The sequence below is a fragment of the Apium graveolens genome, chromosome 3 (genome assembly GCF_009905375.1).
Source record: "Apium graveolens cultivar Ventura chromosome 3, ASM990537v1, whole genome shotgun sequence".
Lineage (NCBI taxonomy): Eukaryota > Viridiplantae > Streptophyta > Magnoliopsida > Apiales > Apiaceae > Apium > Apium graveolens.
This window is the reverse complement of record NC_133649.1, coordinates 66,147,016-66,219,104: the sequence shown is the minus strand read 5'-3', so window position 1 is coordinate 66,219,104 and position 72,089 is coordinate 66,147,016. Positions and strand designations below refer to the sequence as shown.

The 72,089-nt window shown below is 36.6% G+C and overlaps 5 protein-coding genes across 5 annotated transcripts; 4 read left to right on the top strand and 1 right to left on the bottom strand.

Annotated features, from left to right (window-relative positions):
- Positions 1-34,816: 34,816 nt before the first annotated feature.
- Positions 34,817-36,855, top strand: LOC141710751 (uncharacterized). Its single transcript, XM_074513286.1, has 3 exons — positions 34,817-35,607; positions 36,138-36,457; positions 36,543-36,855. Exons 1-3 carry the CDS (start codon positions 34,846-34,848, stop codon positions 36,697-36,699), a joined length of 1,239 nt encoding a protein of 412 aa, XP_074369387.1. The 5' UTR covers positions 34,817-34,845; the 3' UTR covers positions 36,700-36,855.
- A 1,351-nt stretch (positions 36,856-38,206) lies between these two features.
- LOC141712380 (GDSL esterase/lipase At1g71250) lies at positions 38,207-40,276 on the bottom strand. The gene is made up of 5 exons (XM_074515300.1): positions 39,968-40,276; positions 39,418-39,545; positions 39,024-39,266; positions 38,676-38,931; positions 38,207-38,579 (listed from the first exon to the last, which is right to left on the bottom strand). The coding sequence occupies exons 1-5, from the start codon at positions 40,224-40,226 to the stop codon at positions 38,353-38,355; spliced, it is 1,113 nt and encodes a 370-aa protein (XP_074371401.1). The 5' UTR covers positions 40,227-40,276; the 3' UTR covers positions 38,207-38,352.
- A 1,767-nt stretch (positions 40,277-42,043) lies between these two features.
- LOC141712381 (protein NRT1/ PTR FAMILY 4.4-like) lies at positions 42,044-45,597 on the top strand. Its single transcript, XM_074515301.1, has 5 exons — positions 42,044-42,366; positions 42,492-42,709; positions 42,806-43,249; positions 43,456-43,598; positions 43,859-45,597. The coding sequence occupies exons 1-5, from the start codon at positions 42,243-42,245 to the stop codon at positions 44,751-44,753; spliced, it is 1,824 nt and encodes a 607-aa protein (XP_074371402.1). The 5' UTR covers positions 42,044-42,242; the 3' UTR covers positions 44,754-45,597.
- A 5,816-nt stretch (positions 45,598-51,413) lies between these two features.
- On the top strand, positions 51,414-52,160 carry LOC141714292 (uncharacterized). Its single transcript, XM_074517820.1, has one exon. The coding sequence runs from the start codon at positions 51,414-51,416 to the stop codon at positions 52,158-52,160; it is 747 nt and encodes a 248-aa protein (XP_074373921.1).
- A 201-nt stretch (positions 52,161-52,361) lies between these two features.
- LOC141714291 (uncharacterized) lies at positions 52,362-58,572 on the top strand. The gene is made up of 3 exons (XM_074517819.1): positions 52,362-52,636; positions 52,756-53,203; positions 58,501-58,572. The coding sequence occupies exons 1-3, from the start codon at positions 52,362-52,364 to the stop codon at positions 58,570-58,572; spliced, it is 795 nt and encodes a 264-aa protein (XP_074373920.1).
- The last annotated feature ends 13,517 nt before the right edge of the window (positions 58,573-72,089 follow it).

The following is a 72,089-nucleotide window of genomic DNA, read 5'->3' as shown; positions in this document are numbered from 1 at the left end:
TACGATAGTAGTGCAACTGGAAAGTAGGTATACACCGAGTTAAAATAATTATCTAAGTGAGTCAATTCAGTTCTCATGATATCTTAGCTGAGTGGACTCGGTCCGGGTAATTTAATCAAGAGTAAACGAAGATATAATCCAAATAAAGGAGAGATATATGATACTTGGAAGTGTACTAATAATTTTTTCACGAACACTAATTTCAGTGAAAAATTACGTATTGATATTTGTACTCTAAAACTATAATGTGTTTATTAGATTTTTTTGCATTCTATTTGTATTTATGAAATCTGCCATTTAAATTGGTAATTTATTTTATGAATTTCACACTTTTTAATGAATAATATTTTGGGTTTTTGAATTTAATTCAAGTGTACATGATTTCATAAAAATATGACGAGATTTGGTAGTGTTTGTTACACTACAAGAAAACAGGACAAAACCGACCACACATAACCGACCGACAACGATTTGGCTCCAAAATTTTTGACCACCAGGCTGGTCGGTTATGTAAGAGGATAAACGACGCAGTTTTGATGATGTGGCAGAGCTAAAACTGACCATATACAGGTGGTCGGTTATAGAAGCTAAAAATGATGCAGCTTTGTTGATGTGGCACAAGTAAAACCGACCACGTTTATGTGGTCAGTTAAAACCCTAGTTGGAGGCCATTAAAACCGACCGACTGAATAGGTGAAACTATAAAATTAATATAAAGTACAAAAAAAGTACCCGTTATATACAGAATGGTGTCGTTTAACTGCATTTTTTATAACTGACCGTCGTCGGTCAGTTTAAAGCTGTTTTTTTTGTTTTTTTGTGTTATATCTTTCATTTCTTGAAATTGGAGCAAAATATAAAAAAACTAAGAGGGAGAATTGAAGAGAATTGAAGTGGAGGAGTAATAGAGAAATTGTGAGTTTTTCTCATTTATTGTAATTAATGTGTGTGTATGTGTGTTTGTGTTTGTTGTATGTATTAAATGTTTTTGTAATGTATTGAATGTTAAATATGTTTTTTATGAGAAATTGAAGTTATTCTCATTTATTGTAATCAATGTGTGTGTTTATGTTTGTGTTTGTGTAATGTATATTGGTATGTATTGAATGTTTTTTATTTTTTATGAAATGCATGTTAAATTATTTGTAGATGGAAACCATTGATCGAAGTTGGATTGGTAATCAATTGCAAAGTGATAAAATTTCATTGACTCCGGAATATAAAATTGGTGTAGAAATATTTTTAAAATTTTCTCTTGAGAATGGAATGGAAGAAGATGGTACAATGAAGTGTCCTTGTAAACGTTGTAAAAAATTGAATTGGTTAAAAATTGATGATGTTAGATTTCATTTGCTCGCTAAAGGGATGCTTGAGGGTTATACCGCGTGGACGTCGCACGGTGAAAAGATAGGAAGAAAACGTAGTCGAACATCACATCATCGTTGTTATGTTCGGGAACCTCCGAGAGTAGAAGAACCGGTAGATTTGAATGCGATGTTACATGATTTTTCCGGTGAAAATTATGAATTTTATGACACTACGGATACGGGAACTATGAATGTAGAAGAAGCTCCAAATGATAGTACTAAAAAATTGTACGAGGTTATTGTTGAAAATGGAGCACCTATATATCCCGGTAATACAAAGTACACAAGATTAAGTTTTACCACAAAATTATTGGAATTCAAAAATAACTCGCATTGTAGTAATAAAGCTTTTGATATTTTGCTTAAACTTCTTACGGATGTGTTACCAAAAAAGCATACATTACCCGAAACTTATTATGTAATAAAAAAAATTATGAAGGATTTGAGGGTTGAATATGAAAAAATTGATATGTGTGAGAATGATTGTATGTTATTTTATGGAGATGACAAGGATAAAGTTGTGTGTGATATATGTGGTGAAGATCGTTATCGGGATGTTTCCAGGAAAGATGGTAAAAAAATACCAAAAAAATCTTAAGAAACTTTCCTTTGATTCCTCGACTACAACGCTTATATATGTCGGGACATACATCCGATCACATGAGATGGTACAAAAATAGAGATGTGAAATTAGGAGAAATAAGTCATCCCGCGGATGGAGAAGAGTGGAAAAATTTTGACCATCGGTATCCATCATTTGCTCAAGAGATTCGTAACATAAGGATTGGTCTTGCGACCGATGGTTTTAACTCTTTTGGCCCAACCGGATAAAAACATATAGTGTGTGGCCCGTGGTGATAGTTGTCTACAATCTTCTACCATCGATGTGTATGAAAAAGCCTTATATGTTCATGACCGATATAGTGCCGGGTCCAAATAGCATTGAAAAATATATTAACATTTGTCTAAGGCCTCTCATCGATGAATTGAAGATATTGTGGAATACCGAAGTGAAAACATACGACCAATCTTTGAAACAAAATTTTACAATGAGAGCGGCTCTTATGTGAACAATTAGTGACTATCCCGCTATGAGTATGATAAGTGGGTGGTCGGGCAAAGGAAAAATGGGATGTCAAGTGTATCTTGGAAGTGTGCAAGGGTTTCAATTAAAATATTGTGGAAAGTGCAGTTTCTATGGCATGAAACGAATATTCCTTGAATTAAATGATCCACTCTGTCAAAAAAGAAATTTGTTTGATAATGAAGAAAGAAGATTATTTCATGGTCGTTTGTCCGGGGAGGGTGTTAAGGAGTTGCTCGATATTTTAGTTTTTCCACCACCCGGAAAGACTAATTCGAAGGCAAGGAGTGTCGAATACGGGGAAGAGCATCATTGGACTCATGTCCCAATCTTTTACGAACTCCCTTATTGGTCATCACATAATTTACGGTATTCAATTGACATCATGCATACGGAAAAAAATGTTTTTGAAAACATTTTTTTTACTATTGTGAATGCGGCAAAGTCAAAAGATCATAAAAAAGTAAGAGCGAATTGTAAGCATTTTGGGGCGTTATCACATTTATGGATCGATGAAAAAGGAAAGTCACATAAAGCACCTTATTCCCTTACTAGAAAATAAAATAAACTTTTGTGTGAATGGATTAGTGCACTAAAACTTCCAGATGGTTATTCCTCAAATATATCACGTTGTTACAATGTTGAGGAGTGTATATTTTATGGATTCAAATCGCACGATTGTCATATTTTTCTTCAAAAATTATTACCTCTTGCAATTCGGGAGCTTCTACCGGCGCCTATTGCAGATGCCATCACGGAAATTTCTAACTTTTTCCAAGATTTATGCTCATCCGTGGTTACAAAAACTGATTTGGAAATAATGGAAAAATCGGTTATCAAAGCGTTGTGTTTGTTGGAAACGATTTTTCCTCAAAGTTGGTTTCATTCGATGGAACACTTGGTTGTACATTTAGCCGAAGAAATTAGACTTGATGGACTTGCTTATTGGCATTGGATGTATCCGATTGAGCGTTTATTGGGGAAATTAAAACAAAAAGTCGGTAATAAAGCAAGAGTTGAGGGTTCAATTTCCGAATGATATATGGAGGAGGAGATTCTTAATATTTATTCCTTTTATTTTGCCTCTGACACCATTCATAATAAAGTACGTCGTAACGAGGTTTTGTTTGATGTGCAAAATTCTGAGAATTTAGAAGTTTTCAAATATTCAATTCAATCTCTTGGAAAAGAAAGAACTCGATACATGAATGATGATGAACGAGAGTTAGCGGAAGAATATGTTCTTTTAAACTCTCCCGAAGTTCAACCTTATCTAAGGTACCAAAATTTTACTTTAAACAATATGCGTAATAATTTTGATAATGACACACATGCATTATTTTATATTTTAGAAAGTACCAAGATCGTGTTATGAGACAACGCCCGGAAACAACACCTCAAGATTTAGATCATATTGTCAAGAGTCGATTTAAAACTTGGTTTAAACAAAAGGTATTTATCTATTTTGCAACCTTAATTACAAGTTTTGTTTTTAATTCTTATAATTACAACTTCGCATCACATGTTTTTTTTATCATTAGGTTGATAAAGATGAGGTGGAAAGATCTAGTTTTAAGGACTTGCTTGAAGGACCGGTATTAAAAGTCATGACTTTTGAGACTTGTCAAGTGAATGGATATAAATTTTTAACAAAATCTGCATCTGGTTCTGATATTGTTGTTAAAGGAAATTTGCAAGGAAATAATATTGATTATTATGGTCAACTACAAGAAATTATTAGACTTATTTATCAAGGATGCAATCATGTATATTTGTTCAAATGTATATGGTTTGATAGTGTCGGTAATGGTGTGCGAATTGATAAGAATCGTGTGGTTACAATTGATATGACTTCAAGATTAAAGTCAAATGAGATTTTTATTTTAGCTAGTGAAGCCTCACAAGTATATTATGCTCCTAGTGTATTGAATCCAAAAGAGAAAATGTATACGGTGGTCAAATCTAAAAGTCGCCCAATTGATGAACTATCATTGCGCAAAATGATATAGAGGACGCTTTTCAGGAATATAAATCTAATGCATTGACCTCGTTTTCGCTTTTTGTCGATTTTGCACAATATGGAAAAATACCATTTATTCGATGTGAAGAAGAAGAAGAAGAAGAAGAAGAAGAAGAAGAAGAAGAAGAAGAAGAAGAAGAAGAAGAAGAAGAAGAAGAAGAAGAAGAAGAAGAAGAAGAAGAAGAAGAAGAAGAAGAAGAAGAAGAAGAAGAAGAAGAAGAAGAAGAAGAAGAAGAAGAAGAAGAAGAAGAAGAAGAAGAAGAAGAAGAAGAAGAAGAAGAAGAAGAAGAAGAAGAAGAAGAAGAAGAAGAAGAAGAAGAAGAAGAAGAAGAAGAAGAAGAAGAAGAAGAAGAAGAAAGGGAAGAAGAAGGGAAGAAGAAGGGGAAGAAGGGGAAGAAGAAGAGGAAGAAGAAGAGGAAGATGAAGAGGAAGAAGAAGAAGAAGAAGAAGTAAATCGAGGAGACAATGAAAATGATGATGATGACGAAGATGATGATGGTTTTGACGATATCGAATAACGTTGTTTATAAATTTAATGATGATTTTTAGTAGTGTTTGTAATGATAATAGTGAATTTTCATTGATTTGTATTGGGTTTTATCAAATTTATACCGTAATGATAAATTTGTAATGGTTTTAAATCCGGCTTAAGGACAATATTCGACCAATTTTTAGCATAATATTTCCCAGAAAACCGACCGCCACAAAACATAACCGACCATATTCTTCATAAAACCGATCGTCTTCTTGAACAAACGGTCGGTTATAAAGAATTTATGTGCCCTCTGACTTAAAATCGACCAAAATGCATGTTTGACTTCGTTTGATTTTAGTTGTGTCGGTCAACAGTCAATTTTGAAATAAATTTTAAACGATCAAATCGTACGGATGTTAATTTCATGTCAAAATATACTTAGACACAAAAATTTAGATTATTTTAACGAGTACAAATACGTTTTTATAAGTAAGTTAGCAAATTTACTTAAAAATGTGAAATAAATAAATAAATATAAATTTAAAATTATAAATTACAGAAGATCAAACCGTACGGATGGACAGACATAATGAAAATGAACAAATGTACCAAAAATTAGGCTATTTAAATAATATTATAAATAAATAGCGTGAAACATAATCACTTCAATTAGTATTGTCGCCATTCTGTATACATAATAAGTTGAATTTAACATTCGATGTACACGACATAATTTTAAAATAAATTTTATATGATCAAACCGTACGGATGTTAATTTCTTGTCAAAATATGCTTAGACACAAAAATTTAGATTATTTTAACGAGTACAAATACGTTTTTATAAGTAAGTTAGCAAATTTACTTAAAAATATGAAATAAATAAATAAATATAAATTTAAAATTATAAATTACAGAAGATCAAACCGTACGGATGGACAAACATAATGAAAATGAACAAATGTACCAAAAATTAGGCTATTTAAATAATATTATAATTAAATAGCGTGAAACATAATCACTTCAATTAGTATTGCCGCCATTCTGTATACAGAATAAGTTGAATTTAACATTCGATGTACACGGTATAATTTTAAAATAAATATTATACGATCAAACCGTACGGATGTTAACTTCATGTCAAAATATACTTAGACACAAAAATTTAGATTATTTTAACGAGTACAAATACGTTTTTTAAAGTAAATTAGCAAATTTACCTAAATATGTGAAATAAAAAAATATAAATTTAAAAATTATAAATTACACAAGACCGAACCGTACAGATGGACAGAAATAATGAAAACGAACAAATGTACCAAAAATTAGGCTATTTAAATAATATTATAATTAAATAGCGTGAAACATAATCACTTCAATTAGTATTGTCGCCATTCTGTATACATAATAAGTTGAATTTAACATTCGATGTACACGACATAATTTTAAAATAAATTTTATATGTTCAAACCGTACGGATGTTAATTTCATGTCAAAATATGCTTAGACACAAAAATTTAGATTATTTTAACGAGTACAAATATGTTTTTATAAGTAAGTTAGCAAATTTACTTAAAAATGTGAAATAAATAAATAAATATAAATTTAAAATTATAAATTACAGAAGATCGAACCGTACGGATGGACAAACATAATGAAAATGAACAAATGTACCAAAAATTAGGCTATTTAAATAATATTATAATTAAATAGCATGAAACATAATCACTTCAATTAGTATTGCCGCCATTCTGTATACAGAATAAGTTGAATTTAACATTCGATGTACACGGTATAATTTTAAAATAAATATTATACGATCAAACCGTACGGATGTTAACTTCATGTCAAAATATGCTTAGACACAAAAATTTAGATTATTTTAACAAGTACAAATACGTTTTTTAAAGTAAATTAGCAAATTTACCTAAATATGTGAAATAAAAAAATATAAATTTAAAAATTATAAATTACACAAGATCGAACCGTACAGATGGACAGAAATAATGAAAACGAACAAATGTACCAAAAATTAGGCTATTTAAATAATAAGAATCATGTTTTTAGAAGTATTTTTTAAATTTAGGGGTTTTAGGGTTAGTTAAAACCGACCATTAGGGTTTCTAGGGTTACTTAAAATCGACCGATAATTAGTAAGACCGACCGACAGTATTTTAGGCGGATTTTTTTTGTGAAAAATTAAAAACCCCGCCTTTAATAGCAACGACGTCATTTTGTATGCTGCACAGATACCAACCTCATAATCGACCGCCTCGACGGTCGGTTTTAATCGTGGTATAAATAAAAAAACCTTTCATTTTCTTTTATCTGTTTCTTTTCAAAATCTATTTTCTCAATTTCTCACTCAAAATCTCCGAACTGAAGAACAATGGCGTACAATCAACGACGATCAATGGCTTCCATTTTCTTTTATCTGTTTCTTTTCAAAATCTATTTTCTCAATTTCTCACTCAAAATCTCCGAACTGAAGAACAATGGCGTATAATCAACGACGATCAATGGCTTCTCACTCAAAATCTATCCTCTATTTCTCACTCAATGTAAGTATATGTTTATATATATATGTTTTTTTGTGTGTGTGTATTTTGTGTGTGTAAGTATATATGTTTATATATATGTTTTTTGTGTGTGTGATTCAAGTTAATTAACGATCGAAGTTCAAGTTAATTGTGTGATTCTCAATTTCTCATTCGATTTTCAGTTTTTTGTGTGTGTTTTATATTTTTTTGTGTAAGTACATATGTTTTGTATGTGTTATATATATGTTTTTTGTAAGTATATATGTTTTTTGTGTAAGAATCGAAGTTCAAAATGAACTTTTTCACTTGAAATCGAAATTCAAATCGTAATTTTCAGTTTTTATATGTTTTTGCATGAAAAATATTCGTCGGTTTTGGTTGGTTTGTTGAATACACGTATAAGTAAAAATCTTGGTTATTTCGTCGGTTTGTTGATATATGTATAAGTATAATTCTGTTTTTAGAGTAGATTTTTAGGGTTTTCTCTTTCCGCTCACGTACTTTCATTTCGTACTCGAAATTTGTAATTGCACCTTAATTACGTGAGTTTTATAGCTTTAATTTGTTGAATATATGTATGTGTGTGTGTGATTTATGTAATTATTGGATAAATTATGAAATTGTTGGATACATTTTTATATGCAAGTCGATTTATTTGATTTAGTGCATACATTTTATATGCATTTTTGTATTCGATTTGTATGTTCGTATATTTGTGCTAATATATTCTTATATTTTTCATTTTAGGATCTTTTCACTTGGATGTTGGCGGTGGTCATGATTACGATGGTGTTGTTTGCGATGGCGAGGAAAGGGAAGGGGAAGGAAGTTGAAAAAAAAAGATAAGGGAAAGGGAAAAGCTAGCAAGGGTAGTGGTGGAAAAGGCACATCGAAGAGCAAAGGAAAGGGCACTAAAGGCAATGGTAGAGGAAAGAAAAAGATGGGGAAATTGAGTTTGCGTGATGAGCCGACGGATTCGGATTCGTACCCGAATGATCCGACTCGGCACATGACAAATACGGAGGAGCGAGAATGGCGAGGAAGGCGACCTCGATCACATTCAAGTGGCATATATGGAGAAAAACCGTCATTGAAGCCATACCGCATTGATATCTCTGATGGACAGTAAGTATTAAATAAGTTTTTAAATTGCATTATTCCTATATGTTTATTTTTTGTGTTCATTGTTCAATATTGTTATGTGAATTGTTAATGTTTATTGTTTTCTTTTGTTTAAATATAGTATTAAAGATGATACGGCTAAGAAAACGCTTTTGAGTATGATTCAGGAGAAGTGGCCTCTTGGGCGTTACACTTATACCGATATCAAACAACATAACCCGGGTTGGTTGAATGCAAGAGTCGAGGAGTTTCAAGTAAGTTAAAAATCAATTTTTTTTTGTAATTTTCATTTGTTTCTCGATTTTATGATGCATTTATCCTCGTTTTCTTTTTTTTTTGCAATTTTAGAAATATTATAGGCATCTTAAGGGGCAAAGCCGTTCAAAGGCCCGAAAAATTGTGGAAGATCACATTAAAGTGACGATAAAAAGGACTTTGAACGAGCTTAAGAAGAGGGTGGAGCGAAAAGCAAGGGAGGAGGGCATTTCAAAGTTGTCTTTGAAGCCGCCTTATTGGTCTATTCCTTTTTGGAAGGACCTTTTGGAGTATTGGGAGAAGAACGAAGGACACTTGCACCGGTCATCAGTTGGATCCGCCAACCGACAATAAGTTGAAAGATTGCATAGTGTCGGTGCAAGGTGTTAGGTCACACACACTGTAGAGGGGGGTGAATACAGTATATAGCACAATCAAATCGAATTCTAATAACACAAGTAACAGAAAATAGACTTTATTCAAAGCAATAAACTTTGTTACAATGCGAAACTGTCCTCTCACAGTGATGAACAAATATCACGAGAGCTGCTAGGGTTACAATAAATAATATTCTCGATAATGATAACACTTATAGTGTAAACCCTATGTATGTGTTTATATACTACACAGTTACAAGATAATCGCTAATTCATATGGAATATAATTCTGCTTCCTAAAATATATCAATCAGATATCTTTTCTTCCAAGTATTCCATTCTTTACAGAATTCCTTCTTCATGCATATCTCTTCTTACGTTTGTCTTGATCTTCTCTTCAATCAATCAGCCGTCTTCCTTATCTAAACATTTCCTTTAAGTCCTGATATTATCTTCTGATAAATATCTCCTGAACCTTAAGTACTGATGACTTAAGTTCTGACTTCAGTATAAGTGATGATTTCAGTTACGTACTGATTTGTCCTGTTTAAGTAAGATCTGAAAACTAAACATAAATCATATTAGTCATGACATTATCAAATATATCTAACAATCTCCCCCAACTTGTAAATTAGCATAATATACAAGTTTAATAAATATTTGATGATGTCAAAAACATTAAGTACAAATGCATGAGAATTTGACTAGATAACTACAACTTACAGTCCTTAAAGCTTTACCAACTTTAACTTCTGATAACAACTTCAGTCTGTATAGATATCGGAATTTGAGCAGTTGTAGATCTTGACTTGGCTTCACTTTCTGATATATCTGATGTCAGGAGTTGTTCTGAGATAGTTCTTTAACAAACATCTCTCAGCATATCTGAGTTCATCAATCATTCTCCTTTTAGCATCTTTAAGTTCTGCAGAATCTTCACCAGTTTGGAAGATAGCAGCCCTGAAATCATTAATTCTAGCTTTCCTTATGTCCTGATCCAGTCTGATCAAATATGTCTTGTCAGACTCAAGATTGAATTCTACAGCCTTGTAACCCATAAATGTAGTTATAATCTTAGCAAAGTTAGGCTTCATCTCAACAATATCACCCTTATGATCTCTGTACTTTGGAAGATATGTGCTGTCAGACTTTACAGAATAAAGCCTTTTCTGTCTCTGAATTTGATTCTTCAAATAGTTTGCAGCACTTTCTGTTATTCTGTCATTCACTTGAAGTAAAAATAAAACATGTTCCAGTTCTTCAAAATACTTCAATGGAATAGCATTTTCCCTTATGTGGTAAACCCTTCCATCTGTCATGAAGTACAACAAGATGTGTTTTTTCAAGTAGGTATGGTAAACCATTTGTACAGATTCTAGTTGATTCAATCTTTCAGGAGTTGCTCCAATGCCTGGTTCACTTAAGGAAGTTGGATCACTGGTTGTGTTCTGTACTCTTCTTTCATCAGCACTACCCAATCCAGATTTATCTCTTACTTCCTTTCCAGTAACCACTCTTGCTTCAAAACCACTTGCAGCAGTCTTCAAAGGTTGAGTCTGTTTGGCTTTGGTGAAACCTGGTAGGAGTAACTTTGAAGGTTTGACATGAGCAATGTCAGAGATTTCCTTTAATTTAACTTCTGATATCAAGTCAGCTTGAGCTATGTCAGAGGTTACTTGCTTCTTTGTAATATCATAACTAACTATATCTTGACTCTGAACAACTTGAGCCATGTCAGAGGTTGTCTTAGAAATCTTTCTCGAAGTCAGAGTAAGATCAACATCTTCAACAGTAATTTCTTCATCCACGGGAGGCACATAAACCTTTATAGGGTCACCAACTTTTTCTTTGCCCTTAGACCTTGGATCTATCTGCAATTGTGATTTGACCTTGGTTGCCTCAATATTTGTCCTTTCTTTTATCACAATGCCTTTGGCCTTTGGAAGTTTCTTTTTACCAACAGAAGCTTCAGATTTAGAGTTAACTTTTTCTGACTTAAGTCTAGCTTCTTCTTCCAAAAGACTCTCAAAGTCCATTCCTGGATTTTCCTTCAGAAATAACTGTCTTGATATTTCTTCATCAAGATCCAAAAGTTCATCAGAATTTATTCTTTTACCAGTATCAGAAGTAATTCTTTTTCCAGTATCAGAACTTGTTCTATGACTTGTAGCTTTAGTTCTCCTTGATGAGAAACCACTACCTTGACCATGACCTCCACCCATTCTAGAGTTTCCCTGGTCATCTTTTTCATCATCCTTCCCCTTCAGTGTCTTAGCAGTTTTGCATTTGGACTTAATTACCTTCTCCCCCTTTTTGGCATCAGCAGGTAAGAGAAGAGAGACAAGCAATTCCACTGAGGATTGGATTTCATCAAGTTGAGATTGCTGAGAAGCTTGATTTTTCAAAATATCATCAATCTGAGACTGTTGCTTCTCTTGGGTCTTCTCAATGTAAGCAAGTCTGTCAAAGGTAGGTTGAAAGAAAGTTTTCTTGTCTATTTTCTTAGTCATGTCTTGCTTGAGCAATTCTTCCTGAATTTTATGCAGCTCTGCATGAGTTGTTGAATGTAGACCTTGAAGATGTCTAGTACTCAATGCAGTAACTCGAAGTTGTGTCCTGAAATCAGCATTAGCTAGTAGCTCATCAGCTTTTGCCAAGTGCTCAGCAAGAATTGATTGAGAAGGAACAAAAGTAATTGTGTTCCATTCCCTAGTCCATTCCTCTCCTCTAGGAGTTTCACTCCAAGGTACTGGTGCATCTCCTCGAACAAACTTTTTGACTAGTTCAGATTTATGAACAGTTTGTTGAGGTGCATGTCCTGAAGGACCAGCTGCAGTAGCATCTTCATTTCTAGCAGCATCACCAGTAGTACCAGCATTTGCAGCATCAGAACTTTCAGATTCAGCATCTTCTAATAAAAGAACAGTATGAGAAGCTGTTGAGACTTCAACATCATCCTCTAAGTGTTGTTCTGCTTCCAAGTTCTCATCTACAACCATTGTCTGATGCTCACCTATAATCTGATCTTCAATATCTAGATGCAGAGAAGGTGTTGTAAACAATTCTGGAGTTTCATTAGCATCAGTAAGTGGTGTTGTTGATGGATTAACTGGAGCTGTTGGATCTTCTAAGTAGAGAACCTCAGGCACAACCAAGTTGTGAATATCAATCTCAGCACTTGTGCCTGGGTCTGCAGTAGATACTGGTTCATGAATAGGAGACACAGGTGGTGTAGTTTCTTTATCTGTAGCAGCTTTCTGAGTTGGTGACAATGGAGTTGTAGAAGCAGTAGCTGTAGCAATTTCTGGCTCTTTTGAGATCAGAGATTCCTGATCTCCTTCCTTAGCTGCTGCTTCCTCATCATCTGAAGCCGGCATGTGAGCTCTCTATTTCTTGTATCTCTTCATAGAGATTCTTTGGGAGTTTCAGCATAAGACATTCTTTTAAGCCTTTTGAGAAGCTTAGATCCCCCAATACCAGTATCCTTCTGAGAAGAGACCTTCTCAGCTTCTTTAACAACAGGTTCTCATGCAGAAACATGTTCCTCACTATCTGACTCATCTCTCAGAACAATCCTCCTTCTCTTCTGTGATGTCTGAGGGACATTCTTTGTCCTCTTGGGCTTGGAAGATGAAGGCTTCACAGTATGTGCTGATGATGAAGGTTGGGCTATCTGTGAAGGTTTGAGATGAGTTCTGATAGAGGGTTGAGTAGGTTGAGATGTATGTGTGGTATGTTCTGATGGTTGTTGTGGTGTTTGGGATGTGGTGGTAGGTTGAACATCAGGATAAACAGATCTGTAGATTTGAGGATCAGCATTTACCAAGATCTGTTTTACAGAATGAGGTATCTGTAAGGGTCTAACCACCTTTTTCTTAAGGTCAGCATTTACCAAGTCATTAAAAGCTTGTTTTGCAAGTTTAAAGGGTGGAAATAAAGTACTGGCTAGTTGAGGTTCATCAGCACAGCAAAAAGTAAATATAAGTTGACAGAATCTAGCAAAGTATACGACATTCCTATCCTCTGTCATCCTATCCCCTATAAAACCTAGCACAGCACTTGCAAAATCAAAATGAGTTTGGTGAATTATAGCATACCCGATGTGCTGACTCATAATAGGAATGGCATCAAAGTTGGAACACTTATTCCCAAAGGATTTAGTGATGCAGTTGAAGAAAAAGCTCCATTCCTTTCTGATATGTGCTCTTTTCAACTGTCCAAGCTTGGCCAAACTCTTCTCATACCCCAAATTAGCCATGAGCTGCTGTAGAACTGGTTCCTCCGGTGTTGAGAAAATGCAGCCTTCTGGTAAATATAGAGCTTTACGAACTGCTCCAGGAGTTACCACATGCTCAACATCATTTACTTCAAAGATAATGCTTAAAGTTCCAATAGCACCACCAATATCAAAATGTCCAGTCCGCCAGAACGTCAGAACTTGATGACTGGAAATAACTTGAGGCTGGGTTAATGCATGCCCAATTTTACTGTGTGCCAGAAGATCTTGCACAAAGTGCAAATCAGATGGAGCTTCATCATTGTTTAAGATTGCAGCATAGTTGTTGGGAACAAACTTGGCTCTATCTATAATCAAATCCTTAGGTGCCATGAGAAAAATTGAGAAATAAGTTTGCCTGTAAGGTGTTTGATAAAATGTCTGTATGAAAAACAACGTCAGGAGATGAGAGAGAATAGAAGTAAAGAAAGAGAGATAAAGTGTGAAAGTAAATAAAATATTTTACAATCTTCTCTCTCTTTTACTTATACAAGGTGGAAAAAGTAACCGTTAGACACCTGTCAGACATGCAGCAGTAAGGAATAATTAATGGGCACGGGAAAACAGTAATCATTACTTATCACATATAGTTTTTCAAGGAAAACCATTCCATTTACCAAGTAATCCCATTAATTAAGGTAATTCAGTTTTAATTCAAAATTTAAACTGTTCCCACTTATTAAATCATTTTCACTGCGAAACCAATATTCTGTAAAAATACATCAAGTGTGAGAATGACCAAAAATAAATAAATCAAGTAAACAGGTACTGCCATGTCAGAATCAGAACTTGATTTGTATCAGTAATAAAATGGTCATCAGAATATGGATAAATCGGGATTTAAAAATGCATCAGAATTTCAAACGACTCAGAGACAACATCTTGCAAAAATATAAAAATTTCATTAATATATTAAGAGAATACATTCATGGAATTTAAATTACAGCAAAAGATTACAAGAGTGTCCTAAGCTACAAATCCTATTTCTTCTTCCTACTTTCTATAAACAGAACAGCGAGACGAATGATTCGCTCCTGCTGTCGAAGAGCTTCCAACCGTTCTTCTTCCAATCGCTCAATATGGCGATGGTAATCCATATAGAAGAACAAGAGGTCTGTCAGAACCTCTTGGGGAACAGAGTCCCAAACCTCATCAGGAATGGGAGTAACATGCCATTCCTGCTGTCACTCTGGACAACTCATGGTGAGAGAGAAAGTATCATAGTTTAGAGCTAAGTTGTAGTTCACCATGATTGTGATGAGAGAGAAATAGATGAGATTGAGAGCTTCAGAGTTTGAGAGAAAGTGAGAGAAAATGAGAGATGTACTGACTGAAGTGAAGTGTTGGTTTATATAGGCAATGGAATGTCAGGAGACGCAAGGAAAATTTAATGTTGACAGGTAGAAATAATTCTACCTCGTCTCCCTAGACTGAGGAGAATAAAAACAGCCATTGGAAGTGTAAAACAGGGTTTAATGCGCACAATAAACAAGTAAATATTATTGTGCATGGACATGTACCACTAACCCTAATTGTATTGACTGTTAATATTCCACCCAAACATATTCTGATTTAAAAAAAGATTGTTTCAGATTTTAACCACAAATAAGTCAAGTAAAGAATCAGAATTTAATATCAGCACTTAGACTTATATCTGAACTTAACAGTCATCAGAATATGATTTCTTAACTCGAAAAGTGAATGCATATCTTTGTAATCTTCACACAAATTCTGATTTCGGTTCTTCAGAACTTAATCATCAGAACTTTCATCAGAACCTGTCCTCAGAATTTATGCAATCTGACACATAAACTGTTTATCTAAAACAACATTGATCACCACAGTAATTTTCATCATTCATATGGAGTGTAAGTGTGTGCATTAAGCTAAATATCACACAAAGAGTAAAGTCTGATTCACTTTAGTACATCTTAGAAATAAGGCATAACTAAGAACTTTACTTAAAATCTGTCATTATTCTGAAGCCTATTATTGAATGAGTTCATGCATGAGTCCACCTCAACTGTTTTGTGCTTATTTTATGCATCTTTTGAAATTCTATTTTACAGTGGCTTCCCAGTGTAAGTGAGTCACGACTGCTTATCAGAATTTATGCTATTATCAGAGTATTTCTCCAGTTAACATAGAGTATAAAAAGTCACCAAGAAAAATAATTATTTGCTTTTCTGATGCATATTACTTAATACCAACAATGCACTTGGGTCGTCCCTTCCACATTTTTACTCTAGATCTCAAAGGAGTACCTGATTTTTATTCCTTGTTCTTTTCCTTTTTCTTTTGATAAGTGAGGTTTATCAGCACTTAGTACATTCAGCAGATTTACTAGCATCAGAACTTAACAGATGAGAAGCATTATTCTAGTTTTGGACTTAGTAATAAGATAGACAAAGTAAACTTAACTAAGCTCAATATCAGAATTTGCTTGTGTCATAGATTTCCACATAAATAATTACTTCTAACATGGGATCTCTAGTATATTAAAGACTACTAGGTCAGCATCTAGCACAGTTATCCTCATAGGATTGAATAGTCACAGAAATATTCATATCACTATCAGAGTTTAGAAATTCACATCAGACAACAATAAGTACTTAAACAATTTTCAATTAAGCACAGAATACACAAAGAGAGTAATATCTGTAAATACTGATCATAAAGACTGATGCATCAGAACAAAACTAAGCAGATTTAGAGAAAGAACCTGAAACCATTCCAAGTTCATTTACCAATCTTGTAAAAGTAGCTTCACACAGTGGTTTTGTGAAGATATCTGCTAGTTGTTGATCTGTTGGAACAAAGTGTAATTCCACTGTACCTTTATCCATATGTTGCCTTATAAAGTGGTACCTAATGCTGATGTGCTTTGTCATTGAGTGTTGAACTGGATTACCTGTCATAGCAATAGCACTTTGATTATCACAGTAAATAGGGATTTTAAAATATGATAACCCATAATCCAGTAACTGATTCTTCATCCAGAGAATTTGTGCACAACAGCTTCCTACAGCAATGTACTCTGCTTCTGCAGTTGATGTGGAAATTGACTTTTGTTTCTTGCTAAACCAAGAAACCAGTCTGCCTCCAAGAAATTGGCAGCTTCCACTTGTGCTTTTCCTGTCAATTTTGCAACCTGCAAAATCTGCATCTGAGTAACCTATTAGTTTAAAATCTGATTCTCTAGGATACCACAATCCCAGATCAGCTGTTCCCTTAAGATACTTGAAGATTCTTTTCACAGCTGTTAAGTGAGGTTCTCTTGGATCTGCTTCAAATCTTGCACAAAGACAGGTATCATACATGATATCAGGTCTACTAGCAGTTAGATAGAGTAAAGAGCCAATCATACCTCTGTAATCAGTAATATCTACTGATTTACCAATATCCTTATCCAGTTTTGTTGCAGTGGCCATGGGAGTGGATGCACTTGAACAATCTTGCATTCCAAATTTCTTCAGCAAGTTTCTGGTGTACTTGATTTGACAAATAAAAGTGCCTTCTTCATTATGCTTGACTTGAAGGCCTAGAAAATAGCTAAGTTCCCCCATCATACTCATTTGATATCTTGACTGCATCAGTTTGGCAAACTTCTTGCAAAGTCTGTCATTTGTAGAACCAAAGATGATATCATCAACATATATCTGAACCAGAAGTAAGTCCTTTCCATGGATGATGTAGAACAGTGTTGTGTCTATAGTTCCTCCGTTAAATCCACTTTCCAGAAGAAACTGAGCTAAAGTCTCATACCATGCTCTAGGAGCTTGCTTAAGGCCATAAAGTGCTTTATCAAGCCTGTAGACATGATCTGGATATTTAGGATCTACAAAGCCTGGAGGTTGTTCAACATATACTTCCTCTTCCAATTCTCCATTGAGAAAAGCACTTTTTGAAAGGAATATGTCCTAAGTCCAATCATGAATTAGGATTTAGGAACAACTTCCTGTGTAATCTGTTTTGATTTCATTGATATTAATAAAAGACTTGTTTTGTTTTTATTACAGGCTCTATCTATTTAAGTGTTTAAATAAGATATACCATAGTTTAGAGTAAAGCTTTTTATGGATTATGATGAGATCATAATAGAGAGACCTAAAAGATGATAACTCTAAACTTAAATAGTTCCTGGTCGTAGGATTACTAACTGGTAATTAATAATCCACAGAGATCGGTACATACTATGCTTGCTTCATTATGAAGGATGTCTGTTCTCATAGACATTTGTGTGGTGACACTATAGCTAGTATGTAGGTGCTTATTATAGAATAAGTTCACTGAACATGACTCGCACAGCTGAACAACTGATGGAGTTCACTCACGTGTCAGCAGTTGTTCACATAGTGATAGTTGTACAAGCATCCTTAGACTTGAGGTCATCATAGTCATCTTGTGTACACTGCACTATGCTTTGGTTTAGTTCTTAGTCTCCAGGGACAATTATTAGGGCTCTACTGGGTATCGGAATTTGTACACGAAGATAGTGTATGATCAATAAAGGATCTACCCCTTCCAGTGAAGGAAGCGAATGTTCAAGGCTGATCCACTTATGCTAGTTCAGGAATCTCTGGCCAGAGTGAATGAAATTAGAAAGGAGTTTCTAATTTGCATTGAACTACGCATAGTAAATGGTAAGCAAGTGATTAAATTAGATAGGCTTAACACGAGATCCATGCCTTGTATTTAATCGGGACATTGTAGGGTAGAAGGAGTTTATTGTACGGTAACTATTCACTGAATAGGTTCTTGGTATTCTAAGCAGTGAATTCATATTATCCGGATAGTCGCGATATGCTGAGAAGTATCCCTCACGATGTAGAATAAATGTAATTAATTAATTAATCATATTTAATAAACTAGAGAATTTATATAAATAATGATAAAATAGTTTTATTATTATTTATTTCTACTACCGGCTTAATATTGAACCTACAGGGTCACACCATAAAAAGAGAATGATTTAATGGTGGAGGAATTAATTAATAATGACTAATAATTATTTATTTGTGAAATAAATAATTAATTGGCAAATTTAATAATTGATTAAATGAGATTTAATTGATTATAAATTAATTAAGAAAAGTTCTTAATATTATTAATTAAGGATTTAATTTTTGGAAATTAAATCAAGAGAGAGAATTATTTCTAAAGTGTTTAGAAAAAGGATTAATAATTCAAAGGTGTTTTAATTATTAATGAGAATAATAAATGGGATAATAATAATAATATTTATGGGAAAATTTCAACTGAAAATTTTGCCTATAAATACACTATTATAGACCCTATTTTTATTAGAACAAAAAAAACCCAAAAAGTTTAAAAAACCCAATTCTCTCCACCTCCTTCCTCCTCCTTAACATCGTTTTCTTGGTGGATACCGGTGGAGTGCTTCACACTTGAGGAGCAACTGCTAAGGATCTCTAATTATTGTCTCCAAATTATTTTAAAGGTTAGATTCGATCCCTATGTTTTTACCACGATTTATATGCTTTTATTTGGATTTTATATGTGTAAAAGTGTTTTTCCATGCCCCGCTGCGTTTAAAAATCCATCAATGGTATCAGAGCATGGGTTGTATGCATATAGATCTGTGGTAAAAATTTCAGAATTTTATGTGCTTCTATGAATTAATTATGATTTTTACAAGTTATATCATGGATTAATTTTGTTTGATGAGAAATCGTTTCTCAGAATAATTTTGAATGTTGATCTGGGTTCTACAAGTGTTGTAGATCGTCTGGGTATTTTTTTCATAATTTTATGATGTATAGATTTTTTATTATGAATTTTTGAAGTTCTTGTAATTAAAATTCGTAATTAAATAAATCATATATATATATAAATTGTTTGTAAGTATGTATATATATCTGTACTACATCTGTGTGTTGTCTGTTGATGCTGTTGGCACGGAGAAAGAAAGAAACAGAGAATGGCAGAAAAGGACAGGCACGCTAATCGAGAAAAGGTGGCTGCTGCAAAAGAAAAAAAAGGGGTGTCGCGCATTCCGGGAATGCGTTACACACCTGTGGCGCATTCACGGAATGCGTTACACCTTTTAATGGCTTAAAAGGGTTGTAACGCATCACCGGAATGCGTTACAGGGCTTGTAACGCGTTCCTGTAATGCGTTACAGCCCGACTGTTTACATTAAAATTGATTTTCTGGGAGTTTCGTAACTCCGTTTTGGGCGTGCAATATACCGTTGGATTCGTTTTTCTAAGACGGATCTAATGGAGTGATCAATTTTAGTTTATATAAAAGTTTTGAACTATTTATATTTCCATGAAGTGTTTTAAAGCTGTTTTTGACTGTTTTAATTGCTTTTAAATGCTTCATGTGATACATAGAGATGTATAATGCTTAGACTAATATGCTAGATGATATAACATGCCTACCTTGATGTTTATTCATGTTTATATATGTGATATATGCTTAGTTTATCATGCGATGATAGATTTAGGTGAACTTAAATGAACGTAAGGCGTTTGTTAGACAACCTAGTATAGTGAAATTGTTTCATAACCTTAATAACAATATTATGAATACAATCATGAGATTCTTGTGTTTGTGAAACACGTAATTGAATATGAATTTTCGATATGAGAGAAAGGATGATTCTGTCAACAAAAGATTTCGATCTGTAAGAAAGGGTTATTAAGTGACGCCTCTTGACAATGTTCCACCCGATCTGGGAATCATCTGATTATTGATTATTGATTTGAAATATTTAATTTAAAAGGAAGAATCTCTTTATAATATGATTATGATTGTAACGTAATATAATCCCTCTAAAATTAAATAATATCAAGTAGTAATTGGCCAATGACACAACGGGCTTGTGTCGGTCATAGCCTTCCAACATGATAGAAAAGTAGTTCTTATTTTTAAATCATTGTCGTTTCGTGCCACAGCCGAGGGCTTTGATTTCGAAGTAAGAAATACTTGTCTATTACATAGAGATGTGTACATTGAATAAGAATCTAAAGGTCGTTACGTGCCACAGCCGTGGGCCTTTGGGGACTGATTCAATTGTACGGAATGTTGGGTTAGACTTGACTTAGAATATTGAGTTTGTCGTGCCACAGCCGTGACTCAATTATTCAAGAGGCTAAAGTTTGATTAGGGAATAACATTAGATGTAATTGACAAGAGTTGTCTGCCTATTGAACATTACATGGCGTTTCGTGCCACAGCCGGGGTTGTGTAATGGAATGTAGGATCCCTATCCCACTAGCTTCACGTAGGGGGTTGAATAAATTAGATAAACTAGTGGGAGCCACTTATGAATAAAGACCCGATTCATATAGTGTTTTGAAATGAAATCGAATATTTGCTAAGTGTTGTTATGTGTTTATCATTTACAGATTTACTTTGTACGTTATGTCTTCTGCACTATCACTCAGAAGCATACTGGATGCTCACAAATTGACTGGTCCTAATTATGCTGACTGGCTTCGAAACTTGAGAATTGTTCTCAGGATTGAGAAGCTGGAATACATGATTGACTCACCTAAGCCTACTGAACCTGCTAGTGATGCACATAATGATGAACATGTTGTGTATCGTAAGTGGATAGATGATGCAAATGTTTCTCAATGCATCATGCTAGCTTCCATGAACATTGAGCTACAGAAGCAACATGAGCATATGGATGCTCACACTATCCTCATGCATCTACAAGAGTTGTATGATGTGGCGGGGAGGACAGCTCGATATGAGATATCGAAGGAGTTGTTCGTTTGTAGGATGTCTGAGGGATCATCTGTGAATGACCATGTACTTAAGATGATCAATTTGATTGAACGTCTTGGACAACTTGGTTTTGCCATGGATGGGGAGCTGAGCCAAGACTTGGTCTTGCAATCGCTTTCGAGTTCGTTCTCGCAGTTTGTTGTGAACTTTCACATGAATAAGTTGGATGTCAGCCTGCCTGAACTCCACAACATGTTGAAGACTGCGGAATCGAATTTTCCCCCTAAGAAGAGTTCTGTTCTTCTAATTGGTGAAGGTTCCAATCCTAAGAAAAGGAAGAGGAACTATTCCAAGAAGAAGAAAGTAGGTGAGAAAATGCCGGTTCCACCAAAAGCTGAAGACCCCAAGAGCAAAGTTGTTTGCTTTCACTGTAACAAGGTGGGGCACTGAAAGAGGAACTGCAAGGTTTACCTTGCAGAATTGAAGAAGAAGAAGGGTAGTGAGACTACCGCTTCTGATTCAGGTATCTTCATGATAGAAGTGAATATGTCATTAAATCAAATTTCTACTTGGGTATTAGATACCGCCTGTGGTTCTCAAATCTGTAATTTGTTGCAGGGACCAAGGAGAAGTAGGACTCTTGAGGAAGAGGAGGTGATTCTACTGATGGGAATTGGAGCAAGAGTTGCTGCTGAAGATGTAGAATTATTTCATTTACATATGCCTACGGGCAAGACTATTGTTTTATATAATTGTTATTTTGTTCCCTCGATTGTGAGGAATATTATTCCTATGTTAGACTTGGCTGGATTTTCATTTATTATTGAGAATAATGAATGTTCTATTCTTAGAGATAATATTCTTTATGGACGTGGTACTTTAAATAATGGTCTTTATAAATGTGACATAATTTACTTCAGATTGAACAAACTAATAAAAGAAAAGGGATGATGAAAATCTCACTTTATTGTGGCACTGCAGTCTCCATTTAGTAGACATGGAGAGAGGACTGCAAATTTGCTAGGAATGGTACACACAAATGTATGTGGACCAATGTTTAAGCAAGCTATGGGTGGATTTTTATACTTCATTACTTTCATAGATGATAGATCTAGATTCAGATATGTGTTTGATGAAACACAAGTCTGAAGCCTTTGAAAAGTTCAAAGAGTATAAGTATGAAGTGGAGAAACAACCAAACATAGTATTATAACTCTTCGATCAGATCGAGGTGGTGAATACTTTAATGGTGTGTTTCTAGATTATCTCAAAGTAAATGGTATAGTCTCCCAGTGGACTCCTCCAGATTGGTATCTGAAAGGAGAAATCGAACTTTGTTAGACATAGTTCGGTCCATGATGAGCTATGCAAATCTTCCAGTATTCCTATGGGGTTATGTATTGGAAACCTCAGCATATTTACTGAATATGGTGCATTCCAAAATCTGTTCCTCAAACTTCATATGAGATATGGAAAGAAAGGAAACCGAGTCTTAAACACGTTAAGATTTGGGGATGTCCAGCTTATGTCAAGTAAGTTGACCCAAATAAGCTGGAATATCGATCCGTAAAATGTAGTTTTGTGGGATATCCTAAAGAGACTTTAGGGTATTACTTTTACACCGATCATCGGGTGTTTGTCTCCAGACATGCTACCTTCTTGGAAAAGGAGTTTATCCTTGAAGGAAACAGTGGGAGCAAAATTGAACTTGATGAAGTTCAAGAAGCACAAACTACTACGGTTCAAGTGGAAACACCTGTTCTGACTGAACAACCTTTTGTGGAACAGCCATTCATAGATCAGGGAGAGTGTCTCGCCAACCTGAGAGGTAATATGGCCTTGTCATTGAGAATGACAATGAGTTGTCGATCATTGATGATGACGACCCTGTGAGCTATAATGAGGCTATGAGTAGTGTTGACTCAGAGAAATGGCATAGTGTCATGAAATCCGGAATGGAATCTATGTATACGGTATACAAAAGATAGATTATAGTAGATGGCCAAGTGGAGACCTATAAGGCCAGGCTTTTGGGAAAAGGATTCAGACAAAGGCAATGGATTGACTTTGATGAAACTTTTTACCTATAGCCCTGTTAAAATCAGTTCGAATTTTGCTTGCGATTGCTTCTTACTACGACTATGAGATCTGGCATAGATGGTTTTCTTTCCAAGGGAAATGAAAGCCTAGTGTGTAAGCTACTGCGAACCATATGTGGTTTAAAGCAAGCTTCTCGAAAGATGGAACATTCGTTTTGATGAGACAATCAAAGAGTTTGATTTTATCAAAAACGTAGATGAGCCATGCGTCTACAAAAGGGTTAGTGGGAGCGCGGTAACATTTCTTATATTGTATTGAATTAGAGTTGACACACATAACAACATAGCAGACCCACTCACAAAGCTACTTTATGAAAGTCACTTTGATCGTCATAAAGACAAGATGGGTATTAGATACCAGAGTGATTGGCTTTAGTACAAGTGGGAGATTGAAAGGAATATGTCCTAAATCCAATCATGAATTAGAATTTAGGAACAACTTCCTGTGTAATCTGTTTTGATTTCATTGATATTAATAAAAGACTTGTTTTGTTTTTATTACGGGCTCTATCTATTTAAGTGTTTAAATAAGATATACCATAGTTTAGAGTAAAGCTTTTTATGGATTATGATGAGATCATAATAGTGAGACCTAAAAGATGATAACTCTAAACTTAAATAGTTCCTGGTCGTAGGATTACTAACTGGTAATTAATAATCCGCATAGATCGGTACATACTATGCTTGCTTCATTATGAAGGATGTCTGTTCTCATAGACATTTGTGTGGTGACACTATAGCTAGTATGTAGGTGCTTATTATAAATAAGTTCACTGAACATGACTCGCACAACTGAACAACTGATGGAGTTCACTCACGTGTCAGCAGTTGTTCACATAGTGATAGTTGTACAAGTATCCTTAGACTTGAGGTCATCATAGTCATCTTGTGTACACTGCACTATGCTTTGGTTTAGTTCTTAGTCTCCAGGGACAATTATTAGGGCTCTACTGGGTATGATCAATAAAGGATCTACCCCTTCCAGTGAAGGAAGCGAATGTTCAAGGCTGATCCACTTATGCTAGTTCAGGAATCTCTGGCCAGAGTGAATGAAATTAGAAAGGAGTTTCTAATTTGCATTGAACTACGCATAGTAAATGGTAAGCAAGTGATTAAATTAGATAGGCTTGACACGAGATCCATGCCTTGTATTTAATCGGGACATTGTAGGGTAGAAGGAGTTTATTGTACGGTGACTATTCACTGAATAGGTTCTTAGTATTCTAAGCAGTGAATTCATATTATCCGGATAGTCGCGATATGCTGAGAAGTATCCCTCACGATGTAGAATAAATGTGATTAATTAATTAATCATATTTAATAAATTAGAGAATTTATATAAATAATGATAAAATAGTTTTATTATTATTTATTTCTACTACCGGCTTAATATTGAACCTACAGGGTCACACCATAAAAAGAGAATGATTTAATGGTGGAGGAATTAATTAATAATGACTAATAATTATTTATTTATGAAATAAATAATTAATTGGCAAATTTAATAATTGATTAAATGAGATTTAATTGATTATAAATTAATTAAGAAAAGTTCTTAATATTATTAATTAAGGATTTAATTTTTGGAAATTAAATCAAGAGAGAGAATTATTTCTAAAGTGTTTAGAAAAAGGATTAATAATTCAAAGGTGTTTTAATTATTAATGAGAATAATAAATGGGATAATAATAATAATATTTATGGGAAAATTTCAACTGAAAATTTTGCCTATAAATACACTATTATAGACCCTATTTTTATTAGAACAAAAAAAACCCAAAAAGTTTGGAAAACCCAATTCTCTCCACCTCCTTCCTCCTCCTTAACATCGTTTTCTTGGTGGATACCGGTGGAGTGCTTCACACTTGAGGAGCAACTGCGAAGGATCTCTGATCGTTGTCTCCGAATTATTTTAAAGGTTAGATTCGATCCCTATGTTTTTACCACGATTTATATGCTTTTATTTGGATTTTATATGTGTAAAAGTGTTTTGCATTGCCCCGCTGCGTTTAAAAATCCATCACTTTTCACATCCATTTGAAAGATAGTAAACTTTTTGTGAGCAGCATAAGCCAAAAATATCCTTATGGCTTCCAATCTAGCAACTGGTGCAAATGTTTCATTATAATCAATTCCCTCATGTTGAGAATATCCTTTTGCAACCAACCTTGCTTTATTCCTTGTAATTATGCCATCACTATCAGTTTTGTTTCTGAATACCCACTTTGTACCAACAACAGATCTGTTCTTTGGTCTTGGCACTAGGGTCCAGACTTTGTTTCTTTTAAATTCATTTAACTCTTCTTGCATTGCTTGCACCCAATCAGCATCTTGAAGAGCTTCTTCCACTTTCTTTGGTTCAGTCTGAGAAAGAAAAAAATTGTAAAGACATTCAATTGAAGTAGTTGTTCTAGTTCTGACACCTGCATCAGGATTTCCAATAATTAAGTCAGGTGTATGTGATTTAGTCCACTTCCTTGTAGATGGAAGGTTTTCTCTAGAACTGGATGCTCCCCCATGATCCATGCTATTTTCATCAACATTTTCTGATGCTCCCCCTGAAACTATGCACTCTGAGTTGGATCCTTCAGAATTTAAGTTTTCAGTACTATCAGAACTTGGCTTATCAGAACTTGACAAATCAGAACTTGAAGAGCCAATTGTATGTTCTGATGCTTCTTGAGATGTGCTTGTATCTTCAGTATGCTCCCCCTGTATAGGTGCATCTTCCTTTGGCGTAGTCACCATAGTTTCAATAACATCAGAGTTTAATCCATCAGAGTTTGCAGTATCAGGATTTAGACTGTCAGGATTTTCAGTATCAAAATTTAAGTCTTCATATTCAAATCTCAGCTGATCATGATCATTGAAATCTTCAAGTCCAGTAATCTTCTTATTATCAAATGAGACATTGATAGATTCTATGACCACCCTTGTTCTCAAGTTATAGGCTCTGAAGGCTTTTGTGGAAAGTGGATATCCAACAAAGATACCTTCATCAGCTTTTAGATCAAATTTGGATAGCTGTTCAGGATGAGTCTTAAGAACAAAACACTTACATCCAAGTACGTAAAAATACTTCAGATTTGGCTTCTTTTTCTTCACCATCTCATATGGTGTCTTTCCATGCTTGTTAATGAGTGTTGCATTCTGAGTAAAACAAGCAGTCTGCACAGCTTCAACCCAAAAATAGGTTGGAAGCTTTGCTTCATCAAGCATAGTTCGTACAGCTTCAATGAGAGTTCTATTCTTTCTTTCAACAACTCCATTTTGCTGTGGAGTTCCAGGAGCAGAGAATTCCTGCTTAATTCCATAGTCTTTGCAGAACTCTTCCATGATCAAATTCTTGAACTTAGTGCCATTATCACTTCTTATTATCTTCACGGAATCTTTGACCAATTTATCCAGTTGCTTGACATGATCAATCAAGATAGAAGGAGTTTCACTTTTAGTGTGCAAGAAATATACCCATGTGTATCTGGTGAACTCATCCACTATGACCATAATATATTTCTTCTTTGCAATAGACATGACATTTACTGGACCAAATAGATCAACATGTAGTAGGTGATAAGGCTCAAGAATTGATGATTCAGTCTTGCTCTTGAATGAAGATTTTCTTTGTTTAGCCTTCTGACAGGAATCACAAAGGCCATCAAGAGCAAATACTGACTTTGGAAGTCCTCTCACAAGATCTTTCTTGACAAGTTCATTTATATTGTTGAAATTTAAATGAGAGAGTTTCTTGTGCCAATTCCAGCTTTCTTCAATTGATGCTCTACTCATCAGACAGATTACAGAACCATCAGTACTTGTTGAAAGCTTGGCTTCATAAATGTTACCATGCATGTATCCTTTCAGAACAACTTTGCCTGTAGATTTACTTACAACTTCACAGTGTTCTTCAAAGAAATCCATATGATAACCTCTGTCACAGATTTGACTAACACTCAGCAGATTGTGTTTAAGTCCTTAGACCAGAGCTACTTCTTTAATGATGACATTCCCAAGATTGATATTGTCATATCCCAATATTTTTCCAATGTTGCCATCTCCATAAGAAACACTTGGGCCAACCTTCTCCACAAAGTCTGATAGCAGGGCTTTATTTCCAGTCATATGTCCTGAACATCCACTGTCCAGAACTAGGATGTTTTTCCTGTTGCCCTGCAATCACAAAGACCACTAATGATTAGTTTTAAGGACCCAGACTTTCTTGGATCCTTTGGCCTTATTAAGTTTGTTAACATTTGCAGGGGATTTAGCATCAGAGTTTATGTTAACATTTTTCTTATCAGAATTTACACTATCAGACTTAAAATCAGAACTTACACTAGAAGGAACAATGCTAACTTTCTTTAAAGAAGGTTTTATTTGATAATAATCATAGTACAGACTATGATATTCCTTACAAGTATAAATGGAATGCCATAAACTACCACAATGAAAACAAGGATTTTGTGGCTTATATCTAACAGACTGACTCTTAACTCCTGACTTTGAAGGTAAGGAGTTTATGTTCTTATTCTTCCTACAAAAAGAAGCCAGATGATTAGAACTTCCACAGTTATGACACTTTTTTCTAGGAGCATCAGGAACAGGCTTATAATCATTGCTTTTATTCATACCTTCCTTTCCATTCCTATTTTTCCTAGGTGATTTTACCTTGTTTGCATTCTTAACACCTTTCAGCTTATGCTTAAGCTGCTTCTTTGTCATTAAGCCTACGTTTACTTCAGTTGTCTTTTCCTGTTTTAGTTTGTCAGAAGTCAATTCCTTTTTAAAATCTGATTTCTCAGTATCAGACTTTACAGCTACAAACTTAACAGGTTTTAACTCTGGCTTTTGTTTAACAACTATAGGCTTAATATCTACAGTTCCTTTGTCATTCTTATCATCTCCATAACCTAGGCCCTCTTTCCAGTTTCCACTACTTAACAAATTCTGAGTTGTTCTGCCAGAGTTAGTCCAAGTCCTGATAATCTCTCTTTCCTTTTCTAACTTAGTTTTTAGAGATTCATTCATTTTAAGTACTTCATCCCTAACATAGAAAGCATAATCTCTATCTTTCTGAGTTTGATGGAACATGACTAACTCTTTTTCTAAATAATCATTCCTCTTTTTACAAGCAAGATTTTCAGAAGTTAATCTTTCACATGTTAAAGTTTGGTCTCTATAGCTAATGAACATGGTTTTAAGATATCTTCTCAACTCATTAATATCATCAGTATGAAAGACATAAGTAGTTTGAGGTACCTTTAACTCAGCAGCTTCAGTACTGCTTTCAGCATTTACCATATCAGCATTTGTCATCAAGGCATAGTTCTCCTCACTTTCAGAATCTGAGGTATTTGTCCAGCTTTTCTTCTTTGTGACAAGAGCCTTGTCTTTATCACTCTTCACTTTCTTGCAATCAGGAGATATGTGGCCTTTCTCACCACAGTTGTAGCATTTGACATTTGTGTAATTTTCTCTGTCAGACTTTCCTCCTTTGCCTTCAGATTTTCTGAAATTTTTCTTATCAGAACTTGCACCTTTCCTGGAAAACTTCTTTCCCTTCCTGAACTTCCTGTATGCAATCTTTGTGATTCCTTTCACCATAAGAGCACACAGCTTCATCGTCTCTTCATCAGCATCCGTCTCAGGCAAGCTTTCAGATTCTGAGTCATCATCACTATCAGAACTTGATGACTCAGTATCAGACTTTGTGAAGAGCGCTTTACCCTTGCCTTTCCTTGAGGTGGCTGCCTTGGAAGATTCTTCTTCGGCCTTAAGAACAACTGTTCTTGTCTTTCCTCCTTTCCTCTTGCTTCTTTGTTCCATCTCAAGTTCATGAGTCTTGAGCATCCCATAGATTTCATCAAGAGTCGTTTCATCAAGATTATAGTTGTCTCTTATAGTTGTTGCCTTCAAATCCCAGTTTTCAGGAAGAGCTAACAGGAATTTAAGGTTTGAATCTTCAAGATCATACTCATTATCAACCAGTGACAAATCATTCAAGAGTTTGACAAATCTATCATATAAATCAGTCAATGACTCATTAGCCTTTGAGTCAAAGTGTTCATACTCTTGAGTGAGTATTGTCTTCCTGTTCTTCTTGATCGTATCAGTTCCCTGACATCTTGTTTCCAAGGCATCCCATATCTCCTTTGCAGTTTTACAGTTTATTACCCTGTTTGACAGTACATTATCAATGGCACTATGCATTAAGTGTCGTACCTTAGCATCCTTAGCAATTGATGCGATATCTTCAGCAGTGTAGTCACTCTTCTCCTTTGGTACAGACTTTGTTGCTTCACCTGCAACTACAACAGCGAGTTTTGTTGGATTGTGAGGTCCTTCCTTGATTCTATCAAGATATTCTGGATCTGTAGCTTCCAGAAACATAGTCATCCTCACCTTCCATATGGGATATTCAGATGGTTTCAGTATGGGAACTCTAATAGCCTCATATCGGCTATGGATTTGTGTCTTTGGAGGTTCTTCAGTTTTGGTGGGCTTAGTTGGAGTTTCTACTTCAGACATGATTGTTTTTGGATCTTAAACTGTTTGTGTGTTACCAGATAGGCTCTGATACCACTTGTTAGGTCACACACACTGTAGAGGGGGGTGAATACAGTGTATAGCACAATCAAATCTAATTCTAATAACACAAGTAACAGAAAACAGACTTTATTCAAAGCAATAAACTCTGTTACAATGCGGAACTGTCCTCTCTCAGTGATGAACAAATATCACGAGAGCTGCTAGGGTTACAATAAATAATATTCTCGATAATGATAACACTTATAGTGTAAACTCTATGTCTGTGTTTATATACTACACAGTTACAAGATAATCGCAAATTGATATGGAATATAATTCTGCTTCCTAAAATATATCAATTAGATATCTTTTCTTCCAAGTATTTCATTCTTTACAGAATTCCTTCTTCATGCATATCTCTTCTTACGTTTGTCTTGATCTTCTCTTCAATCAATCAGCCGCCTTCCTTATCTGAACGTTTCCTTTAAGTCCTGATATTATCTTCTGATAAATATCTCCTGAACCTCAAGTACTGATGACTTAAGTTTTGACTTCAGTATAAGTGCTAATTTCAGTTAAGTACTGATTTGTCCTGTTTAAGTAAGATCTGAAAACTAAACATAAATCATATTAGTCATGACATTATCAAATATATCTAACACAAGGTCATTTAATAAAGCTCGGGAGGTAATATTATTATATTCCATCACACACACATACATACACGTTCACCATATTTAATATAATCAACTAATTATTAGGACGTGCTAATTTAAGTTGTTTAATATTTTGAAAGGTAATGACGAACAAAAACAAGAAAAAGCCGACGAGACTCGAGGTGTGGGATAAATGTCATAGAAAAGTTGGATCCGATCTGGAAAATCCCGTCTACACTACACCGGCCGCCATGCGTATTGCGGTAATTTTTATGTGATTTTATGACCATTTTATGTGATTTTAAATGCATCTTTAATAAGTGAATTTATATGTATTTTCATGTGATTTTAAATGCATTTTTATGTGATTTTATGACCATTTTATGTGATTTTAAATACATCTTTAATAAGTGAATTTATATGTATTTTCATGTAATTTTAAATGCATTTTTATGTGATTTTATATGCATTTTTATGTGATTTTGAATGCATCTTTAATATGTGATTTTATATGTATTTTAATGTGATTTTAAATGCATTTTTATGTGATTTTAAATGCATCGTTAATATGTGATTTTAAATATATTTATGTGATTTTAAATGCATTTTTATATGTGATTTTATATGCATTTTTATGTGATTTTAAATGCATCGTTAATATGTTATTTTATATGTATTTATGTGATTTTAAATGCATTTTTATATGTGAATTTATATGTATCTTTATTTAATTTTAAATGCATTGTTAATTGTTTTTAGAGATATATAATTGTTCCAACTAACTCATGAAAATTTTGTAGGAACGATATGCCGCCATTCTCGAGCGCATTCCCGTGGAGGTTACACAAAGGGGTGATCGGGATGAGCCATGAGATTGGTGGATGGAAGCCTTGGAGGTCCCCCAAGGTACAAAGCCGAAAAAGAATTATGTGGTGGGGTTCCCCAATGCTCGGGCCACCGATCTCTTGCCTACACTTGCTACCCGTTACCGAGATTCCACACGGAATGAAGCCGGCTCATCCTCATCCGCTCCGAGAGAACGTGAAGCCATCCCCGATAATGTATATCTTGCCATCGTGAGGAATGTGCTTACGGAGATCCGTGCTAATCCAAATCGGTTTGCTCGCCAACTTTCCGTTGTGGAGATAGCTACATTCGCACGTACCGCTCTCGAGGCCTCGGATCCATCCTCCGATCTTAGCCAAAGGTTGCAATGGAATAACTTTATCGGTGGCGAGATCGTTCATAACGTGGACTCTTTGATTGAAGATATCGTCCAAAAGACGGAAACTCGTGTTGCGGAGGTATAATTTTTGACCTTCTTGTTTATTTATTTATTTTCATTCACATGTAAATTTTGTTTCTTATTTTTAACTAGTTTAATTAAACTTGTGTATATAGGAAAACAATCGGCATGCTATGGAAGTCGATAAAGATTACACGTCCGAGGATGAGGCCTCCGATGACGAGGACTTTGATGATGGCGGCGGTGATGGCGGTGGATCGTCCGATGTTGATTTATCGGAATAGTTTACATTGATCGATTTTAAGACTATTGTAATTTGATGGTTATGGGAAGTAATATAATACGTTGTGATGGTTTGATACTTTGTCGGTTATTTAGGATTGCTTGTGTAAGGCGGATTAGGAAATTCGATCCGGGCACGCGCAAAAGAGACAAGTTTTGATATAATGATGTAATGAAAATACGGTTTAATCCTCCGGTTATCGGAGTTTGTGAATGTTTGCGTTGGATTTAATTACTATGGTTTAATTGTGAAATTTACTAGTTTTTGTGAATGATTTTGAGTAGTATAGTTTAATGATTATCATTATTGTTTGGTTTGGTTGTTTGGTTGTGATTGGATTGGATTTGTGATTGGTTTGTATATTGATTTGGTTGGTATACAGGGACTGCAGAAAACCTTAATTTTTTTTAAAATCAGCCCTTAAAATCGACCGACTTAAGGCATAACCGACCACTTTTGACCATTACAAAACCCAGAAAACCGACCGTCAAGGGACATAACCGACCACCTTCTTCATAAAACCGACGGTCTCCTTTAGAGGGTGGTCGGTTTTAGGACGGTCGGTTATGACATTTAAGTTAGCTTCTGAAATAAAAACGACCGATGTGCACACTTTGACCACGGTCGGTTATGAGTTCCAGTCAACTTTTTAAAAATAGACATAACCGACCACCTACGATCGGTTATGACTCAGTGACGTGGCAACACGTGTGCACACGTGTTGCCATGTGTACACGGTGACCCCACATTTGAATAAAATGTCCAGGAACTTAACCAACCACTATGTTGGTTGGTTATGAGGGTTAAACCCGACCAAAAGTCATAACCGACCAGGTTAAAACCAACCATACACTATGGTCAGTTATGACTATTTTAACCGACCATTTTACCTCTTAAATGACCGTTTTTGACGGTCGATTTTATTTTGTTTTCTTGTAGTGTTACCATTTTGGAAAATAATTATAACCATTTTTTGTTGTAACAAATCATCTAACTGTGACTCGTAATAGTCATATGTAAAATATCTCGTATCTGATTGTAGATAATCGAATTGCCCGATCTAGTTGTGACTGGAATCCGTCAAAGTGTTAGTGACCGTAAATGGTCACTTAGTACTTGTGACTAAATTTAGTCGATTTAAAATATGACTGAATGTAGTCACTTTTTAAAAAAGAGTTGCGATTGTTATTAGTCATATTGCCACTTATCAAATGCGACCATATTTAGTCATAAATGTTTGCTTATTTCGACCATATTTCTAATTTCGACGACCTTTAAAGTGACTGTGGAGTTCCGGTCATTTTTATGTTGAAAACAACAAAAAAGGTAATTTTAAAGATAAAACGATCATAATAATGCGGTCACTTTTAACTATTTTTATGTAGTACATCCTACAATGCATATATGGTTTGTGGTGCACTTTTAATGGGTATTTGATTTGATTTACCTAACGGCAATGGAGTTGAATTTGCCAGGTTTTGATAAAATAAATGGCGAAAATTAATATAAAACAAGAATGGTTTTACAAAAATTATAACTGAAAATTATAATGATTCCAAATTTATGCTATTCACTAAAAAACCCTGTTAAAATCGATAATCGTACATAACTAGCCGCTAAAAATATGGGGTTAAAATCAACCATTTCTTATATGATCGATTATAACTGTAGTACGATATAAAATGATAACGATTTTGTTCACATGTCAAACATAAAACCGATCAAGATGAAACGGTTGGTTTTATAGTTGGCGTGCAAATATTATAATCGGCCTACATATTCTCGAATATAAAACAAACCACAATAAACATGATAAATGAGGGGATGTAGTTAGAACTTAAAATCGGTACAATTATATTAAACAGAAGAAGAATAAGACTGAGCTTCTAATGACATTTTTTCTAAAGTTTCTTTATATTTGAATACACAAAACTTTAATTGATATTTTACCTGATTAGGTCCTTGCATAATATATAGGCGGTTAAGAAACTTTGGTAAGGGTGCGCAAAATAATTTTATTAAATTAAAAAAAATGAAACAGATGAACTGTAATTTATAATATAATATAATAACTGGAATGGGGAATATTTTGGTACTAACGGTTATCCACTTATTTTATCTATTAAAAATAGAAAAAGATATTTTTATCTCTATACTAAACTACTAAATTGCTAAATTACCAGATATACTCTCTTTATCCCGTTAAAATACGACCCAAGCATACCCTATGAACCTACGATTACCGCTCCTTCTTAATTATTTTATTATTTCTATTATAAATCTAAATTATTATATATTTATATAATTATATTAAAATTAATATATTATTGAATAAATAAATTTTATTTAAATATTAACGAAAATCGTGCATCGTACGGGATTTAAGTTAGCCTGATTAATACTATGACGTATTAAAAAAATTATTATATGTAATTAGTAAATTATAAGCCTAAATTTTTCCTCAACCGGGCCTCTAGCAAAAAGTTCTCCACTAATTACGAGGGGTAAAAAGCACAAGTAGAATGACTAGAGGAAGTGTCAAAGTAAGTTAGGTAACCTAAATGGCTGATTATGATAATTAATTGATTTATTTCTTATTATTGATATTAAATTTCCTTTTTACATTATAAATAAAAAATGATAAGTCACTAAAAGGTTAATTGATAATCACAAATTTGGATATTGCTTGGTTACCAAGGTTTGTTAAGTTACGATAGGAGTCCTCGAGTCGCAAACAACTAGTATATAAATCCATATACTCATTTTGTTTTTTGACTTGTATCTTAAAAACCCTATTTGTTCTTAAACCCTAAGAAAAAATGGCTCTATCAACCGTCCTTCGTAGGTCAGCTTCTCGTATTGTCGGCGGCGGAAATCGATTTTACGGGAATCTGATTCTTCCTGGTGCTTCGGTGCCTGCGTTTCGTGAATTCAGTTCATCTCCGTCTCTGAGTTCCAAGGATAATGAGTCACTTGTCAATGATGCTAAGCAGCCGGCTTTGGATGAATCACTTGTGACAAATCTCATAGCACAAGTCCAATCACTTCAAAGAGACATTGAATTGCTTAGTAATTCATACAGAAAACCTCTTTCTGCTGTCAAAGAGGAGGTGTCACTTGTTAAAGATGAAGGCATCCATGAGTCGGAGTCGGTGCATAAAGGCATAGACGTTGACTCTTCCCTGAAAGGCATAGCTATTGAGTGTAGCAACGATGAAGGTCAGGATTCTGAAAGCGATAAGACCGATGATGATACCAACGATGATAGTAAGGATTCTGAAAGCGATAGCAACAGCAGTGATGATAGCAGCGATGACAGCAGTGATGACAAGTTGTCTTCAGACAGCGACAACAACAGCAGTGATGATTCACTTTCTGAAACGGATGACAAGAACAAATCCAGCGACAATGATTCACTTTCTGATGACAGCAGCAGTGATGATGATTCTGAAAGCGACGACGCTTTGGCTGAACCTGAGGATGATAAGTCGCTTCCAAAAAGCAAGGAAAATGAAGAACTTCTCAAGGGAATCGAAGCAGAGATATTGCTTGCTAAAGAATTTATGGAACTCTCTGCCCCGGTATGTTTTTTTATTCGCATAGATTTCATTAAAATTCTTTTCATATGTTTATATTTTAACCTTTTTAGTTGGGATAGCGATCATAAGTATTGATTATTATATCAAAAATTGTATAGAGAAATGTTCGGTCCCAGAACCGTTCCTGATATTGCATACTTTACATTAGTACATGAATATTATTAAATCAATTCTCTTTTCCTACCCTTATTCCTACCCTTATTCATTCTAAGATTTATGTAGTACCTTTGCTTTTTTATTGAGTTAAATTAGTACTGTTAGATGGAGCATTTTTATTAAATATAGAAACACTTACCGATTAATTATTTTTGGATTCAAAGAGATATTATCAGTACTAGTGTTTTCTGTGTAAAAATTATCACTAGTTGAGAAATTTTCATTTTTCATGTTGGATTAGGTGCCAAATGATAAGCTTTAGTACCTTAACCTCCCCAGCTCGTGGTAGTGATTAACAACAATGAACACCAGTCAATCAGTAGTGATTTATAAAATTTTGGGGGATTTTATTGCAGGATGCGGTTATTCCGGTTGATTTTCCTTTTAAGTTTGAAAGCAAATATGCGGGCGATTTTATAGTTTTGAGCCGAGAGTATGAAGGCGAACATGTGATTGTCCGAGTCGAGAATCCTACTATATTTTCGAGCAGGGAATGCAATGACTACAAGGAAAAGAAGTCCAGCCCATTTTGTATGGATCTAACTGTTGCTGTAAGTTGTTTGAATTCCAATCTAACGAAAGTTGAGTTGAAATGTGGTGCACGTCCAGAGGGAATCACTGTTTACAGCGCGAACGACCACCTTGAGGACGGAAGTGGTGATGGAGTCCATATGAGGTATGCATAATTATTTTTAATATGATTATCATTTTTTCCTTCATACTGATCATCTGTTCTGACATGAAATCAACTTCAATCCCAGCGATCTCAGCGAGAAGTTGAAAGAGGAATTCGGCAAGTACTTGGAGGCAAGAGGAGTTACTGTGAGCACCACAGAATTCATATATCTATACATGCTGGACAAAGCCAACAAAGAAAGGTTGAGGATCTTAGAAAACATTCAGAAGATGGTGGCTTAGTACGTGATCAAATTTTATTTTGGTTTGGTTGGGACCGTGAATCATGTTGGCTTCTTAATTACGTCAGTTTGATTATCTGCACTATATTAGACCATTTTATCTAAAAGTTTTCCCCAGATTATATTAGTTCTTAAAGATTGGATTGCAATTTTCACATATTCATGATTTAATTAATTCACTAGATAAATACCAAGTTTCTATGAGTACCTCAACGATTATACAACATATTTAGTTTGATGTAAGCCTTTACTTCCCTGAGAGCTGGCTGAACTTAGCACCTAGCGTCAAGGTACCAGCACAACTGCATGAAAGATGTAATGCTTATTTAATAATCATCACTAAGGGGGTGACTGCATATATGTATTCTATCTATTTTTCAAACAATAAAAGATAGAAGGTGTTTGCAGTGAAGAAAGCTTGGAATAGTTCATGAGTACATTAATGGCCACCCACCCAAATCTGATCTTTATGTGATCCCTGCAATTTAGACAACAAACTGATATGTATGCATCATGCGATCACGTCTCCATTTGCCAAGTTGGAGATTTTAAAGAAATTTGAGGACGTGCAGGATGAGTTTGGCTCTGAAAAAGATTAGAGAAGCTTATGGTATAGTTACAGTTTATTTTAGTTGAAAGGGGGAAACAATTTTTTTGCCAAATCCATATAACATTTATCTGTAATTTGAATATTTGCAGCGTGTGAGGCCTTTTTATGTATCTAGATTTAGAGTTTTGACTATAACTTTCAAATGCTCCTTAATGTAAACTACGTAGATCTTCACTTGACAAACCTTTTTAAATCTAGTAAACGCTAGAACTAGTAAGCAACTAAGCATGCGTGAGCTCGTCTGGCATTTTGTTAACAATCTGCTTAATAAAATGATGTGGAAAACTGTTGTGAAAAGCATATAGTATTTGGTAATAATAGTATTATAATAGAAACATTCAAGTTGAAAGTTAAATAGCTAGGTTTATACTACTCCTATATAGTATCTGATTAAAGAGACTACGTTGAAAGTGAAAGTAGGTTGATACCAGCACTGTTGAAATCATATAAATGATCAAGACTGTTTTGAAGTTTGTCTAGCTGAAAGGTGCTGTTACCGAAACAGCTTTTAGATATTAGAGTCCGGAACTCTCTCTGTCTTTCCGATCCAAGTTAATGAATCAAGCATTCAGAGCATCTACAATACACTCCTCTCCTCGTCTCTGCTCTAAATATAATATATAATATTAGCTTATATTAGTTAACGTGTGTTATTATCCCCTCTTCATATGAACTCTTAATTAATTTTTTATTATTAAATAAAAGTTGAATGCATAGTGGAGAGAAAAAGAGATTGTTTTCAAGAATATATAATATAATATTATTTAAGAGTGGGGAAGAAGCTCTTAAAAGTGAGGAGATAGAAGAGACTCTTAGTGAAATTAAGAGCCGCTAAGAGTCTCTTGGAGTAAAAAAAGTGATCACCCTGCTCAAAATTTCAATTTAAGACTAGCAGACGCTCTCAAGGTAGTTTGGCATTATTATCAACGAATACAAAAGTTTATTCATATTATAGCTAGTTTCATCTAGGAATGAAACCTCAGGTGATTATTACTGTCATAATTATTACTTTTCAGTTTTTGACAAACTGGGTGAAGGAAGTTTTTAAAGGTTAATCGAAGCCATTTGTTGGATATTTATGGGAAAGCAATCTGATGGTGGTCCACTATAAGCCCTCTGAGCCATCACATAATTTGCAGATTCAGTTGTATGATAGGCATCCCAGAACAGATACGAGTTCCTATTGAAACATGGAGCCTGAAGAGGCATGCAAGTTATCTGTCCTTGATTTAGTCCTGATCCACAACAGCTCTCATTTACCACACGAAATCCTGTGTTCATGCACACAAAATATCATCAAATGATTTTCTGAAAAGAAATTTGTGTCAAATTAGTTGTCACGAACAGAGTACTAACTCGAATATTACCAAATCTAGGTGGATTGTTGAGCATGTCACCAACTACACCATAGGTGTTGCCATATACAAAAACTGAACCGGGATGATCTCTGTTTAGTGAGCTGGCTAGCGCACGAAGACCCTCATTAAATGTGCCAAGCATGTTATTAACCTCATCCAAACACCTTCCTGGTGGAGCTTGCCCAGTGGCCAATTGGTTTGGGATGCATCCAAGAGGTGGAACTCCTGCCAGGAAGAATTTACGTAACCCTACACTATTAAGTGCCTGCAAATTAAAATTTTAAAATTTATAGCAATGAACTTAGCTAAACTACAGGCTAGAATAGTGAGAATAAATGATTAAGTAGTTTTGCTTACAACAATTTGCCGAGCATAGTGGTTAAGAAGGAGGTTGGCAAAGTCAGGGGGGCTGTACTGATATCTGGAAGGATACATGGAAGGCATGAGGTAATTATTGATGTAGTCATTACTACCGAACACCATAAATGCTACAGCTTTTGAAAGGTATCGAGTGAGGTTGGCCGGTGTCATCATTCTTCGAAGCTGGTCTAGTGTCGTCTCAAAATTCACTACTTGTTGGCTCAATGTGAAGCGGTCTCCCTGCAAGTATGTCATCCATTTTATTAGAAATGATCGATGGACATACAGTTTTGATATTCATAATCTATATTAAGACGGTGGACAGATATATAGATGTAACTTTGGATTATCTAACAAAATCTGATTGCCAAAAATTAAAGGGTAATATTACATAGTGTCTTCCAGTGTCATCTAAGATGCCTGAGGCTGCAGAAGCATAACTGACTCCTCCACCGATGCGAGGACCAGTTGTTGCTGGATCTGCGAAGGGTGGAGGCGCTGGGATCCCAAGCATGTCTCCTGCAGCAAAACCATTATACAACTTATATGTTAAGTTGAACTTTTATGTTCCGCTATTGGTACACAAATTACAGAATAGAAAATGGGGAAATAGTTCAAGTTGTTGCAACAAAAAGTACTGATAATGCAATAACTCAATCTTTTGTAGTAGGTCTAAAAGTTTGAAGTGGTAAAAAAACTCATGTATGCACTTGCACTTATGGATTGACTGATATTGATAATTGTTGGCATGTAAGTACTAGTTTCTGATATAAAGAACATAGTAAAAAAATGATAGGTTCACATATTTGAGCGGACCAGCTTCTTGTGGAGTAAGGATGGTAACTTGCTTTGACAGTATGTAGCTATGAAAGCAGTTTGTCAGTATATTTTGTAGTAATTTTCTGTTATATGAAAATAGTTAGCTACCAAGTTAATATTACCCATAAAATCGACGACAGTTTTGCCATTAGAGAATCTGCCGGAAGGAAACCTTGATGGAGAATCACAACCATAAGGCCAGTAATTTGCTTTGGCAATAGAATTAAGAAAATTGTTATTGCCAGTATCAACAATTGAATCTCCAAACACAAACATTGCTGAAACCTGTGGTGAAGCTCCTACTAACTCGATTTTAATGGAGCACTCCAGAACTAACATCAGCACCATCACCCACACACGTCTATCGTAATCTGTCACCATCTTTCTGTTTCTTCTTAAATTGAAATTCCTAAAGATGAAAAATACTTGTTTTCAGATTACGAAGATTTATAGGCCTTGAGAGATGACTTGTACGAAAAGTAAGTTTTTGAGATTATCCATTCTAAACGGCCAAGGCTGATGAAAACAAAAGAAAATAATTTAGTCTGCTAAAAATATTGCTTTCTTTAGTATGATCTTTTACTTTGATGATCTAGGAAATGAGAAGTGAGTCAGTCCCTTGTCCAGAAGTCTTTTGAAAACGGCTGATTTTGCCTTGTTTTGGTAAAAAGCTCTTCGAGTAAGGTAAGCATATGGCACAATACATGTGAAGGATCAGGCACCTTTCAGATTTCGCTCGGAATAGTTGTGTGCTTTAGATAATGCATAATGCCAAATATTTGTTCATTTGCATAACAAACCTATGATCAAACCTCTGTCACCATAGTCAAAGGACTACTGATTTTTTTTGCTAATTAATTATACACGTGCTCACGCACCGGTAATCAAACTCTTGACCTCCCGCAAAAGGGACAAGAGCTCAATCACTGCATCAAGCATTTGTTGTTCATTTGCAATAGATTTGATTTTATAAATTTGTAGAAGTCAAAATTTTCATATTTTTTATTTAATACAGCAATATTTTGTATTTAGGTTTTTATGCATGGTTAAACATCTGTAAATGAATATGTTTGCGATCTTCAAATATTTATTGCCACAAAGAAAGTATCATATAATTGTGGAAGAAAAATTGTGGGAAAAAATGAAGAGATTTCTTTTGAAATTTGTGGATCATAATAACATGAGACATTCTCGAAGAATTCAAATCTCATTCCATCGATTCTCTAAGTTTTAATCTTAAGTTATATTTTATAACAAATTCACAAACATATTTATAGTGAAGCATTGTTGGAGATGAAACATGAAAACGTGCTAAATTACTAGTAAAGAAGTATACATTATACAAGTTCATATTATAGTATGTACTATGTATCATATACGGGACATTTCGTCGGTAGCATACTTATCTATTTCAGAGAGATGATGCGTATTATAATTTGTATTAGATGATGTTGCGCGCACAGGCATAACTGTGAGCAGACGATCGTAATGGGGGAGGGTGAGTGGGGGTCAAAACACTGTAACAGACAAAAGCCAAGTTTACCATAAGTTAATTTTCATAATGGGAAGTAGCAGTGGGATAACCATGACCCCAGACATTCGGCTCCATAACCAATATTGCTCATTATGCTTTCCTCAATTCGTAGCTACCGTTTGTTGCCCGACATCATCCACTGTTTGTGACCAGAGCGTAGTTGGGGCGTCGCAAGTTAGGCTACCAGCATGGTGCCAAATATTCCCAAGGAGTGATGGACTAAATGATGAGAAAGCAGAGTTAAAGAATTTGAGTTAAATTCTCGTTTGAGTAATTTCGGAACTAGTTAGCGCGAGTTGTGCCTCATTGAGGTGACTTAACTAGATTTTACTTGACGTTAACCACGTACTTCACAACAAGTTAATTACATTCCATAATTTGTTATGTCTAAGAACCTTTTTGGTTTTGGATAATACGACAAGCACCGGATCTAAGAAAATCGTAAAAGCTCGACATCATTGTTTTGCCCCCTTGAACCATGAAGCCACAAAGCTACAGTCACCTGCAAAGTATCAACTCATCGATGTAATGGTAGAATTGTCCAGATAAAGGATAGTGACTTGTCACTATTCTTTTTCTTCTCTTCTCATGAATTCGATTATGTGGCCTAAATGACAAGCTGAATTTTAGCTTTGTGGCCTGGCCACTATTTCATACAAGTCAACTTCCCCAAGAGAAAAATAAAATGTAGTGCAAATTAGATCCCAGAGTACATTATAAATACTGCCTGTACCTTTGTCTAAGATTCTTCACTAAATAAGCCTTTGTGCAAGTGATCACAGTACTAAGCATAACCAGGCTAGCTGAGAGCTATATATATAGAGAGAGAGAGATTGACAAGAGACTATTTTGTCAAACATATAATGGACGGAGAAGGGATAATGAAGGATTTACAAGAAGAATCAGGAGATACTTCTATTGATTGGAGAGGAAGTCCCTTCAAGTCTAACAAACATGGTGGCATGTCTGCTGCAGTTTTTGTCCTTGGTCAATTTCGATCTCATTCCGTTTCTTAAACTATATCATTTTATCTGTTTTGCTATGTTTTGCAAAATGAATGTTAAACATTTTACATGATGATGTATAGTAACGTTTGTCGTTAATTCATGCAGGCCTTCAGGCATTTGAGATGATGGCAATTGCTGCAGTTGGGAACAATCTTATAACTTATGTTTTCAATGACATGCACTATCCATTGTCTAAGGCAGCCAATATAGTAACAAACTTCGTAGGGACTGTTTTTCTACTTTCCCTTGTTGGTGGTTTCCTTTCAGATTCTTATCTTGGTAGCTTTGCCACTATGCTAATTTTTGGATTCATAGAGCTCTTCGTAAGCCAATAGCTTTCTGTGAAACTTATTGCTTATCTATTTATGTATTTTGAAACCACTAGGTTCTTGCCCTGTATTTAATTGTTTAATTTGCAGGGTTTTATATTACTTTCAGTGCAAGCTCATTTTCCTCAACTGAAGCCACCCAAGTGCAATATGTTATCTAGTGCCTCATCTCAATGTTTAGAAGCAAAGGGCTACAAGGCTTTGATATTCTTTTTGGCCTTGTATTTGGTAGCTTTAGGTAGTGGATGTTTGAAGCCAAATATTATCTCACTTGGAGCTGATCAATTCAGAAAACAAGAATTTAAGCAATCCAAAAAGCTCTCGACATACTTCAATTGTGCCTATTTTGCATTTTGCATGGGTGAGCTTGTCGCACTCACTGTTCTCGTTTGGGTGCAAACACATTCGGGTATGGTTGTTGGTTTTGGAGTCTCTGCAGCTGCAATGACAGTGGGATTGATTTGCTTAGTATCAGGAACTTTTCTTTATAGAAACAGTCGGCCTCGAGGAAGCATTTTCACACCTATTGCACAAGTATATATTATAAACTATATTCATTAGATGAATATTACTCTGATTACGAGCTATCTAGTCCATATTAGACTTGTATTATAACGTCACAACCCAAAATTTATGTAGGACTACGATTTCTTTTATAACTTCGTGACCAACATTTTTATTTTAAAAAGTTTCAGCTCGACGTTTTTTACCAATTTCTGTCACATGATCTTCTCTTGAAGGTGTTTGTAGCTGCAATCACAAAGAGAAAGCAGATCAGTCCTTCAAATGCGGATAGGCTATATGGAAGCCAAACCATCATGCTCCAACGCGTTTCTGTCACATCGCCAACTATCAGCACTCTTATGCATACAGAAAAGTTCAGGTAGAGTATGTGTACACGCTCAAACACATTAAGTTAATGAAACAATTAGAAAATTGTGGGACATAATTACATGCCACACATAGCTTACTTACTATCTTAATTAAGTACATTGTATGTAGCACTTCATCAGCAAAAAAGTGCGAGTGGCAAGAGTAGATCGGTCAACAAAAAACTTTATGATATTCTGAATGATTCAGGTGCATTCAGCATATAAAATGTATATAATTTTTCTACAAACAATTTTGTTTGCATATATGTAGGTTCTTGGACAAGGCTTGCATCAAAAATGAAGATGGAAATCAGATGAGGGAAAGCCCATGGAGACTATGCACTGTATCGCAAGTTGAACAAGTGAAAATACTCATCTCCGTGGTACCTATATTCGCCTGCACCATCATCTTCAACACTATTTTGGCTCAACTACAAACATTCTCAGTCCAGCAAGGAATTTCCATGGATAAACATGTCACCAAAAACTTCCAAATCCCACCTGCGTCTCTTCAAGCTATTCCATATATCATGCTCATATTTCTTGTCCCCCTTTATGAAACAGTATTTGTTCCAATGGCGCGAAGAATAACAAGGACAGATTCTGGAATTACCTCTCTACAAAGAGTTGGGATAGGTCTGTTTATAGCAACTTTCTCAATGGTTTCAGCTGCATTAGTAGAGAACAAGAGACGAGAATCCGCTCTAATGAATGAAACTCTAACCATCTTTTGGATTGCCCCACAGTTTCTTATTTTCGGATTATCTGAGATGTTCACCGCAGTAGGACTTATTGAGTTCTTCTACAGCCAATCTTTGGATGGAATGAAATCATTTTTAACAGCCATGACATACTGCTCATACTCGTTCGGTTTCTATTTAAGTTCTCTTTTAGTCTCTTTGGTCAATAAAATTACTTCAAGCTATTCTGGTGGTGGTTGGCTCAGCGACAATGACCTTAACAAAGATAAGTTAGATCTCTTCTATTGGCTTCTAGCTGCTCTTAGCCTTGTAAACTTCTTCAACTATCTGTTCTGGTCGCGATGGTACTCGTATAATCCTTCATTGTCCCTCACCATTGCTCGGGGTCAGCCTCATGAAATACAGGAATCTGACAATCAGAATATTCTAAATGCATCAGCAAATAACAGTGTTGATATAAGATAGCTAATGAACCTTAACAAACAATTTCCTCCAGTCAATTGTTTGCCACTAAATATAGTTTCTGCCACGAATGTTCGCATTTCATCCTGTTTTAAGGAAAAGGATATACTACCTGAATTATTATAATGCATTAGAATATCCATAAACCAAGTGCACCTTTTAGCTACCCTAACCTTTCTTTTGTTTGGTTTATATCATCTGCGGAAGGTGGATCGTAAAGGGGGTCCCAAGTGTCTGATATCTGATCTCAGAATCTGTATGTATAAGAAAGTTAGGTTTAATCCAATGAAATATACATAAGATTCAATGCATTATATAAGGCACTTTTTTGTGGTGGAAAAAATTTATATGCTTCTAGCGGTGCTTGTTTTAACTTTATGCTCTTTAGCATGATAAAGAAAATCTCAAACTTTTTGTGTAGGATCTGAAGGCCTGGAATTGTTCCCTGCAATGTTCTACTTTCAAATCATTTTACCTTCAAAAGCAAACATGTCTACAACATGTTTTCTGCTAAATCCAAATTCTTTCTTACTATTAACTTTCCTCTGTTGGCATTTCTTGTTGGACTGTTATGTTTCATGATACCTTCCATTTAGGTGTCTCCTAAAAGGTGTGAAGTGTCCCCATTACTAATAGCTTTAAGCAACACAATCCGCGCCATGCTCCATTTACACTTAGGAATCAAGGTTTTGATAAGAGTAGGTTCATTGAGGTGGTTGGTTGATACTTGATAGCATGGCAGAAGTATTTGGTTGTTTACTCTGCTTAGTAGTACCAACCCGTATACTGTAGGTCATATTTGTCGGAGTTTGATAAACATTTGTGCATGCAATTACCATGGATTCAGAGAAACAACACTTGGGATTCCGATTGGATTCCCGAGAATACTTTTATTATTTGTATAAAACGAAGAATTAACTAATTATTGGATTCCTGAAAACACTTTTATTAGTTGTATGAAACCAAGAATTATCTAACTATATGCCAAAATCTTGATCATAAGTTTGCAAAAAAGAAGAAAACTTTGGATTATACTTGGCAAGCAAAAAATTATGATCTTAACTGTAAAAGTCTTATTATAAGTCAGTTCGTTTCCTTTTCATTCTAGTAATTCTAAACATTGGCTCTACAGATTCAAAACTTATGCTTAGTATGGAATGATCGATAATCCAAATATATCAGCAACATAACATACCTGGGATGCTCAATACAAAGGTGCAATATTTTGGTCAGCCTCAATACTCATAATTTAACATATGTAAGAAAGATAATAGAAGACGCGTTGCAGGTGTTTAAGAAAACAGGGGGCAAAGACCAGCACTAGTACAGTATCAGAATTTAAGAAAATTGACAGTTCCGAAGACGATCATCAACAAAAATAATACTATTGCAGCTTTAGATTTCATTTTGGGAACTCACGTCACCAATTGATGCACACCAGAGACACGCAGCTTTTAATTTCAATTTAGGATCTCCATTGCACATTCCAGAAAATTATGTCAGCTGTTGCACAAGGCTAGCTAAGCCTACTCGGGAAATATTAGTTGTGGTGATAACTACATCACGCATTGTAACAATATGCAACGAACAGACAAATAACATGTACATCAAATAAGGCCAACTGTTGCCTGTAGTAAAAACTAAATAACATAGATAATATTAGAACCGATGATGAAACTGCATGTTAACGGGCATTCTTCATTGTAACTTCTTTATTCTCACTTTCTCAGTAAGCTAGCTCACCAATTCAAACGACATACTTTCGAGCTTCCATTATTTACTAGAGCAATTTATCTCCATGTTCTGAGAACTCATATACGGACAGTTAAGTTTGCTCTCTCTACAACTATTTTACAGAAAAGTGCAAGATATTAGATACAATAATATCAGAAATTTCGAAGAGTTATATTGTATCATAGCTCGGTTACGGCTCAGAGCTCGGTTTAGGAGTAGTCATATCTACAAAGTTGACTAATAAATGTTAATCAAGATAAAGATTTACCTTCCGGATCAATGATGCCCTCTTCCTCCAGCATATCATCTTCCGGACCAAGGATGTTACCCTCCTTCCAGCAAACTTTTGTCTCTGGGACTAAGGTCATTCCATTCTTCAGTACTTCCGGATAAGAGGAAACTTCAATGGAAAATAGTGTCTAACAGCAAGTCATAAAAAGAGACATGTCATCATGTCATATCTGTCACCAAAAAATGAGCAAACCTATGGACCAGGAGGTAACACCAAATATTATAAATATCATTATAACTCATAAGCATGGGGGATTCAGATTCTCACATTTACTCTCAACACTCTAGCATTCATATCACTCTGACATAATAACACTTAGACACCAAGCATTTATTTTTCGATTATTGTTCTTTGTTATTCTCCACCACCAGTTACTTACTCTCACGCCGAAGGTGCCTGACGGCCACCACCCCGGTCAGGCATTATTTTGCAGAGTCCCACCAACAGCTACATCACACCTTCGTCCAAGTACCACCGGAAGAGGGAAGGTTTGGTAGAGTGGCGTAAGGAGTATATCATTTGGCGTTAGAAGGAGGGGTCTTGTTTCTTTTAAAAACCCTCCATCATTTCCAGAATATAAGTAACTTTTGGAGCTTGGGTATTAAGTTGATTCCATCAAATCACTCAAATCCAAAGAATCAAGAGATTTTCAGTCATAAGTCACCTCAATGGGACCATCCAAATCAACAAGTTACAAGTTAAGAACACGGAAGACACAAACAACCTGAACCAAAATGAAGAGCAGTTTCACGAAACTCATCATGAGGTCATACCCGACACCTCTCGCCATAGTGTGCCCGCCTTTCAAAGGATTTTTCCCGGGGAGGGAAACCCTCCTCTTAACTTGGACCTCACTACTTTCGCTCCTAATCAAGTGGACTTCCTTCTCAATATTGCTGCTAGCCTCCAAAACCAACAAAATGACCCTCATTTGTCTAAAGGAAGAAAAGAACCACCACATGAAGAGGAGGCGCATAGTGCTATCAATGTTACCAAGAGACCAAGGACCACAAAATCCGTCTTTTCCCGCCTTGGTTCATCACAAGAAACTCAACATGAACGTTATGAGAAGTCTCATCACCGCCCTGAGATATGGAAGGAAAATCGTAGTAAACGAGATCTTAGGCGTGAACTTGAAGTTAAGAAGGCTGAATACGAGAAAGAAAAAAGAAGGTTAGAAGAAGAATACTACAAAGAGAAAGAAAGGGAAAGGTCTCTCGAGCCAACTCCGGTGGGCGGTGGGGGTAGTTCCCAGCAAGAGTTACTCAAAACTCTTATGGAGATAAAATGTAAGGTTGAAGGAGAAACTTCCGAAAGTCCTGGTGAGTCACCCTTCACCAAGAGGCTTGAAGATGAAAGAAGGAAGACACATTTAAAGCATCATAACTTAGACTCGTATGATGGAAGCGGGGACCCGGAGGAACACCTAAGTTACTTTGACCAACTATCACTTTTTTACGGGTATCGAGACCTAGCATGTTACAGATTCTTTGCTTCCACCTTAAGAGGGAGTGCCCAAAGGTGGTTTTGTAGGCTTTCTACGAGATCTATTGACACATGAAATGATTTCAATAAAGTTTTTCTGAACAAATTCAAAGCAAACCAACCACATGAGGTACACACTATTTTTCTTGAAACCATTACTCAAAGAAGTGAAGAAACACTGGAGAATTATCTTGCCAGGTTCAAGGAGGCTGTGAAAAAGGTAGGAACGGTCAATGAGACAGAAGCCTTAGTGCATTTGAGAAGGGGACTCGATCCATATGATTGTGAGAAATACATATGTAAACTAATGGAACAAAACCAACCACTTTGGCAAGGGATTATGAGTTAGCCTCTCACTTTATCACGGAGATGGAGGCAATGAGAGTGATGAAGAAAACAAGGAACCCTCCTCAGCAGAAGCATCACTTCCAAAAGGAACGTTTAACTTTCCACCATAATAGAAGGCTCAACTTTGAGCACCAAGTACAAACCACTCACGGACCTGTCGTTCGGAGGCAGAATCCTACCTTCGATAGGCCAAGAGCATCACATCCTCCTCCATCAAGAATAATGAGAAGACCTGAGCCTGAGTGGACTTCCTTGAGCATGCCTCGAGCAAGTATTTTATGAGAAATACATAACAAGCCCTTCTACCAAGCACCCACTCAACTTTGGACAGCCCTTGGAGATCAGGACGTGAAAAAACATTGCGAGTATCACGCCACCCATGGGCATACCACAGAGAACTGCCTCTCCCTTAAACACTTCCTAGAGAAGTTGGTCCGCCAAGGACTTATCAACCAGTACCTTCCTCGACAAATTGCTAATGAAAGCAACTTAAGTGCACCTTCTACTTCCCACGCAACAAATGGAAATAACGTTGTCAATGTGGTTTTCGGAGGCACACAATCCCCTCTACGAACTCCTGAGACGCAAGAGATTTTGGTGATATCACAGAGGGTTATGGTTGGCGATGTTATCACATTCTCGAATGTTGATCAGGAGGGGGTCAATCCTTACAACACTGATGCTTTAGTTGTCACCGTGGAGACTCGAAACAATGTGGTAAAGAAGGTACTGATTGACAATCGGTGGATATAATCTTCACTCATTTTTAGGAAAGGTTAAGGTTGGAAGATAAGTTCGAAGAATGCTATGAGGAAGCACCGTTATATGGTTTTGGACATAATGCAGCCCCCGTAGTGGGAATAGTGAGGTTGCCCATACTCTTTGAAACAGCCCCAAAACAAGTATTTTACCGCATAAAGCTTTACGTTGTCAACATACCCTCTTCCTACAACATGATCTTGTGAAGGCCGACTTTAACCCTATTGAGGGCCATAACCTCCACGACACACCTAAAAATGAAGTTCCCCATCACGAATGGTATAGGGGAAATTAAAGGAGATAAGGAGGCCTCAACATACTGTCATGGCTCTGCTCTCAATTCGGCATAAACGGATCCAAGTAACATGAGGAATGCAAAAATGGCTCATCGGAGGAGAGAAAAAAGAAGAAGGCATTTTGAATATCAGCAATATTAAAGGAAAAGGAAGAGAGATTTCCAAGTAGTGGAAAACATGGAGGACAAATTGGCTGGAGATCTAGAGCAAATAATGGATCCAACCTTGAAGAAATGTTTACAGAAAGACAAGGAGCCGACGGTGACCCCCGTTGTGGAAACTGAAAAGATTGAACTTATGCCGGGAGATGTAATAAAACATATTAGTATTGGAGCTGGACTTGATTCAGTGTTCAAATAAGGATTAACAAAGTTATTGAGATAACATGCTGACATATTTGCTTGGAGTCCAACGGAGAAGCCCGGGATAGACGAATCAGTTGCAATGCACAAGTTGAATGTACATAAGGATGTCATTCCAAAAATACAAAAAAAAAGAAATTTTGCTCCTGAAAGGCAAAAGGCAATCGATGAGGAAATAGATAAAATGTTAGATACAGATCTAATTTGTGAAGTCACTTATCCCAAGTGGGTGGCAAATATTGTTCTGGTAAAGAAAGCCAATGGAAAATGGAGGGTTTGTGTTGATTATACGGACCTCAATGCAGCATGTCCAAAAGACCCTTATCCTCTGCTAAACATTGATCAACTCATTGATGCTACTGCAAGTCACCTCATGTTAAGTTTTATGGATGCATTCTCAGGCTATAATCAAATTAAGCTAGCACCAGAAGATAGAGAAAAAACATCATTCATTACTCATCGTGGAGTTTATTGTCATAAGGTCGAGCCTTTCGGCCTTATCAATGCTGGTGCAACATACCAGCGAATGATGATCAAGATTTTTGTGGGACAACTAGGAAGGAATATGAAAGTATATGTATATGACATGATTGTCAAATCCTTACTTATGGGTACTCACCTAATGGACTTGAAGGAATGTTTCGAGAAGTTACGAGCACAAACATGAAACTTAACCCGGACAAGTGTACCTTTGCCTTGGAGGCAGGTAAGTTCTTAGGTTTCTTGGTCAGTCAAAGAGGAATAGAAGCCAACCCTGAAAAGATTCATGCAATATTGGACATGCACCCTCCAAAAATAATCTGTGACGTGCAAAAACTCATGGGAAGGTTGGCGGCACTAAGAAGGTTCATATCTAAGTTGGCAGAAAGATGTTTGCCTTTCTTTGATACTTTAAGGGGAGCAACGACAACGAAAATGATTAAATGGACTCGTGAATGTCAAATCGCTTTCGATGGATTAAAGGAATACCTTATCTCTCCACCATTGGTAACAACAGTGGCTCCATCCGCACCCTTGGCCATTTACTTGTCAGCTACTAATGCAGCAGTAGGGGCAGTCCTAATTAAGGAAGATGAAGGATGTCAAAAACCAGTTTATTATGTTAGCCAAGTATTGAAGGACACCGAAACTCGGTACCCTCTGGTAGAAAAGTTTGCATATGCCTTCGTCACAGCGAGTTGAAAGTTAAGGCATTACTTTCAAGGTAGGGAGATTAGGGTCATTACTAATCAGAATTTAAAGAAACTCTTACATAAGCCCGACTAATCAGGAAGGTTGATTAATTAGCCGGTGGAGTTAAGTCAATTTTCCATCTCTTATGAGCCGAGAAAGGGCATTAAAACTCAAGCCTTATCAGATTTTATCATTGAATGTTCTTTCGGTAGTCATGATAAAATACCTTCTTCTGAAGATGCCACCTACACCGGAACCAATTTCTTCACCTAATCCGACATGGAAACTCTTTGTGGATGGTTCTTCCACCTTAATAAGGAGCAGAGCAGGACTCATTTTGATTAGCCCCGAAGGCTTTCAAGTGATGCAAGCAATCAGATTCACCTTTAAATCTACCAACAATCAGGCGGAGTTTGAAGCATTGATAGCAGGTCTGAACTTAGCAAGAAGCCTCCAAGTTCAACACCTTTCAATTTTTAGTGACTCCCAAATTATGGTAAGGCAAACTACGGGAGACTATGCTACAAAGGACATCACTCTCACCAAGTATCACGCCTTGGTTAAGTCCCTTCTTGCCTTTTTTTCCACCCACACACTTGTTCAAGTGGATAGAGAGGATAATACAATGACAGACTTACTTTCAAAGCTGATAGAGTTGGAAAAGGATCAGTTAGAAGGTTCGGTCTACTTTGAAGAGCTGAAAATACCAGCAATAGAAGGTCAGCAAATTATGGAAATTTGTATCGCTGATGTAACTTGGATGACACCTATCATCGACTATTTGAAGGAAGGTATTTTACCTAAAGATCCCACCGAGGCCAAGAAACTTCGTTCTCAGGCAGCAAAATACTTCATTGAGAAAGATACCCTCTATAAGAGAACTTTCGACTCCCCCATCCTTAAGTGCATAGACCCAGATGAGGCTCTATATTGTATGAGGGAAGTACATGAAGGAATTTAGGGAAATCATATGGGAAGAAAAGCCCTTGCCCATAAAATTTGAAGGCAAGGATATTTCTGGCCAACTCTATCCAAGGACTGCAAGGCATTCACAAAGAAGTGCACACAATGTCATCTTTTCAGTAATGTGCCAAAGGAAGCGCTCGCATTGCCATCTTCAATTCCCTCCCCCATTCCTTTTGCCATGTGGGGGAGCGATATGATGGGACCGTTCCCCAAGGCCAAGAATGAGCTCCAATACGTGATAGTTGCAATTGACTACATGACTATATGGGTTGAAGCCAAGGCTCTAAGAACTATCACTCAAGAAGATGCTATCAAATTTATGAACGAGAACATAAGCACAAGGTTTGGAATTCCGAATGTGATGGTTTCAGACAATGGAACCCAATTCATTGGGTTAAAGTTTGTGAGGTTCTTATCTGATAGAGGAGTGAAGCACACGAAAGCTTCAGTTTGCCACCCCCAAAGTAATGGGCAAGTGGAGGTCACAAACCGCACTATTGTGCGAGGTCTAAAAAATGACTCAAAGCATCCAAAAAGAAATGGCCAGAAGAATTTCCAAATATGCTTTGGGCTTATCGCACATCTTCTAGAAGTAGCACAAAGGAAACTCCATTCAAGCTGGCGTTCGGCACGGAAGCCCTTCTTCCAGTTGAAGTGGGTTCACCATCTCACCGAGTCCTAAACTTTGATGAGGAGGCCAACGTTGAAGGACTTCGAGATAATATTGAACTTCTTGATAAAATAAGAAATAAAGTCATGGAAAGAATGGATAAATATAAGGAAAAAACCAAAGATTTCTTTGCAAAAATGACAAGAATCAGGAAATTTGATGAGGGAGAATATGTACTTCGTGCAACCAAAGCATCTGACCCGCGACACACGGGAAAACTTATGCCTAAATGGGAAGGTCCATATAAAGTAAAAAAGGTGTTGCGCCCAGGGTCTTATAAGCTAGAAAGATTGGAGGGAACCGAAGTCACAACACCTGGCATGGCGATAAGCTCCGCAAGTATTACAATTGAAGCAAAAATGTCACAAGTACTACTATAATTAAATATGGAGAGCGTAATTCTATGAGCCTTCATAACATATTACCATTTCAATGATTTCAAATTAAGATATTTATATAATTGGTTTTCATGAATGAAATGTTTTTCTTTTGTTTATATTGTTTAGATGAGTCAAAATAAGAGCACTGTTGCCTCAGAATTAACACAGCTTCAAAAATCTCAGACATAATACCATACCTCAGACAATTAGAAATGTATTATTTACCTTATTAAAATTCAATCAGGCTCAAAGCATTTAGTAATAACTCAGAAACAAAAAACTATTAGTGTCTCAAACACATTATCATGCTTACAACCGTTTAAACATAAGTCACATTATGATAGAAAAAAGTCACATTAATTTCTAAGACACTTAAGACATTGTATCATCCAATGAGGGAACGACACACTGTAATCAAATTCGCCTTAAATACTAGTACTACGAATTACCCAAGTTGCAATACAACATGAATTTCCAATACAAAACAAAAATGAATAGCAAAATATAGGTACTAAAACAACCTAACTTGAAAGAAAACTACGTAATAATACTACACATGCAGGAGAAGTATGTCAAGGCTGTGTCCCCTGTCGGACTCTCATCCACTCCCGAAAGAAGGTCTCAAAGTTATCTCCCGGTCAACTGAGGTCGTCCATAAGAAACTCTCGACAACATTCCAAAACAAGTGGTGTTATCTTCTGACTCTCGGCACCAATGGCTCTCCTGAAATCCTGACTCTTCTTGAACACCGCTATGTGATCCTCTAAATCCTGCTGGTACCTCAAAGTGACTTTGTAATCCCGAACCACATCCGCCGGAGATGGAACTTCAGCTAACTACTTTTGAACAGCCTTCAGGTCTACCTCCTGTAGTCTAATCCTCTCCATGGAATCTTCTAACAACCTCTCGTGGGGGGTAGGGGTCCTCCAGGAGTAATCACCTCCGATTTGAAATGCCTTAGAAAGAACATCCTCCCACTTGGAACTTTCAAAAGAGGTTGGATATTTTAAGTGTTCGAATTTCCCCCACTTAGCATCCAACGCATCTTTTTTCAACTGAGGAGGATGTGAAATGCGGTCTCCGATATAATTCATCCATACTAGAAAAATAAGCCTCTTGATCAATACTAGCAGGAGCTTCTGGAAAGAGAGTATTACTATCCGACCAAGTCCCCTCTGTGTTTAACAAGCTCACTATAGTCTTTGTCCTATTACCTCCCGTTGAACTTCCCCCAGCCATCTGTCACCAAATCACAACCAGCAGTCAAAAATATTATCAATATAACAAAAAAAACAACTACCAACAAATACTATAGCAAGAAGATGAAGTAAGAATAAATACAAAGTTATTATACCACGCAGGCAACAAGTTAAACCATTCAAGGTTTAACAACCTTCTCTATCTTTTTTCATGTATACTATAAGCCTGCTTAAACACACACAACACACGCAATAATAAAAAAATACCCGATCATACTCTATTTTGTCACAATATCCATTCCCACCAATTTCTTTTACACTAATTTCTCTTCACATCAAACTCACATAACACATTTTATTCCCATTATTTTAAACCTCCCTTGAGCATTAGATCAAATTTTAAAAAAAGAATTTTATCCTGGAAAAATTATTACTTTTATTTACCTCATATTTAATAATTAAGAATGTTTTACTACTTGCATATTTTTCCATATAAATTTTCAAAATTTCTCTCCACGTACACTTATACCTGATAAAAAACAAATCAATGGGACAGAGGGAGTAATACTTAATACCCAACACCCGATACCTTGTACCTAATACCTAATATACCTCATACCCATCGTCTCACAAACTCCATATAATTTCTCAAAAATAACCAGGAATAATCACCCATCAAATACATAAGATCTCTTGCGTTAAACAACACATACAAAACTTATATCATATGTTTGTAGCTATTTGCTTTCTAGCCCACACACCTTCCCTGGCTAAAAACACACATATAGCTTATATCGTAATCCACCAAATCACAATTTATTAATTTATCCAAGTCAAAAATGTATACCTCTTTCTATCTTCTATGGGTCTTTACCACAGTCTCTTTTGTAATTAACCACAAACCCTAGACACCTATCAACTTTACAGGCACACACTTAAACATATAAACCTGTGCAAACACAGCATCTATGGACCATTATCAACTCAAGACAACATTCATCTGGTTACAAATAGTAGATATGCATAAACACATACAAACTCACATATAAAAATCCATATAACCACGAGTCCGTACATGCATAATACATCCATTACCATTTTCCAGGTATTTATTTCAAATAAGAGCCCTAAAAAGCCATAAACACAAACGTGACTGTACTCATCTTCATTAGTGTATTCACAAAAAAAAAAACAAATCTTCCATAAACACCACATATAATCATGATACAACTATATACACATACATCTATATACATCTGAGTACAGTTCAAGCACAATACTGCTAAACAACATGAACCAGGCAACTAGTGTAAGGAAGTGTAGAAAATTGGAATAATTTGCGTACCTGTTTGGCTGGTAACAGTTGCTCCAGAAAAGAAAACTGAGGAGGCCGGTGTTTTCTGTTCTTTACATGTTCCCTTGTTTGTTTACAATATTAGTATTTTGTAAAAATGATACAGGCTCAAAGAGACACTTGAACTCCTTTTTATTTTTGCAATTACGTGCATAGACATTCACGAGTATATTTGTTTGAATATATTAGAAAAACCAGGCCCCTTGTTTTATAAACCAATCACTGTAACAAAGGAAACCAGGTCTTGATAACTATGTTTCTTCCCGGGCCTTCTCCTCTCTCACGTGTACTAGAGCCCTGTCCACGTGGCAGCCGGCGTGCGGTTAACCTGCTGGGTAGGGGACTCTGCAAAACAGAACCGGAGGGGGGTTGTTTCCCGCGGTAACTCCGACGTGAGAATAAGAATGGGGTTTCTTGAAGAAGAAGAAAAGTGAAGAAAGAGCTATTCAAAATATGTATAGTGGTCTGTGTATAGGTGTGTAGCAGTCAAATGTTTTTCAACCCCTAAAACCCTCTTTTTGGGGCCTTTTATAGGTCCCAAGATTTAGGGTTTTTGGGGTTTGTACCTCTTCATCCTAGCCTTTGATTATTCTTGGTTGGTGAGTGATTGGACGGCTTGGAGGGACTACGGGGTCAGGTGTCCTTCTTCCACCAGTGTTGCCTTGGGATCTTTGCACATGGACGGCTGGGATGCAGTTGTTCCATTTTGGGTAACATGAGACAGTTGACTCTTTTGTCCTGTGCCACGTGGCACCGGGGACCACCCCAGTTTGGGCCTGGGGTGTTCTCTTTCTAGGCTTCCGCTCCTTTATTTGGGCTTGGTTATTTATGGCCTATCATTTGTCTCCTAGTCCCTTATGCGGGTTTTCCCGGATGGAGGAGTAGTCTTCTTTTTCGGGGCGTGTGTTATGAGCTGCGTGATTCAGAAATTTTTTTCATTTTTCCTTTGATTTGTGGCCCCTAACCCCAGGGTGTTGTTGGATACAAGTCCACGGGGTTGTGTTTGGGTAGGCCTTTTGGCTTTTATCACTTGGAAATTTTTTTCATTTTTTCTTTGATTTGTGGCACCTAACGCCGGGGTGTTGTTGGATACAAGTCCCCGGGGTTGTGTTTGGGTAGGCCTTTTGGCTTTTGTCACTTGGAAACATTTTTCATTTTTTTTCTTTGATTTGTGGCCCCTAACCCCGGGGTGTTGTTGGATACAAGTCCCCGGGGTTGTGTCTGGGTAGGCCTTTTTTTGGCTTTTGTCACTTGGAAAAAAATTTCATTTTTTTTCTTTGATTTGTGGCCCCTAACCCCGGGGTGTTGTTGGATACAAGTCCCCGGGGTTGTGTTTGGGTAGGCCTTTTGGCTTTTGTCACTTGAAAAAAAAATTCATTTTTTTCTTTGATTTGTGGCCCCTAACCCCAAGGTGTTGTTGGATACAAGTCTCTGGGGTTGTGTTTGGGTAGGCCTTTTGGCTTTTGTCACTTGGAAAAAAATTTCATTTTTTTCTTTGATTTGTGGCCCCTAACGCCGGAGTGTTGTTGGATACAAGTCCCCGAGGTTGTGTTTGGGTAGGCTTTTTGGCTTTTGTCACTTGAAATTTTTTTTCATTTTTTTCTTTGATTTGTGGCCCCTAACCCCGGGGTGTTGTTGGATACAAGTCCCCGGGGTTGTGTTTGGGTAGGCCTTTTGGCTTTTGTCACTTGGAAATTTTATTCATTATTTTCTTTGATTTGTGGCCCCTAACCCCGGGGTGTTGTTGGATACAAGTCCCCGGGGTTGTGTTTGGGTTGGCCTTTTGGCTTTTGTCATTTGGAAAAAAATTTCATTTTTTTTCTTTGATTTGTGGCCCCTAACCCCGGGGTGTTATTGGATACAAGTCCCCGGGGTTGTGCTTGGGTAGGCCTTTTGGCTTTTTGTCACTTGGAATAATTTTCTATTTTTTTTCTTTGATTTGTGGCCCCTAACCCCGAGGTGTTGTTGGATACAAGTCCCCGGGGTTGTGTTTGGATAGCTGGGTGCAGATGTGACAGGTGCATAGTACTTTGGCACTTTTCCCGGAGTGTCAGGTGGCGGTTGAGCTTACTGTAGGAATATATATGTATATATAGATGTATATGTACGAAATGTTGCGGTTTCCCCCTCTTTTTCTCCTCAAAAACCGCGCCTGTTAAATAATTACATTAATATAATCATTAACTGCGGTGGTAATTTTCTGGATGCTCAGGATTGTGCCACGTGTCTTCTTCCGACGGACACGACCGTGTGGCAGTTGAGTGGGTTTCTACTTCGTTTGTGCCTATAAATACTCCTCCTTTGCCATTTCTTTTTTCTTTACGTAATTACAAACACCCAAATTCTCTGCAACTTTTCTTCAAGGCAAATTTGGGAGCTTTTTTCTTTGAAGCCGCCTTATTTCTCCTGCTTTCTTGTAAGTTTTCGAACTTTTGTTCGTTCTTTGCTTCCTCGTGATTATTTTAACGAATATTTGTAGCGTGAGTTCTTAGAATGCATGCATGTCCAATCATCCGAATCAGTTTACTCTTGTTGTTTCGAGTTTTGGTGAATCGAATCAGGCTGCTGTTTATTATTTAGATTTACAATTTTTGTTTGTATGGACATAGTTAATGTTTATAGCGAATCTGGGTTTGTGTTTTGGTGTCTGTGTGTGCAAATAAGAGGCTTAACTTATGCAAATAACTGGGTTTTTTTTTTGTTTTTGTGACTGTTCATAACTTGTGTTGTAGGCGTATATATGTATGTTTAGATTGTATGACATACCTTGGTACTTCAATTTAAGGTTAACTGTTTTTGAGTAGCTTTTTGTGTTTCTTTCTTTTTTCTTTTCTTACCGAAATGGCATAGACTCCGGGGTTATATGGTTAGGAGGGGTAGAAGGAAACAATTGGCCAACCTTAAACGTAGACCCGACCGTCCCCATTTCAGATTCCCCGACCATTCTTCGAGTGACTCTTCCCTGGAACCAGAGAATATGCCTCCCCGTCGCCAAACTATAGTTGAGGAGTTGCCTACTTTCCTTTTAAACCCCGGGCAGACTCTGGGTAGAAGAGACGGGTCTTGGGTAGATATAGATCACTATTTTGTTCAGACCCAGGAGAATAGTCCCCCCCATGATTACTATTTTAGGGACCTTTCTAATGTTTATAGGCCTGGGGGCATAGAGCCTTATGATGAGGCCCGTATGGATCAACTTTTTTATAATGCTCTCGGGACTAGCTATGTTCCAGCTCCCCGTTATCCCGACCTTTCGGAATACACCTTCCAGCAAATAGATGACTTAGTGAAAGCCGTTTTCCACTTCGGGAATGATATGGAGTGGAGGTGGCCCGAGCCTCATGAGAGGGTTTATCACCGTCCCGTGGGAGGTTGGGTAGCTATTCCCTTAGAGCATCTTCGTAGCATGAGGCCCAACCTTCACCAATTCACCAAGTCATTATACCGTGATGTCTACGGGATACCCTTTACTCAGTTGGCCCCGAATTCTGTTAAGTGGGTTTCTTGGTTCCTTGCATGTTGCCATGTGAAGAAGTACCTTTCTACCTTCAAGCTTTTACACTACCTCTTTAAGATTAAGAAGTCCACCCTACCTCCCCTTTTTGAGTTCACGTTCAACATAGATGGATGCGGGTTTCCTGCTGATGCCAAAAGTGCACCCGTCTTTATGTTGAACTCGCTCCGGGGCTGACACCAGGAGTACATCTTCGTCCGGGGTGGGGACCTGGAGTTTATGCCTATGTACAAAACTGCTTTGAAAAATAACAGGTTCCCATCCGAGCGGCTCGGTGGAGATGCCCTGGTGAAGATGTATGATTTTGTGGTGGCTCTTGATGCCCAGTGGACCAGGGATACCTTTTTAGATAACCAAACATTATTTAATGTTGGTTGTAAGTGCTTTACTTTAGTAATTTTTTCCTTGTACTTTTTCTTGATGTATATTTTTGCCCTGACCCTTTCCATCACGTTATGTCACAACAGTTCAAGGATTTGGCCGGAAGGTTCAAGAAGATCGGTAGAGCTGTGCAGTTGGACTCGAGAAAGAAGAAGGCTGGTGTAGGTAGTGGCTCTCAGGTCCTGGATGCTAGTTCTTTGGGGAACAGCGTGAGGCAGAGTGTTCCGGTGGTTACCACGCCTGTTGTCCCAGAGCCTGAGGAGGTTGAGGTGTTGGAGCTGGATGAAGAGGAGGTTGGAGCTTTGAACCCTTATAAGAGGAAGGCCACCGAAGATGCTGCTGATGGCTCCGGAACTCCATAATGTAGGAGGGTTTCTGCCTCGGGCCCTAATGAGGAGGAGAGCCAAAAGCTGGTGGAGGAGGATGTTTTGAAGAACCTCTTGGCCCGGATGAATTTGGATGATCGTCGGAACGAGATGTTCGACAACTATGCCTCCCCAGCCGACTTCGACTACTATGCCAAGGAGGATCTGGATACCTTTCTTGATCATCTTGTTCGGGATGTTTCGGAGGTAAGAGCGTTCCCTTATTATCTTTTTCTTCTTCCCTTCGTATCAGTACTGAGTCATTTCTTTTCAGGCTAATGCTCGGATCAGCGGCTGCTCTACCATCCTTCATAACTACCGCATAAGGGAGGCTAAGAATAAGATAGCGGTGAAGGAGTTGGCTAGTGAGAAGAATAGCTTCACCAAGTACCGGGAGGTGAAGGAGAGAGAATCCCGTGAGCATAAGAAGGTTGTTGCTGAAGCTGTGAAGGCTCGGGAGTCTGCTAAGCAGTTGGTTCGATCCCTCCGGGCGGAGGTGGAGAACTTAAAGAAGGAGCTTGTTTCTAGGCCCCAGGCAGAGGAGGTCATTAAGTCCTTCCGGGGTACTCCTGCTTACTACGAGGAGCTCAACAACAAGATCTTTGAGAAGGTCAACATCTGCTGGGACATTGCTTCTATTTATTTGGCTGAGAATCCGTGTGGTGACATGGACGGGTTCATAGAGCTATACCTCGCAGAGGAGCTCCGTCGTGAAGAAGCCAAAGTCGCTGAAGCGGGTACCTCCGGAACCCATCCGTCTCCGCCTCCGAAAGAGGTCCGCGAGAAGACTCATCCTCCTCCTGAAAACTGAAGAATGAAGATCCAGGCTTCGTGCCTTGTAATTTGTTTTCCTAGTTTGCTATCGTTTCAGACTTAGCCCTAGTGGCTTTTAGACTTGTTATTTGAATTTTGTATGACTCTTGTTTGAATTTTGTTCGGGGCTTGGTTTGCCCCAGGCAAACATGTAAATATATTTCCCTTTCTATATTTGGTTTTGCTTTCTTTCATCAGAATTTTTCAAAGTATACATGATTTGTGTACTTGTCCCCGGGATGGGGGTTTTTAAAATTTTAACTGACTAAAATTTTTCTAAGTACATATGGTTTGTGTTATGGTCCCCGGGATGGGGTTTAAAATTTTAACTGAATAAAATTTTTCTAAGTACACAAGGTTTGTGTTATGGTCCCCGGGATGGGGTTTAAAATTTAACTGAATAAATTTTTTTTTAAGTACACATGGTTTGTGTTATGGTCCCCGAGATGGGGTTTAAAATTTTAACTGAATAAAATTTTTCTATGTACACATGGTTTGTGTTATGGTCCCCGGGATGGGGTTTAAAATTTTAACTAAATAAAATTTCTCGTAATATGGCGACGAGAATCAAATGACATAGTAAAATTATCTTGAGCTATGGGGTGCTCGAAGCGAAGTTTTTCATTTAAATCAAAATAAAGCAAAAATTACATTTCGGGGTGTACGATGAGAGAGTTTACATCAAGCTGTCATAGCATAAAAGTAGATGTGATCCCGGGATGTGTGCCTTGCCTTTACTGGTAGAATTTCCTTAGGCGGGCTCTGTGCCAAGTATTTGGGACTTCGGTCCCGCTGAGATACCTTAGCTTGTAGGTTCCTGGGCGGAGCACTTCCTTAACAATATAGGGGCCTTCCCAGTTGGGTTGCAGCTTCCCTTGATTGGTTGGGTCTGAGGCCTCGGTGTGCCGAAGTACCAAATCTCCCGCTTCATATTCTCTGATTTTTTCCTTCTTTGCAAAGTAGAGCTTTGTCTTTTCCTTATAGGCTTCCATGTTTTTTACAGCCCGATCTCTTACTTCATCCAGGAGCTCCAGGTTGGTCTTGAGGCCTTCAATGTTTGAGATTTCCTCGAAGTTGATGACCCTGTGGGAGGGGAACCCGGTTTCGACTGGTATGTGGGCTTCGGTGCCATAGACAGCTTGAAGGGGGTCTCATTAGCTCCCACCCTGGGAGTGGTCCTGTAAGACCACAGGACTTTCGGGAGCTCATCTGGCCAAGTTTTCTTGGATTCTTCCAACCGTTTTTCCAGACCCCGGAGTATGGTTCTGTTAGTTACTTCGACCTGCCCATTTCCTTGAGGATGTAACACCGATGCCTTTTTGTGCTTGATCCCGAGTTCTTTCAAATATGGTTCAAAGTCGGACCCGACGAACTGTGGCCCATTGTCGGAGACTAGAACTACCGAGATCTCAAATCTCATGACGATTGAATCCATAAATTTGATACAATCTTGTTGATTAATTATTCTTATGGCCTTAGCTTCTGCCCACTTCGTCATATAATCTGTGGCTACCAGGATGTAGCGGAGGTCGCCTTTTGCCCGAGGAAAGGGGCCCATGATATCTATGCCCCAAATGGTGAATGGGATCGAAGATAATACTGACGCTGGTAAGCTGGGGCTTTGTCTGGGAACATTGCTGAACTTCTGGCACTGAGGGCATTTCTTAACATAGGCGATAGAGTCGGCGTGGACTGTGGGCCAGTACTACCCTTGCCTGATGATTTTGAAAGTCAGAGCTTTGGCTGCCAAGTGATCTCCGCAGATGCCTTCATGAACTTCCCGAAGATAATAGTTTGCATCATCCGGCTCTACACACTTCAGGGTGGGCGCTGAAAAGGTTCTTCTATATAGCTGACCATTTTCCAGGAAGAAACGAGCAGCCTTGTACTTTAAGTATCTGGCTTTGTTCTGGTCTTCTGGGAGCGTCCCGTCCCTTAGGTAGGCTATGTAGGGAGTCATCCAACTGTCCGGGCTGCCGATGTACAGGACCTCGGATCGCTCTCTACTGGGTGCATTAAGTTCTTCGAAGTATACCGAACTGGTGAGGTCCGATGTTGTAACACCCCCAAATCCGGGATCAGGGATCCGGGTTGTCACGAGATCTATTTCCCTTAATAACACTTAATTTTAATAACAACCAACTACTGCGTACTGTGACCCCATAATATACACACACACACCACAAGTTATAGTCTCAGAGATGAGTACCAAAAATAACACAAGTCATTTTATTCCACAATTATAAGCCATTACACCTCAAAAGGTTTCTGAATAAATTTACATATTCCTTGCCATTATTACAATTCAAAATTATACATAAGTCTGGCACAACAAAAGTTGTAAGCCTAGCCTATTGGTAACTCCTACCTCAGCTACAAAGGCATCAACACCTACAGGAAAATGCAGAATGTTTCCTAACCGCTCACGAATTAGGAGTTTGGTCCTGTTCATCTTGTCTATCTGTTGTTGTGTGATGAAAGAAGAAAGCAAGGGTGAGCAACAAGCTCACCGAAATAATATGTATAAAAATTTACAATATATGAGCATTCTCATAGTACTCATGAAAGTCTTGGTCAAGAAGAAATGAACCAAGTTGATATCTTAACGCGACCAAGTCATAAAATATTCAGTATATATATACCTATATACTTTTCACAATCCTTGAAATCCTCTAACATGTATAATATATACAGAGTTCCAGTTTATAATTGTATAAAAATATCGTTGCAAGGTGATCTCATATATCTAACTTTGTCTCAACGTTTTTCTGAAAACCTTTGTTATTCATAAAATAATCATTAACTAGATATAAGTTGAAAAGATGAAGTTACAAGATACTCCAATATACTTATATCTTTTCCGAATACTGCTTGAACTACCACCGTTCAAGTTATAATTAATTTCAAAAGTTCATCACACTGATGAGACTACAAGATAAGACTTGAATAGATTCAATCTTTGAAATATCATTTAAAAGAAATGAAGTTACGAGATACTTCATTAAGTTCCGATATATATATACACCTATATATATATATTTCATACACTCCTTGAAAACCTCTGTTATGAAAATTATAAACAGAGTTGCAATATCCAATGAATTTGGAAAGGAGAAAACCTTGGCATAAACCTTATATCTTGCTGATCAGGAAAAGATACCAATAAGTAACCTTTTCTACTAGTAGATGGACGAATTCCCCACTGGTCATCACCCTGGCCGCAATAGGACCTTATGCTGGACTGCCACTCAGCCACTTACGCATTTGATGGACTCTCACTGAGCCACTTACACTTTCATGGACGCCCACTGAGCCCATGTTGCTTATGCCGACTCAAATAGATGAACTTACTTCCCGAACGTTGGGTAAGTAATCAATTCACTTATCAAAACAGCAACCTCGTTGCGAATATAAAATACACCACAGAGCCGGATCCTTTAGATTTTTGAGCGAGTATTCAAGTCCCCTTCAAAAAGGAAGATCTTAAATTTGAAAACGAGTTTTGGGATCCGCTCTAACCTTTAAAAATCATTTTGAAGACTCGAAAACATTTTTAAGAATGTTTGGAGTAATGCTGATTTAATGAAATAAATCAGTCCCGATATATTAGAAAATATATGAATATTATTATTTAAATAATATTCCCATAAGGATAATCTTTATAAAAATAATTGAAGTAGAAGTTTTAAAACTCATACTTGAAATGAATAATAAATAACCAAAGATATACTTATACGAAAGTACGATCTTTATTTGAATAATCGAAAAGAAGTTTGATTATCGAAACATTATTCTTTAATAAAATAAAGAATATTATTTAATAAAATAAGCAGAGTCATAATTCCTCGAATGAATATTCAAAATAATATTCATTAAATAAAATAAAGGGAGTCATAAGTCCTCGAATAAATACTCAAACAAATATTCATTAATTAAAATAAAGTTATCGAATAGACCTTATTCGATTAATAGTTTTGAAAACTATATCTATCTATCTATATATATATATATATAAATATATATATATATATATAATATACTCGGGAACATCGACTCCCGGTTTAGAAAATGTTCACCTTTGGGTCCCCTACACTAAGGGTATACGCAACTACTGCTTATCTCTAGCATATGTATTATGCAACTTATAAGCATTTGAATCAACAGTTAGATATAAATATTATGAAACAGGCATGCATATAAACCATATCAGCATGCTCAAATATATCGCAAGATTTGCTAATAATAATCATGCATCTATCACAACATAATGCATATACATATATACATTACCACAACAGTATAACAGGTAGAAAACTTGCCTGAGTGTTCCCGGAATAGACTTAAGCTTAGACTGGGTCTGGTAACCTATGAACAATAATATAATCTGGAATTAGACCACGGTCGCTTAAGAAACTAGTTTTTTAACCACTTAGACCCTAACGTTCGCTTTTGCGCTTAGCGATTTACATAAGTCGCTCGAGTACCCTCGGCTCCACCATTTTTAATAAATTAACCGTTATGAATTTTAAGGCGATTCTTTCGTGAGTACTCTACCAACTGCCTAATCCACTTTACATAATTGTTTCATATTCCAATTAGTCATTTAAGGGCCTTAACCAAGGTTTCAAAGTAAGGCGAGGGGTATTGGTTCGTTCGTGAAATGCCGTTACTTAAAACGATCGTTTCTCCTAAACCGTACATCGGATTCAAGCGAACCACATATCAAAATAAAGCATACGACATAATCTAACTAAAAATGGAAAAGTCACAGATTCAAAAGCTACCTCTGTGTCCCGAACACTAAGAACAAGCAGTTATATGAAATTGGGCATTACAACGGCTATGTTTACGTGATTACCAAGTTTTAAACCACTCCAAACAACCACCATTCAACTCACAACCAACAATACAACCAACCCCCATCCAAACCTTACTACATCAGTCCCCAAACCTCAAGATTTTCTAATTCATACAACCCCACACATGAACTACTAGCTATACTTAAGTTTCATTAACTATAAATAAGATTTCAACATCCAAATCACTACAAATCCAATCCAAACTCTAAACACACAAGCATCATGCTTCTCATTTACTATAACCATCAAAACCATCTTAATACTCAAAGTAAAGTTAGGGTTTGGAGGTGTTATACCTTCCTTGGAGTGATTAGAGTAGCTAGAAAGTCTTAGGGAGCCGCCTACAAGCTTGATCTTTCCAAAGAAATCAAGAACACAAAGTTAGGTTTTGAAGTTTCTAAAAGTCAGATTGAAAGAACTGTCAAAACGAGGGTCTTAACTTGCTTATTTGGAAGAGACTTGTGAACAATAGTTGTAGGCCATCTCAATACCTTTCCAAAGAGCTATAGAACATACTATTTGAGTGAGTATTGAAGGAGATATAGTAGTTTGAAGTTGCTGCTCTGGATTTGGCCGAGGGCTTCTTGTGGAAAAACAAAGTCAACTTCTCAATTTTTGTGTTATGATTTATTTTGTCTTGGTTGCTTGTCTTGTTTGCTAATTAAATTTACCATGGTAAAAATTACATGGCTCACAATCAATCAACTAACCTTTCTATTTGTCATGCTTATGTCACCATGCATATGTCATCTTTCTTATGTCATCTTCTTACACATGTTTTCTTCTTATTGGTATGATGACATCATCACCCACTAACCTCTTTGATTAACCCCTAATTACTTGGCTAATGACCGTTTATCTGTTATACGGTTCACTTAACTTTCGTTCTCGTTTATCATTTGAGGGATCATACCCGGGATCTCATTACTTAGGTTCCCTTAAACCTTTCTCAATAATTTATATTCCTTTTATGATCCTCTCTTATAATCCTTGAATTAAAATCCTTTTAATCATGTTACCTTATACTCAATTCTTTCTGTATCTGGTGGGTTTTCGGGAAAAATCAAAGTATTCGAATTTGGATTCTAACGATCTTTACATACACTTATATACCATATAGAGTACTAATAAGATCTCAGAATATCAATAAAAGAACCCCTACATAGTGTGGCATGAAAAATTTTCTTTTTCAATATAATCAGCAAAATCACTATTCATAAGGGTTACAAAAAGTTCAATTTTTTTTGGGTTATTACAGTCTCCCCTCCTTAAAAGGATTTCGTCCCAGAATCAGATAGAAAATGAATAGGGATACTCTCTTAGCATTGCACTTTCTAACTCTCAAGTAAATTTTCCCACATTGTGGTTCTACCATCAAACTCTGACTAGTTTGATAACCCTTCTCTTAAGCATTTTTTCCTTTTCGATCTATAACCCTTCCTGGTTGCTCCATATAGGTTACGTCTGGTTGCATGTCTATGCGCTCATATGCCCCTATATGTCAGTCATCCGGATTACACTTCCTTAACATTGATACGTGGAACACGTTATGAACTTGCTACAGGTTCGGGGGTATGGCTAGCTCATATGCTAACTTCCCAATATGTCTTAATATATCCAAGGGTCCAACAATTCGTGAGCTTAGCTTTCCTTTCTTTCCAAACCTCATCCATCCTTTCCAAGGGAATACTTATAACAACACTAGGTCCCCTACTTCCTATTCTTTGTCCTTTCGTGTCAAATCAACATACTTCTTATGTCCATCTTGGGCTACTACCAGCCGTCATCTGATTAGATCTATTATATCCTTGGTCCTTTGGACTACGGCGGGTCCGAGCATCTTGCGCTCTACAACTTCATCCTAACATAAGGGAGATCGACATTGTGTTCCCTCAAGGATCACATAAGGTGACATCTCGATAATGACACATGATGTATTATCGTAAGAAAACTCAATCCGCGTTAAGTGATCATTCCAAATTCTTTCAAGTCTATTTCACAGACTCTCATCATAGCTTCTAGCATTATAGCTTTTTCTTCTCAATACCCACTTTTTTGCCGTTCATAATCGTTACTATCTTCCGTACAGCATACTATTCTGGATATACCTTTACTCGCTAGAGTTTTATAACCTTTTAATAAATGCGTCAACCTTAGTATCATGAATGCGTTTCCATTCCGAATACCACCATACTTGGTACCACTTCATCTCTAGCTGCCTCCATCTTCGAAAGCTTGGTCCTTCGTATAGAAGTAAAGAATTTATTGAGAGATCACTATGATCGTGAACACTTGTCCTATTGCATAGTTAGTACAGAAGGTGGCAAGCCTTTAGTACTTGACAAGCAATTAAACAACATGTGGTATCCTACTAGGCTTCCATCACACAGATAGATAGTCATTCAGCAATACCGCCCCTTCTGGAAGGGTTGTTCTTCTCAGCTTACATGAAATGAAAAGGAGAGAAAAGAACGAAATGAAGAGAATTATATATATAAAATATACTGCCACAAAATATCTGGCTTGAAATCTACCTCTGAACTATAGAGGTTTGTCATAGGAGAACAAAACATATACGTATATATATCAGCATCAAGTATTATAGCATCATATTTCACATGCCAAAATATTATTTTTTTTGCTATTCCATCCATCATTCTATGGACCCATGCTCTTGCTCGAGCTTATAAACAATCACCTTTGAAACTCCCTCGACATCGAAAATCGAATCTGGGATTTCATTTTAGACATCATCGTTACTAGAATCCATTGCTACACCGTAACCTTCCTCGTATAGTAATACGACTCTCTATTGATAAGAAGGAATAAGTATTCAATAGGTAGATAATCTACTTAATTAGTCTATCAATGATGACTTATACACCACCACGACCCGATTAGTGGTACTCAATCTCAACATCCATTCCAATACAACTCTCACGGTTGTAAGTAATCGGCTCATTACTCGTAGAATCATTCCTGCATTACTATGGTCCACCGTTGACCTATTGTAGTCGTTCATTTTCCATGAAGTCTTAATAACTAACCATACGGAGTCCATACCTGCCGTATCGGATTCTTCTGAGGATGTAACATAATTACCATTTATGATTCATGAAGAACACTCTAGATCCTGATGTACATACATGACATGAAGCAGATAAAATTGCAGAAGAGTTTCAATCAAAGCAACGATAGCAGGTTAATACCATTCTTAATCATATGCCTTCGATAGAAGACTTAACTCAAAGGTTTGTTTAGTCCTTTTGAAACATGGTCCTGGATTATCTCAAGATATGACCTTATAAGATAGATAGCCCGCTAACGGTGATTACATAAATTAATCTTTACCAAACTACTATCACGGTTGAGTATCGCACAATTATCAGAAGGAATGTCAATCTTCCACACCATAATACAACCTTCACGGATTTAACCCTCATTATTGTATTCCTCTGGCACGAGCGCCTATGATTGCTCTCTTACACTTAGAGTGTCGGCCACCTCATTGGCCTTTCCTGATAGTAATAGTTCCTTATAATCAATGTCTTTTGAATGATCTCCAACTAAATTTTCTACCTCATTTCCAATCACTGCTTGTAAAACTCTCTTCCTTAAACTTTGGTGAGAAAAAAAAATATCACCATTTTTCCATAAGTTATTTCCTCGGTCTTTTAGAGGTTAACATTGTCACGATTGACTCTTGATCATACTTAGGACGTCTCTTATTTTGGGTCCTTCTTGATTTCACCAATCTCAACCCTTATTGGGTCAATCTATACTTTCTTATGGTTCAACATGTGCCCCACATGGCATTATTATAATTACGTCACATTTCCTTTATCAAAATTTCTATTCTTGAGAAATTTGAATATTACCTTTTTCCTTGTAAAACCTCTAAGGTTATCCTTGAATCGTTCCTCCTGTATTCCCTAGATACAGGGCATATCAAAATACCATTTACTAATACTAGAACCATTGTCTATTTACTTCTGAAAAATTTATCTATTGATCTTTAAAGGTTGTTGTTACTTTAGTCCTTCATTCCATACTACCCAAACTCATAATGTCCCTATTAAGGGTGAAATGCCAACCTTTATGCATTCCCCTAGGGTTCATCTCAAGTTATCGAAGTTATATCCTTAATTCCACCTTTAAAAAGGTACTTGCATCCTTCCATGGATAAATCAAGTCATATATCCTTGATAGATTATCTTATTCAATCATTCCCACCTTGATAGTCTATACCAATTTCACGATAGCATCCTTATTCAAACTGAGGTCAACCCATATGGCCTTCAAAAGATAACAATGGTTACCCGCTTTTCTTTCCTAATTTGGTAATGACAACAGGGATGTTCTGAAAGATATTGGTCGTGTTCAACGTGAACTTCTTCTTAATAATTCCTCATTTACTTTTGTTGTTATCTCAATAGTCATCTCAATGTTGGGATATCTTTCATACCTGGCGTCTCCCTTTCTGGGTATCAAGCCACCGGTCTTACACTTCACATTCTTGAAGGTCACTTCCTTCATCCCATTTTCCTAAATTCTTGTTATCCTGTCTCCTCAGTCCATCCCTGTTTCCTTATTAATCCATCGATCTATCTCAAAGTTTCATCGAATACTCTCAACTTCAAGGGAATTAACTATAAGTATCGCTTACGCCTTCAAACCTTGAATTTATCTCATGATCAGTCACCATCGCGCTGATGATGACACACTTCTCTATATTTATTGCAAGGGTTTCTTAGGGTTTCCCGTACCTAACTCCCTTATCACTTCTCAACTCTATTTCCTTTATATCCCTTTATACTCCTTCCCTTTTCAGTCTTTTATTTTCATTTCTATTACAACCATTACATGAACCAACACAACATAAACATTGATTTCAAACATCCCGTCATTCTGGATTCGTGTCCTCAGAACGAATCTTGACAACTTTTACAACTTAGGTTCATAATTCATCATACTCGTCTGCTTTTGTTCTGGCTCTAAAGCTTTTACACTACCTCTATAACCTTGGGAAGTACTTTCCTGAAAACAATTGTCTAAACTTTAATTAATTTATTATAACCTCTGGCTCCGTGCCTTTCTTGGCCTTTCACCAACGGGTGGCCTCTCTCTTAGGAGGGTAAGTGACAAAAACAGTCTTTTGTGATTCGTCAATCATTTAGAATCTCAAATGATTCCTATATTTCCTTTAGCCAGGCTCTTGCCTCGACTGGGTCAACCTGTTCCTTGGAACTCTGAGAGCTTAGCGACTTAAAGGTCATGAAAGAATTTCCTACCGCATTGTTTCTTCAAGGTGGTGGTTAGGACTAAAAGTATAAGTTTTGTTTAGGCAGGTCCATGAATTTCCCCATAGGAGTGTCGTCCTGGTTTTCCCTATCTTGCTCGACTTCTGTTTTCTCAGTATGAAATGTTTTCTCATCCTCCCCATAATCGGGGTCATCCTACATGTTTTAAATCCTCATTTTCCACTTCATTATGTTATGGGTTCCTTCTACCTTGATGGCGTCCTCCCAGACTATCACATTCAGGGTTTGCCCTAAATCTTATTCCTCGAACTATGACTTTCATCTAAGATCCAGTCCTTAAGCTCTTGAACATTTGGAACCCAAATTCTGTAGGGATACCTCATTATTCCCTCATCATCTTTCTAGGTATTAATCTCTTCTCCGGTCATTGGTTCTCTGCCTCTATTCATCACTTTTTTTTCTTGGCACAATATGATCTTCTCCAATAATTCGGGCTGTATTGCAATCTCAAACAACTTTTCGGTACCGGCTTCGGTTACCTTCACTTCTATTTCCATTTTCTCAAAATCTCTTATCAACTCTTCCAAAGACATTTTCATCTTGAGTCTCTCTTTTATACTAAGGGCATTAGCCACCATTTTGGCTTTCCCTGGATGATAAAGAATCTCATAATCGTAATCCCTGATTAGCTCTAACCACCTCCTCTGGCACATGCTGAGATCTTTCTGCGTGAAAATGTACTAGAGAACGTATGGTTTATGTAAATCTCTCACTTTTCTCCATACAAGTAGTGCCTCCAATCTTTAGGGCAAAACTATTGCCAGGAGCCCAAGCTCATGGGTGGGGATATCGAATTTTATATTCCCTTAATTGTCTTGACGCGTACGCGATTACCTTGCTGTTCTGTATAAGAAGCACCCTAATTCCTTATGCGAAGCGTCACTACACATCACTAAATCTCCTTTTTCCATCCGGCAACGCCAACATAGGGGCCGTCACCAACCTTTTCTTTAGTTCTTAAAAGCTGTTCTCGCATTTCTCTGTCCTTTCGAACTTCTTAGTCTTACGAGTAAGCCGCGTTAAAGGGGCTACTATCTTTATAAACTTGAACGAACCTCCGGTAGTGAC

Coding starts and splice junctions, on each gene's coding strand:
- LOC141710751 (XM_074513286.1), top strand. CDS start 34,846: ATGGCTCTATCAACCGTCCTTCGTAGGTCAGCTTCTCGTATTGTCGGC. Junction 35,608..36,137: donor TTATGGAACTCTCTGCCCCG/GTATGTTTTTTT, acceptor ATTTTATTGCAG/GATGCGGTTATTCCGGTTGA. Junction 36,458..36,542: donor GGTGATGGAGTCCATATGAG/GTATGCATAATT, acceptor CTTCAATCCCAG/CGATCTCAGCGAGAAGTTGA.
- LOC141712380 (XM_074515300.1), bottom strand. CDS start 40,226: ATGGTGACAGATTACGATAGACGTGTGTGGGTGATGGTGCTGATGTTA. Junction 39,546..39,967: donor AACTGTCGTCGATTTTATGG/GTAATATTAACT, acceptor GTTTTGCTGCAG/GAGACATGCTTGGGATCCCA. Junction 38,580..38,675: donor CAACAATCCACCTAGATTTG/GTAATATTCGAG, acceptor GCATGAACACAG/GATTTCGTGTGGTAAATGAG.
- LOC141712381 (XM_074515301.1), top strand. CDS start 42,243: ATGGACGGAGAAGGGATAATGAAGGATTTACAAGAAGAATCAGGAGAT. Junction 42,710..42,805: donor TTGGATTCATAGAGCTCTTC/GTAAGCCAATAG, acceptor TTTAATTTGCAG/GGTTTTATATTACTTTCAGT. Junction 43,250..43,455: donor TTTTCACACCTATTGCACAA/GTATATATTATA, acceptor CTTCTCTTGAAG/GTGTTTGTAGCTGCAATCAC.
- LOC141714292 (XM_074517820.1), top strand. CDS start 51,414: ATGATAAAATACCTTCTTCTGAAGATGCCACCTACACCGGAACCAATT.
- LOC141714291 (XM_074517819.1), top strand. CDS start 52,362: ATGGGACCGTTCCCCAAGGCCAAGAATGAGCTCCAATACGTGATAGTT. Junction 52,637..52,755: donor TGCCACCCCCAAAGTAATGG/GCAAGTGGAGGT, acceptor CACATCTTCTAG/AAGTAGCACAAAGGAAACTC. Junction 53,204..58,500: donor TTGAAGCAAAAATGTCACAA/GTACTACTATAA, acceptor CTTGTGTTGTAG/GCGTATATATGTATGTTTAG.